Below are 72,089 nucleotides of genomic sequence, written 5' to 3' on the forward strand. Positions count from 1 at the left end.
ACGCTCTAGCAGGATCTGAAGGAGGACAGGATACGGCTACATTGCTATTACAAATTGCGAACGAAGTTTAAAATTGAAAATTACAACACAATAAAAACCATTAGTTAATACCTATTTGCCCTTCGGGCTCTGCGCTTTTTTCAGCAGCCTCAGCTACTTCTCTAGCATCGTGAATGCCCTTTTCGCTTTTTCGAATAATTTCTCGGGCCATTTCTCGGCCACCATTATCCGAGACATCGGTGAAAAATTTTCCACCAACCATGCTAGCTTCGGCCGAAGGATCTCTTGCATCTTCGAAGGACAAGGCAGCGTTGGATTGCGCTAAAATCTTTACATGCTCGCAGCCCTTTTTCTCCAAAATGGTGGCAATTCCCCTAGCACCCGAGAAAGCACATATGTCTCCGCGGCTATTTAAAATTTCCTCGAAGGCCTCAGCTTCGTGATCGATCCATTCGATGGGACCTTCGGGGTTGCCTCTTGTTAAGTTTTCTTCGCTTGAGAATGCGCCGACGCTGGCGAAGCTAGCTTTCAACTTCTTGACACACTCCATAGATTTGTTGTAGCATCTTTTCTTGGACGAACGAAGCTCTTCAACAGTTACCTCTAAATGATTTGCCCATTGGTCGCTAAGTTCTCGCTTCGTTTCTTCAAGAATGCGTTCCTCTTTGGCTCTGGCCAGTTGTCTTCGAAGATCTTCAATTTCACGCTTCTGAGCCTCAGCTTGACCTTTAAAAGTAGCCTCGTCTTCTTTTATTCTATTTATCAATGAATGTAATATTTTATCTTTTTCGAGACCTTCGTTCCTTAGTTCAATTACTTTGGAACGAAGGTTGCTCAGGGCAATAGCGCACCCTTCGTCTTCGGCATCTTTTTGGGCCCTGAGGGCATTGCTAAGTATAAGGCTCTGCAAGGAAGAATGTGTGTGCGTCAAAAATTTTGGTCTCAAGAAAAAGTACAAAGATCTTATTTTTTGTACCTTTAAGCTATTGTATGCCAGGTTGTCGGCCAGATCGTTTTTCGACAGCACCGAGAGCCCGTCTTCTAGTGTTGGGAATCCGAAGCTCTTGCTTATCTCCCGACAGACAGAAATCTCCTTGCTGTCAGGGAGACAATACAAAAAGTCCTCTTCTCCACTGCCGTTGAATATTAACGCCCCCTTTGGATACTTCAGTTTTTGGGCGTAAAGCTGGGCCTCTTGCTTTTCTTTTTCCGATAATTTTTTCCCCGAAGCATGACGAACAATATAATCAAGGACTTTGGGGGATGCTTCGGGGGCAACAGCACTGATTTCTTCAGCAAGAATTGGCTCCGTTATTCTTTCTTCCTCGGTTTCCAAGGATTTTACTTTCGTGGGCTCTGAGGGCCTAGCTTCGGCTTCAGTTTCTTGCTCTAGAGCCTTAGTATCAGAAATTTCAGATTTCGCTTCGGAAGTTGCAACAGTCTTCTTCGGAGTTGTGCTTGAAGACTTAATTGTTTCCAGGACATCTAACACATTGACCATTCTCTTCCTTTTCGGAGTCACCGTTGGCCCCTTTTGGATTTTTGTTGTCTCAACATTTGCTGAAGGACTTAAAACTTCTGATATTTTTGATTCTTCAGTTGATCCTTTTGCTTCTTTCATTTTTTTCTGACGATGGCGCTTCGGCCATCTCTTTGGTTTCTGATAACAAAATCTTTGGTTTTTCCAATTCTGTTTTTGTTGGCGCTTCGGCCATTTCTGCGACTTCTGGCAGCAAGGTTGGCTTGATTAGCTTTTCAGCTTCGGTGGCCGAAGAGGTCTCTTCGGCGAACTCAGGCACCGAGGCTGGTTCAATATAGTGTGGCCGATGTGTGAGGACCTTTATCCTTTTCCTTTTCGATGCTGGCTCACTAGAAGCAGTTGCAGCTTCTTCTTTCGCAGAGGTTGTGCTTTTTCTTTTCTGCCCTCGAATCGGATAATGATAATCAGGGTAGACAAACCCGATTGCGTCAAACACCCGGTTCAGTCTTTTCTTTTTTCGGCCTCCGAAGGCTGCTGACAATGCAGTATCTTCGGCCTTTGAGTAAGCCCCAAGCAGTTCATCACTTAAATTTTAAATGCTTTTTAGCCAGTCATCATCTGGCTCAACGAATTTATCTCCGAACTTGAAAGTATATTTCAGCCTGATAAGTCCACCTTTGTCAGCCTCCTTTATGGTTTCTCGCGGCATTTCCCATTTCTCCGCGAGCGGCCATACTCTGAAGGAAATATGCTCTTGTACCAAATCTCTCGTTCCAATAAAAGAACAAATAACACCGAAGGCTCTCTGGCATTCTTCGGCAGCTTCATTCATTTCAACCTTCGGCCTCCGCAGGCCGAAGCTTTGCCAAATAGGGCGCATAATTATACCTTTAATATCTTCCCGTGCTGTCAGGTCATTCTTCACATAAAACCATTATGTCATCCAGTCGTCGGGCCATCTCTTCCGAAAGGTTGGCACGGGACAGCTTGACCCAGACCGAGAAATGAAACTGTAGCAGCCAAAATTATTGTGATACTGTTCTTTACCCCAGGGTTTTGTCTCGTATGATAATTCGTGTATGTTGCAGAAGCTTTTCGCATCAGGTTCCAGACCTTGGCTTCTCACGGCCCACACGAAGATATTCAGCCTTATAATTGCTTTGGGGGTAAGTTGATGAAGATAGACTTCAAACATTTTCAGCACTTCTATGACAAAGCTGCTCAGAGGAAATCGTAGTCCAGCTTTCAAAAAGCTTCGGAACACTACGACTTCATTTTCCTCGGGGGTCGGGCAAGTTTTCTCTCCTTCGTCGACCCTCACAATGGATAAATCCCGGAAGTATCTTCCCCTCATGTTGACAAGATGATTTTCTTTGATACCTGACTTGCCAAAAACTGAATGGCTTGGTCGCCAGGGGCGATCTTCGGAATCTTCACCACCACTATCCACATCATAACTGTCGCTGTCATCAGTATCTTCAGACAAACCTTCTAAAATCTCTTTGGTGATTTTTTCTGTATTGGTCTTCGACATTGCTATAAGAAACCCCAGATTCTTCTCTTCATCAAGACTCAGCTTCATCTCGGCAGCAGCCTACTTATCTTCAGACATCTTCGGAAGCACTAAAAAACTGTTTTCAATGCCGAAGCTCCAAAACTTAAAAGCTAAGAAAATCCTGGTGCGCAAGAGCTAAAAATTGAGTGAGTGGGAGCAGATGGCAAGAGAGCGTGCCAAATGAGCTTGCGGTATGATCTTATTTATACGCCCAGTGCGTTGAAAATTGAAAGACCCCGCCTGTCAGTGAATGTTGCTATTCTAGCAAGGGGAAGGTGTTTTTTCGGACCTTCGGCTTAAAAGCCTTCGTCCATGTCGCAATCTAAATTTATTATTTTAAAACAAATTAATATTGCGAGGGGCTACTGTTGGGGGCCTTCGGCTTACGAAGGTCCTCAAAAACAGGATTTAACAGTATTTCTGGAGCATAATGTGTGAACAGGTACCTTCGGACTCGAGTCGGAATCACAGTAGGAGAAGCCTAAAACAATACGAAGGTTGATACAGCGCCGAAGATGTGAGCGGGAAAGCTTCGGCGTGCTAGCAGAAAATGAAACCGACTTAAAGATAAAAAGGCTATTCAGACCTCGGTGGATTACTATAGAATTATTACCAAATGTAAAGGGCATGAATGTAATTTTGTATGGGCTGTGTCCCGTGTCTATAAATAGGTGAACAGTACCCCCGTACTGTTCACACGGATTTGGCATTTGCTTTTGCATCACACCTGTATTTTCATCTCCTTCCAAGTTGAAAGGTACATTTGTAATTCGATGTCATTGTTGTTTCTTCGCAATAATAATAAGTTGATAATAATATATAATTATCTATGTTAACCTTCATATTTCTTGTGATTCATTCTTCATCATCGTATGCTGTGTTTATGAAGGTACGTCCTTCATAACCTTCGTCCGAAAATCATTATATCCTAAGGGAAATAATGCTTCGAAGGACGAAGGACTTTATCGATTAACATTTTCTGTGTTGCCTTGTTCTTAACTCATAGCATTTGAGAACAAGTCCCCAACAGGACCAGTTCACCTTCACTAGATTCGGTGATGGTCTCCTTCGGCATTTCCCAGCTTTCTATAAGCGGCCATACTCTGTATGCTATATGCTCTTGAACCAAATCTCTTGTACCAATAAAGAAGCAGACAGTACCAAATGCCTTCTGACATGCTTCGGCGGCTTTGTCAATTTCAACCTTCGGCCTTCGGAGGCCGAAGCGGGACCAAATGGGGCGCATAATAACTTCCTTAATATCTTCTCTTGCCTTCAAGTCATTCTTCACGTAAAACCATTCCTCCGTCCAGGCCCCAAGCCACCTTTTCCGGTATGTTGGCACCGGGTAGCTTGCGTTGGGGCGGGCGACAAATCAATAGCAGCCAAAGTTGTTATGATATTGTTCCTTGCCCATGCCTTCATCTCATATACAAGTTCATGCATGCTACAAAAGCATTTCGCGCTTGGCTCCAGCCCCTGGCTCTTCACAGCCCAAACAAAAATCCACATTCTAATAATAGCTTCGGGGGTTATCTGATGAAGGTAAATCTGATAAATTTTCAACACTTCGACCACAAACCTGCTCAATGGAAACCGAAGCCCAGCTTTGAAGAAACTGCGGTAAATCACAACTTCGTCTTCCTCAGGGGCAGGGACGTTGTTATCTCCACCAACTCTCACAATAGACATATCTCGAAAGTACCTTCCTCTCATATTGTCAAGATGACTCTGTTTAATTGTCGATTTCCCAAAAATTGTATGACTTGGCCTCCACGGCCGATCCTCAGAATCTTCTCCCCCGCTTTCAGCATCATAATCATCACTGTCACCGGTATCTTCAGACAGGCCTTCCAGGATCTCCTTAGTAATCGTCTCTGTATTTGATTTTGCCATTGACTCGATAAACCCAGCTATGTAAGGATTTGCAGCCTTCTTCTCTTCAAAGAGCTTCTCCTCTTCAGTCAGCTTCGTCTCAGCAACAACCTTCTTGTCTTGAGACATTTTTCCTTCGGAAATGATGACAATATGTCTTTCTAACCAAAGCTTAGGAAGCTTGAGAAACTAGCAAGTGTTAGTGAGCAAGAGATATAAAATTGAACAAACAAAGCAAATGACACAAGCAGCGTACCAAATGTGGTTGGTGTGAGTTCTTATTTATACGCTCGGCACGCCCCAAATTGGAGGGCCCCGTTTGTCATTGACTGTTGCTATTCTAGGAAAGGGAAGGTGTTTTTTCGGACCTTCGGCTTAAGGACTTCATCCATGTCGCAACCTGAATTCGTTATCTTAAACAAATTAATACTGCGAGGGGCTACTATTGGGGGCCTTCGTCCTCCGAAGGTCCTCAAAAACGTAATTTAACAATGCCCTCCAAGCATGGCTTATGGACAGGTACCTTCGGACTCAGGTTAAAAGCATACACGGCGAGAAGAGCATGATCGTGACGAAGGTTGTCGTTGCTCCGAAGATACGCGCAAGGGAGCTTCGGCTCATTCGTAGGAAAAGGAACCGACTTAAAGGGGAAAAGGCTATTTAGTCCTCATAGATTTGTATATAAATCAATAACAAATGTAAAGGGCATGAATGTAATTTCTCACAGGCCGCGTCCTGTGCCTATAAATAGATGAACAGTACCCCCGTACTATTCACGCTATCTGGTATTCGCTCGTGCGCCACGCTTGGATTTTTACCTTCTGTCAAGCCGAAGGTACACATGTAATTAAATAATTCTTTTATCTATTCAAGATTATATAATGAAGATATGTGAATGATGTTATATGATTATTCATGTTGTCTTTCATGTTTCATATGCTTTGTCTTTCATTAACGTATACCGTGAAGAGGAGGCTGCGTCAAACCTTAATCAGCAACTCAATGTTCCATTCTCTACGGAGGTTATTATTCTCATGACTTGGAGCATTTGGAAGTGCCGCAACGCTTGGCTTTTTCAGAACAAAGATCCAACGGTGCAACATTGCAAGCAGGAGTTTGCAAATGAATTGATCCTTGTCATTCCCAGAGCTTTGGGTAGATTTGATTCTACCATCCCGACATGGCTTCAACAATGGCAGTAGAAAACATTGGCTGTACAAACTCTCCCTAATCCCCTGTAATTCGTCTTCTTGTCTGTTCTAAACCTTATTTTCTTTTCAAATTTTAATAAAAGTTTCAGTAGGGGCCTTCCCCTCCTGTTCTATCAAAAAAAGGTACGTCCTTCATGACCTTCGTCCGAAGATCGTTATATCTTAAGGGAAATAATGCTTCGAAGGACGAAGGATATTAACATTTAATATTTTGTGTTGCCTTGTTCTTAACTCATAGCATTTGAGAACAAGTCCCCAACAGAAGTGAAATATATTGATAAATGCAGCATGCCATATACATTGCATGATTCACTTGCATCTGAAGTTTTGTCATGACCTATGGTCCGACCATACCGATACAACTTAGCATCGTACGTTGCCCGAGGAGGGGTACGATGCAGCTTTATACCCTTAGAGGTATGAAGGCAGAGGACATATACATTGCATTCATATGCATTCATTGAAGTGATATTTGCAGATGGTGTGGTTTTATACTCTAAGAGGTATGAAGGCAGAGGACTTACACATTGCATTCTATGCATACATTAAAGTGATATTTGCAGGTATTGTTGACGCAAGGAAGTGTTATACAACCTATTATGGTTGTTCGAGGAAATGAGATGGCATTGGTTATTTTGGGACTATTGAGTTCTATATCTACAAGTATTTCTGATCTCAATTGTGATCCCTTTAAAATGTTGATTAATTCAATTTTTTGGTTTAAATATCTCATCAAAACAATTTACTTGCTGAGATGTTTTCATCTCACTCTTGCATTACTCAATGCAGGTACTTGATTCATGTTGGGAATGAGGAAAGTAGCAGCATGTCCACCTTCATTCTCATAATAACGCTGCCCAGGCACAACCATGATTTAATTAGAAACTTCTTGTAATGGATGTTTGTTTTTAACTAGTCATGTACACTAGTTAATTCAGTTTATGTCGTTATGGTTATCTTCCCATTGCTAGCAGATTATTAATGTCTAGTATGTTTTCTTATCATGATATCTGTTTATACTCTGTTGCTTCCACGTTTATGCAAATTTTCAAAGGAGATGTTGTCGAAATTTTATATATGAATGTTAGTTATGTAGTTTAGTAGCATTTCGGGGTGTTTGTGGATCCCGGAGTGTTACATCCGGTCTGAGACGCGGATCGACAGTCTGAGACACGGATCATCCAGGCCACATGGCCGGACCGTCCTCAGGTGCCACATATAGTGCTCAACACAAACTTTATTGGAGAGCACCTAAGCCTGTAGTGCCTCTATTAAGCAGTATTTTGTGTTCAAAAATGACAACGACTGCATTGTGGTACTCGTTCTGCTTATCAAAATATGTCAACTCCTCCACCCTAAAAGAAAATTTAATTACATATTTATATCTCAAATAATTTTCGTATGCAATTATATTTTATAATTAATCTAATGCTACGTGTTCATTGTCATAAATACTAATACTTTTTATATAGTCAAAATCCAATAAATTTGATTTTTGAGAAAGTGAGGATTTTTATTATTTTGAGGCGTAGGTAGTACATCAGGAGACTAGAAAAGAAAGAGAGCTCTGAGTGGAACGGATCCTTAGGTTTTGACCAGATGGCCACGTGGGCTGAGATGTGGTGCGAAAGGGTCTTCGCACAGAAGAGAGATGTGGTGCGAAAGGGTCTTCGTTCAACACAGAAGAGAAGGAAATCATTGCTGCGATCCATTAGTCTACATTTACTTGAGTGCCAGCCGCAGCACTGATGAATAGGGATGTAATAGGATGTGATACGAACGAATATTACTTGTTTTATATTTGTTTTTTGGTTTTCTCGTCAGATTCGTATATAAATATTATCGAGTTGTGTCACATAAGATCCGATGGGTATCTGCTTTGAGTATACGGATACTGATATAGATCAGATACTGGATACTCGTACTCGAATACGGATCAGGTCTCAACCCTCTTAGATGGATCAAATTCGAATACAGATAGATAATATTTGTATCATTTACATCCCTCTCGGGCAAGTCTCGTGTCCCAACTCCCAGGTAGGAATGGATTCTAAACATCCAAATTATATGACAAATTTAATATTTTGGTATAGATATATATATAATTTAGTACTACTTTTTAGACATATGGTTAAGAATATCATGGAAGACAAGGATAAAATTTTGTATTTTTGCATTATTTTCTTCCTACGACGAAAAAGGTGAAAAACATTCGAATCAGAATTCATATACGTATCCAATTTTTATATGAACTATATAAAAAATATATAGAATGAATTTAAAGTTTACCTTTTATCGATCTTAATAATCTCAATGTTAAAACTAATAATATAAATTTGTTTAGCAAATTTTATATTTTATTTGTTTGCAATAGAAGAAATAAGACAAAAAAATTATATCCAAATAGTATGCGGATCCATCCCTACTCCCAGTCACTCACACGGTCTCACCTGTCGGTCTTGGTCCAAGTCAATGTCCTTGACTGATGAACGCCCAAGTCTCGAGTACCTGAGCATCAAGCACGCATTTGGTAGAGTAGATTGGTAGGGGTCCAGGTCAATGTCTGCCTGTGGATGCCAATAATTTGCACTGCCCGATGCACTGTAGTATGGAACCATGGAGCACCGTGTGTCGGTCCGACGACGACGCAGCACCCCCAACCAAAAAAAAAAGCGAAGCATACCAACGCTGGCGATTGCGCGCGCGCGAACGCCGCTGGCCTGCGGGCGACGACACGACACGCTGATACCGGCAGCATGAAAAGGCGGCATACAAAAGTGGAGCCGCCCACGCGAAACAGACGCGTGAAATGCAAGGTGTGTTTTGTCCTGGCTTGGTGTGCGTCAGCGTGTGGGATTGGCGCAGGACACATCAAGCAGGAAATGTCCAGTAAAGCTTGAAACCTGGCCCAGATGCATCGCACTTGCATGTGTTCGTGCACGCAGCACTGTATATCTGAATTATTGCCAACACAATGTTCAGTCCTTTTCCCACGTGTAAGGTGCGTAACCAAAGCAGAAATGCCTTCTAACGCTGCTGCAATGGCCCAGTTGGAGCACCGATCACTGTGTTATCCAAGCAGTGAAACAAATTAAAGGAAAAAAAAACGAACCAGCAGCATCCAGGAGACTTAAGCTTTAATTCACGGGCTTCTACTTTTTGTACAGTATATTGTTGCAACTGCAGCAGTACACACAGGTTAAATCGGTACCATACTCCCTAGAGTTTTTTACTTACAAATTGCCACCATCACACGCCCGAAAAAAAATTAAAAACCAAATATTTGGCAATGTCAAAGCATGACCACTAGGCTGCGTACCTACCTGCACGAAGAGTTCGTCATCCACAAGCAAGAGATTCCGCACTCTCCTGTTCCGTCTGACGAGCGATGAAAGAAAAAGGTACAGAGCGGACTTTTTCATCATCATGACAGGCTAAAGGACCACAGTACACTGTGAACGAGATGCCAACTTTGCGGCAACGCCGTATTGCTGATGTGGGATGGATCAGACTGTCTTGCAGTCCACACCTATCCAGTTACTACCCTCTTGTGCATTGAGATGTACTTAGTTTTATATGTAGGTGCACAGCCACAGCGCGAAATCGACGCAACCGTGGCCATGTCAGCTTGTGATTTTACAGGGTTAACACACGCCGCGCGCGGCTCCTGTTTATACCTGTGCCTCTCTGCTAATTAACCTGCCCACAACTTGCAGCACCAGTCCACGTCAGGTCTTCTGCTATTGATCCTCTGTGTTGAAGATCTCCTCGGACTCCATGGGCGACGACCAGTAGTGCACAAGGGATTCCACGGTGAGACGTCGTGTGGCGCTCAACATTGAGATGAAGAAGCGGCAGCCATCGATCTTGTACTCTTCCAGAGGATTTCTGTGTCCAAAACTCCGAACGTTCACCTAGCAAGAGTTAAAAATCCACTCAACACCACAGTACTTGGAATAAGACATCAGCACTCAGCAGACAATTAAACGCACAGGCAATAACATTCTTTGGTCTACAGTGCTTTCCTTTTTTTATTTAACTTGAAGAACATGTTCTCGGAAAAGAAAAGCAGATGTAAATATTTCGAAAGCAGACATCTCAAGGAACGACTTACAGCAGAACTAAGCTTGTTCATGTTTACCAAATGGTCTTTCCATAATGTATCAAGAGTCTTCAATAGTACTTCCCTCTGCAATTAAACAGAGGTATAAACTTTCATAAATAAATTTACGGAAGATGTTTAAGCAATCAAATATGTTTCATGTAGGGGAACACAGAATGTCCAAAGTCCAGAAAAAAAAACATGGATATTGTTTGGTTAGGGTCTATGACCAGACAAACTTTATGAAAACAATTCAAAAGAGAATCAAACCTCAATTCCACCTATATAAGCATCGTCATAACGGGACTCTTGCACGGCATTCAAGTAGGTAGCTATTAGAAAATCCCCAAAATATTTCCGGAGCAGATTCACAGTGTTTGTATATCTCCCTTTCCTGGATTGATTTATCGAAAAGAAGCAACATACAAACTTTCAAATCAATAGCTATAGTCGTGAATGCTATATCGTGCCATCTATAAAATATATATGTGTATCATGTCACGACATACTTTGACGTATCATCAACACAAATGGAAAACCACCGCGTTATTGAAGATGTTCTTTTTCGAATTCCTCTGAATGAATCGGGCGGCAACGGCATGTTTGGAAGGGCGAAACTATCAGCCTTCACAGGACCCCAACCTTGCATTTGCTCAAGTGCTGATTGGAGGTTTTGCTCTCGGATGTCCTTGAATGATTCTGCAGAGCATCTCAGAAATCAGAATAGCCATTATAGAATAACATGAGCTAAAAATAATTTGTGCATATTACCACTCAGTTTTCCGCCTAGACTAACAAATTCATCCAAAAGCTTTACCAGATTCCATGCCTTGGGTGGCTGAAAGAAATATACGATTTTGACAACTGACATGGCACTGAAATAAATGCTTTCAGAAATGAACATAAGGATCAGGACACAGCAAGTACCTTTTGGGGGTCAACATTTACCAAAACAATTTCATCAGCTACCGCTTGCATGTACCTAATAGAATTCCAATTAAAGGCATGTCAATAAAAATAGCAACATTTTGAACAAAAAAAAAGTAACTACATGTAATGATTTACGTAAAAGCCAAACATTGTTTTGGAAAGGTGTGTTGACAAAGTGATGAAAAACCACTGTTTTTAAGGCGTCGCCTAGGCGACGCCTAGGCGTCCGGGCGGTGGTCTGACGCCTAGGCGCCTTGCCCGCCTACCTCGCCTAGGCGTCGCCTAGGCGCCGCCTAGGCGTCTAGGCGGTGGTCCAACGCCTCGGAGCGCCTTACCGCTTTAAAAACCATGTGAAAAACAATGACTTAAAGTATGATGGATTATTTCTGCGCCACAATTTTGATCCAAAAGAATATGCTTTATAGCTCTACCATTTCATAAGCAACATTCAAAAGCTTCATGCGTGAGGCAATAGTAAACTTACTGGAAAATTTGTTCACTGCAGCTTTCAGAGTCACCAGATAATATCACCTGCCTAAGGTTGTATACATGCTTTCTTTGGACCTACCGAAGGTATGAACAAAAGAATCCACATGAATATTTGTGATGCTATTAGAAACTGAAAGGCACTCATGTACTGTGAATACCTTTTTACTATAATTTCTATTGCCAATGAATCCAAGTCTTCCAAAAATGAGACCAAATTTGGAAAACTAGTACTAATAATTAAACTAAAGAGGGTTAGTGAAGACCCTTAGAGCTGGTTTGGTGGACATGGAAATGGAGGGGATCCATGGGAGAGGGATCCACTTGTTATTCAAAATTGAATAGCAAGGATAACTAGAGTATAAAAGGGATCCCCCATGGATCCCCTCTATTTCCCGGTCCACCAAACTAGCCCTTAGGGGCACCAATTTGCACCCCTACAACAAGATCTGGTGATCATGATCTGAAGAGGAAAAGGATAACTAGAGTATAAAAGGGTATTCACAATAGAAACGATAGTAAAAGGAGATTGCTACCTGAGGTTATTGTTTATGCAAGTGAATAGCAAAAAGTTATACTACAGAATACAAGTACTGCAATTTGGGGCAGTTGCATACCTCCAGGACTTCATCGAACTCAACCAGACTTTTCCTTATTCCAAAATAATATTTCTCCGCGTTGATTTGAAGGCCTAGAAGCTGCATTTTGAAGACTCAATGAACGTCAGCAAGATTATCACTGTGATGCCACCAACCACATGATGCTTGAATATGGCGTTGTAAAAAAATACAAATCCGACCTGTTTCACAACAACATTGCTCTCGATAGCTATGTCTTCATCATTCGTTATCCTTGATATTAGCCTCACGGCCCATTCAGTGTCCAGATTAAATTTCTGGAATATTTCATCTTGTAAGCTGAGTGTAAAAAGTTAGACACTGTCAAATTCATTAAGCATATACTATATTATCAGATCATACCAGAAGTTACAGCAGTTTAGCAGGCTAAAGTGCTTCTTTCGGGGAACAAACATACCTCACCATAAACCGTGTCGACCCAGGATCACCCTGTCTGCCTGCTCTGCCGCGCAGCTGGGAAAAAATAAAGCTTGTCTATTTAATTGTACAGTTATAGTGGTAGCGAACAAGAGCAACAAAATCAAGAAAGCATTTTGTCACGAGCAGGATGACATAGGCTAGAGATGAAACTGTTAGACAGTGTGTGTTATGTATCTGGGCCGTCCCATTAGGGTTAGGGTTCTTTTTTTCTCGAACGCGCAGGAGGACTGCACGTCATTATATTAAGAGAGGAAAAAAGGTCCAAGAGGACCAAAGTACAATGCCCATAGGGCAAACCGAACACTTGACCACAATCTAGACCCTACTCATAATAGCAGGAAGACCAAAACTTGCTAGCTGCTTAGCCCCAGCCCTAACCCAGCAACTTAACTCTTCCAGAAACAAATTTTTTACAGAGCTTAGGGAAGGGTTCACACCATCAAAAACAGCTCTGTTTCTAGTCAGCCATAAGCACCATGACCCCAAAATAATGAGACTGTTGAAGCCTTTCTTTCTGCTTTTGTGCACCTTCTTAATCACCTTCCTCCACCAATCAGCAAAGGAGATTTCATCAACAGCAGGAGTAAGAGCCCCTAGACTCAAGGGAAAAAGGATAACATGCCAAAACTGCCTGGCAAAACTGCAAGTACACAGAAGATGTTGCACTGTTTCCTGCTCTTGGTCACATAGAACACAAACAACCGGGTGTTGCAACCCTCTCCTTCTTAGTCTATCAGCAGTCCAACACTTATTCCTTATCGCCAACCAGAGGAAGAACTTGCATTTTGGGGGAGCCCAGGATTTCCACAAACGTTTCCATGGCTCAAATGAAATGGATCCCATGAAAAAAGCCTTATAGCAAGACTTCGAGGAGAACACCCCAGAAGAAGAGTGCATCCAAACATGTTTGTCAGCATCTTGAGAAAGCAAAACTTCTCCCACAGTATCCCATAACAACAGATATTGCTGCAACCCTCTCAAGGAAAGAGGAACACGAATGTCACTGACCCAATGCCAATTATCCGGAGCATGTGCCACCGTTCTGGAAGAATACGCCTTGCGGCCAACCATACCCACTACCTCAGGGGCAATGTCCTGGATAGTATTCCCATGAATCCATCTATCCGACCAGAAGAGAGTAGTAGTCCCATTCCCTAAAATGGTAAAAACCGACAAGTCAAAAAACTGTCTAACCTGTCGCTGGGGGAGGGACAGCCCACGCCAGGGTCTGCTCAGATCCGTCTTTTCCAACCATAACCATTTTGCCTGCAATGCCCAGCTTTTGAATTTAAGGTTAGGGATCCCAAGCACGCCAAGCCTCAGGGGCCTCGTGACAACTTCCCATGGAACAAGACAACTACCACCATTAACCTCCTTTCTTCCTCTCCAAAGAAATCCTCGCCGAATTTTATCAATTGATTTAATAACCCACTGAGGGACATTGATTGCAATAAGAAGATAGGTCGGAATGGCCGATAGAACAAACTTCACCAGCGCAGTCCGCCCAGCTAGGTTGAGCAGCCGAGCCTTCCAGTTAGGCAGACGGTCTGCAATCTTCTCAATCCATAACTTAAGGTCACACTTCCTCAATTTTTTATCAGTGATGGGCAGCCCCAGATACCTGCAAGGAAACGAAGCGGGACTGCATTGCAACACACTGCAGCCAGCAAGCACCTGCTGAACATCACATCTAATTGGAATAGCACTGCTCTTGAGCATATTGGTTACCAGACCGGAAGCTGAACCAAAACAGTTTAGTATCATCTTAGCACAATTCAGATCTGCTTCAATTGGCTTTATGAAAAGAACCACATCATCCGCATAAATGGAGACTCTACTGCGGATATCAGCTCCCCCAAGGCTCTGCAGCAAACCTCTATTTTCAGCAGCCCTGAACATGCTGCTAAGAACATCCATAACCAACACAAATAACATGGGAGAAAGAGGATCTCCCTGGCGAAGACCTCTCCGATGAAAAATATGATTACCAGGCGAGCCATTCAGGAGCACCTGAGTAGAAGAAGTGAATAACAAGTTGGAGATCAGATTACGCCAAACAGGTCCAAAGCCCAAATGTGTCAAAATTTCCAACAAAAACGCCCACGGGACTGAGTCGAAAGCCTTGGAAATATCCAGTTTCAGCAGTAAACTAGAGATCCTCCTCTTATGAAGGAACTTAATCGATTGTTGCACTAGCATGAAATTGTCGTGGATTGACCTTCCTCTAATAAAAGCACTCTGGTTAGCTGCCAGTTGCCACCAGGTCTTGAAGATATGGCCCCAATCGATTAGCGAGGATCTTAATGACCAACTTAGCAAAACTATGAATCAAGCTAATTGGCCGAAAATCTCTAGCTGAAGAAGCATCCTCTCTCTTCGGGAGAAGAATGAGATACGCTGAGTTCAGCAAATCAAGCTTATAGGCATTACCATGGTAAAGGGAGTTAAGAGCAGCCATTATGTCGACTTTAATGATGTCCCAGCATGTCTTGTAAAATTTTCCTGTAAAACCATCAGGCCCAGGAGCCTTGTCAGAAGGGAGACAAGCAATGGTGTCCATAACCTCTTTCTCCGAAAAAGGCTGCTCCAAAGCACTTAGATCCATCGCAGTCCTGTGACAATTACTCAGATCAATAGTAAAATGTCTCTGCAAATCAGCCCCCAGCAGATTACAAAAATAATCTTCAAAAATTTGCTGCATGTCATCATGATTGGTAGCCATTCTTCCATCTTCCTCAAGTTTGGAAATGAAATTCTTTTTCTTCCGATAACATGCATGTAAATGAAAGAACTTAGTGTTGGCATCACCCTCCTTTAGATAGTGGATCCGCGATCTCAACCGAGCAACAGTCCTTTCAAGAGACGCAAGGCTAAGGCATCGTTGCTTCAACAAATTTAGCAACCAAACTTCCCCACTGGACAAAATTCTGATATCTTGCGCCATTTCCAGCCTATGCAACACTTCTCTGACAAGCCCCAGCTGCATCCTCACATTACCCACTTCTTTATGCCCCCAGGACTACAAAACACGAGCAAACCTTTTAAGCTTCAATGACACTTGCTCCAACGGGCAGGAGCTCCTAACTGGCATGCTCCAAGACACACCCACCACCTCCAGAAAACCAGGAATTTTGGGCCAAAAACTCTCAAAGTGAAACCGTCTTTTCCCCATGCAGCCACCTCTGACATTGAGGGTCAAAGGACAATGATCTGAAGATGTGGTAGCATTACTATGAAGAGAAGCGTCCGAGAATAGATCTTCCCAACAGCTAGTGCAAAAAACATGGTCCAGCTTAACAAGAGTTGGAGCATCCCTCTGGTTGGACCATGTATACCTCCTTCCCTTCAAATGAATCTCTTTCAGATCCAAGGAATTAATAAGCCTACAGAAGTCCCCCAGCATAGCCCTGTTAATATTGGAATGGTTCTTGTCTTCCTCCCTGAAAATCAGATTGAAATCGCCCCCAATGATCCATGGTCCCACACAGGTATCTCTGATTTCTTTTAATTCCTGAAGAAAGGAGGATTTAAGATTGTCCTGGTGAGGACCATACACTCCAGTGAACCACCAGGAAGAACCATTTTTCTCTTGCAATTTAACGGAAACCGAAAATTGCTTGATAACTGAAGCCAACGATGTAAAAACTCCATCACGCCATGATATTAACACCCCACCTCTGGTACCAATCGCTGGGCTATAAACAAAATTACTGAAACTAGACCCCAAAATTGAGAGAATACCAAAATCTGAAATAGAACAAAGTTTGGTTTCCTGTAGGCAAATAATCGAAGGTCTAATGTCAACCACCAAAGATTTAAGAGAATCTCTCTTCACACGATCATTCAGCCCTCTCACATTCCAGATTAAAATTGCAGAAGAAGCACTGAACACGGTTCGAACACCTCGCCGCCCAGTGCTCAGCAGAGAAGCAGTTGAAACATCTGCCCCTCAGATCAACCGGAACGGGTCTGGGCACTGGCCGGAGAGGGCGGCAAGCCAAGCGGCGGCCACGACGACTCTGGACAGTCTCCTAGCCGCCACCAGCACTCCCACGAAATGAGAAACAGAGGGCTGTGAGAACACCAGCGCTTCCTTATAGGAGAGCCGACATGGATGCGGGGTCGCACCCACGCCCGCCGGGACAGCACCAACGCCCGTCGAGCCGTCTTCACACCACCTCTGCGCCTTGGAACGACCACCGCACCCAGAGGGCCCCGCCGACGCCGGGGAAGAAGAGAGATGATTGGCCGCCGGGATCGGAATGATCACCGGCGTGGGGCTGGTGTAGGTAGGTGAAGAGGCGCCGGGGGTAGAGGAGAGGTCCAGGGGAGGGGAAGGGTCAGGCGAGAAAGGAAGGGTCGCCATCAGGGTTAGGGTTCTGAGTCTACATATATGTAACCATCCTATGCAATACAACAAGTCTTCACATTCTTACATGGTATCACACTAGGTTAGGGTTTCTTCTCCCAAACTCCCAGCCGCCAGCACCCTAGTCCGGCCAACATCACAGCCACCGCCGTCCTCAGGAGGCTCATCCCCTCCCAGGGGCGGCCACCATCCCTGGCCGCAAGCCCACCTTCTCCCACACGCCACTCTCCTCTCTGTTCATGGCTACCTCCCTCGGCGGCTCAGATCCGCCTCGGCCTGACCCTGCCAGGGCCTTCCCCGCCGACGTCCCGCTCGTTGGCAGCCGGCCTCCCTCCCTCCTTTGGTCGCTGACCCAGCTCCCTGCAGCCATCGCAGCCATGCGGGCGCACGTGCAACAGCTGCCATGGGACGCAGGGGAGCAGTAGTCGACGCGGCCTCGCGGGCACTCCCTTCCCAAACAGTCGCCGACCCTTCCTCCACCGGCGCGACGGACCCCTCGCTCCCGTTGGCCGTCTGACCCTAGTTCGTTGCGCACTGCACGGGCGCAGCCGCCAGCCGCGTGCCGATCGGCCACCGCCGCGAGCCTGAGCAGCCCCCTCTGCGCCGTCCTCACCAGTGCTGGCCACCTCTTCCACGGCGTGGTTGTCCTGCGCGCCTCTCCCTTGCGTCGGCACCTCCGCCCGTGCAACCCCTCGTCATCGCGCTGGCCACCTCCTAATTGCCCGCGCTAACGCGCAGCAGCGCCTTGCTCCCCCTCCGACCTTCTCCCGTAGCCGGCGTCAAACCCCTCCTGCTAGGCCCGGCGAAGGCCCCTGCCCGGCTGGAACGCCCCGTCGCCCTTCCCCTTCTTCGTCGCCTTCGTTGAATTCATAGTTGCCGCGGCCTTCCCGGCCGGATTCACCTTTATTGCGACCCTCCCTGCAGGATCTGTCGTCTCTTTGGCTAGATCGCCGTCTTCATGGCTGGATTCGTAACACCCCATTCACTTCCGAAAAAGAAGATGCACCTTGTTTTTATGAGTACTCTATTAATTCTATTAAGCCTTGGGCTAGAATATCACCATCCACTGGGGCCAGGATATCACAATTCACCCCCTTAGAAGACAGACGTCCTCGTCGATCAACCCCAAGCCAGGAACCTCCCCTCCTGGCCATGTCTGTGCCTAGTGTCGTCATATGCCATGCAATGCGACTACTCTGGGCCCACATGCGTCATGCGCCATATACCTGAACCCCTGGCCCACACACGTCCGTGAAACCGTGAGGGACGGCTCTGATATCATTTGTAACACCCCATCCACTCCCGGACAGAGGTACTTACTCCTGGCAGCCCTCTAGGACCATAGACCATCCCCACAGACCAACACAAGTCTTTTATGTGCACTTTGTCCTCACTCGTGCGCATCCGGGAAGAGTTCCCGGTCGGTCACCCATCCCAAGATTTCTGTAGGACAAGCACGCTTAACCTGGAGGCTCTTCCGAGGTAGGCTTCCGAAAAAGAAGATGCACCTTGTTTTTATGAGTACTCTATTAATTCTATTAAGCCTTGGACTAGGATATCACCATCCACTGGGGCCAGAATGTCAGACATTCGCACCCTCACGACGTTGCGACTGCGGGGGATGTTAGACAGTGTGTGTTAAGTGGGCCGGCACCACTGTTGGGCCGCTGGCCCATTAGGGTTAGAGTTCTGAGTCTACATATATGTAATCATCCTATACAATACAACAAGCCTTCACATTCTTACAGAAACCAAAAAAGATCACAAAAAGATGATATAATGCATACATTAAATTTGGCAAGGAAACGATACTTCAGCTAGAAATAATGTCCCAACTTCCAAATATGTTTTTTATCCGAAGAAATGATTTACATATTAAAACAAGCTAGAACCAATAAATTGGTACATGAATATTTGAAAAGACTCAGATTATTCTGAGGGAACAGAAAATAACATAAAAAATCATTAATATAAAAGTATATTTACTAAAAAGAATAATACATAACAACATATGAAGACGATTTCTACAGGTTCTTTTTGTGAAACTCTGCTCGTTAATACTGCATCAGTGCATGGATGCATCCAGTGTAAGAATGAAAGCTGCTGATGATGGACAAGAAATCTATTTTAATCCAGAATCATAGGGTTATATATTATATGATATAAAGGCCTAAGAAGCATGCAATGGCTCAGGCGCTTCCTGCTACATCAGCAGCATCTTACTTGGTTATCAATTCGGCGTGACTCATGCAAAGAGGTTCCTACTACATGAAGCCCACCTAATCTCTTCACTGCAGCACCTTCAAAAGAACAATGAACTTCGCAATCCCTTAAGACACTGAGATAAGCAAGTCCTATTGCATCACAAAGAGGGTACATCTCAGACTCTTCAGTCATGCGCTCTTGCAGTTTCTCCATCCCAATCATTTGACCCATTTCTATAGATTCAGCAATAGTGGATTTTGCCTTACTCAAAGACCATTCATTTCTCTCGCTTTTGTGAATATATTTTGCTGGAAGCGTATGTGAAGAGTGAAAAAGTTAGACAAACAACAAAAAGATAAGTCGTTATATTTTAATATGAAACCATTAATGCTCTGTACTTACACATGATTGCAGCTTTGGCAAGCAGACCTACTGATGATGGACTAAGTTCTACATTTGAGAGACCCTACCCATGATAAAAGAAAATAGTGAGAAACATCCTGCAAAGTTTTTGGGGTCAGAGAAAAGGATCTGAATGAACCACCTTGTGGGATGTGGATTCCCCTTCCATGTCAATATTAGGAGGTTCATGGGTCAAAAATGGAAGTATGTTATCTTCTACTATTTCTTTTGCAAGCATCTGGCAACAAAAAGATGGACCATATTTCTGTTAGGCGTGAACAACTAAAATACTAACAATGTTGTTATCAGTTTTGACTTTATGTACATTTTCTAAAAGGATTCCTGTTGAGTGTTGACAGTGATAAACATATGCATGAACTTACTTTTGGATTACCACCTAAAATAATGTCAGTTCCTCTGCCAGCCATATTAGTAGATATTGTAATAGCATGTTTTCTTCCAGCTTGGGCAATTATTTCGGCTTCTCTTGCAGCATACTGTCAGGAATAAGGCAATTAGCTTTATCCATGGAAAAGAACAAGACAAGTTAAACTAAAGCAAACTTTTTACAAACCTTTGGCCTTGCATTAAGGACATTGTGTGGAATCTTGTGAACTTTAAGTAGCTCTGACAAGTATTCAGAACTCTCGACACTGAAAAAAGATATAGACACCATTTATTTAGACAGCTGTATGAAAAGCATCCCAAGACAGTAAAGGGCAGACCAATACTGAAAGCTCACACACAAGGTGAGGTTTGGGGAAGGAAATTTCTAGGCAGCCCTACCTTTAATTATTATGCGAGGAGGATTCCAACCCACACAAGGTGAGGTTTGGGGAAGGAAATTTCTACGCAGCCCTACTTTTAGTTATTATGCGAGGATGAATCCAGCCCACACAAGATGAGGTTTATACAGAATTCAGAACTGCATGTGCAAAATATGGAACCAGAGGGCATCTGCATTGCTCCTTTCTCTCACTTCACTAGTTGGGTCATGATAACTATTAGATTTGTTAAGGCCCATATGGCCCATATTACATGTGCCTATATATTCTACCAAGTCCTAAGGACTAATTGTACTCTCTCTAATCCAAGATTAGTAACATAATACCAGAGCAAAGCTAGGGTTAGGGTTAATCCACCTTTCTGATCCTCTTTTTTCCCTAGCCGACAGTCTTCCCCAATCCGATCGCCACCGCCATCGTGGCTCCCTATCCACGCCGCCGTCAGATCACGTCTTCTCCTCGTTTTCGCACCGCACCACGCTCGTCGTCCTAGTCGTGTCTACCCTTGCGGGATCTCGTCTGCTTCCGGCCGTCGGCTCTAGGCACACTCGGCCGCTCCCGGGTGTCACGGCTCGTCAGCTCCGTGTCTGTCGTCACTGACAGATCTAGGCGCACTCGTCGGTTCCGTGCCCGCGGATCCAAGCCTCTGTTCTCATCGTCGCCGCGACTGCACCTGCTGCTGCTGGATTCCACCAATACAGGTCGTCGTTGTGGCTCGCCTCCATCCAGTCCCCGCCGCGGCTACACCTGCTTGCTCCTGTTGTGTCATCCCCTTCGCCGCCAGATCGTGGTCGGCTAATGGTCCCCTTCGTTGCCAGTGCAGATTGTGGTCCCATTCGCTACCAGTGCATATCGTGGTCCCTTCGTCGCCGGTGCAGATCGTGGTCGTGGATTCATCTGGATCGTGGAGTTCAGCGTTGTTCCACCAGTCCTCCTGCTACAACTTTGGACAGAGGATAAAGTTTGGGAAGGAGGATCAGGTCATCTCTTCTCTGGTTACTCTATGTTGTGGACTCATTCTTCTACAGGAACATTTATGGGCGCAAGCACAAGAAGGAAACCTCCACCAATAAGGCAACCGAGCTAGAAGAATAGGAAAGGAAGCAGCAAGCTCAGGCAACCGGGCTGGAAGCAAGGAAAGGGGAATCAGGCGAGTCCTATTCCAGTTATATCAATCAAGTAGTTTCCTATTGCTGCTATAGCAGACAGTAGAGTTTCCTATTTCTTTTATAGAAAGTAATAAGGCCCTGTTTGTTTCTTCCATGATTATATAATCCAACTTATGGATTATATAAGCACCTATTAACCTGCTTATGGATTATTATAATCTAGCTGTTTAGATTACATAATCTATCTAATAATCTGTGTTGTTTGTTTAACTCTTAGCTTATTTAAGCTAGATTATATAATCTAGAGGTTAAACAAACAGGGCCTAAGTTGATTGGATATGTTCCCTGCCACCTATACTATAAAGGTTGGCTGCTAGTTTGTAAAAGGGCATCGAAGAATAATATAGTGACCTCCTAGAGGTGGGCTGTTCTTCGACGGTGGCGCCTTCAGCCGCCGGAGACGACAGTCCTCCTCGCTACATTTTGTGTTCCTGTTCTCAACCTTCTCTTCTCCTCCACTCTCCCCTGTATTCCCCTCGCCGACCACGACGCAGTAGGCACAACAAATTGGTATCGGAGACAAGTTCCCCGACCATGTCCAGCGTCGCGGGCGGTCCTGAGCCTGATTCACTGAATCTGGACCACATCATCGCGCAGCTCACAACCATGAACAACCGCCTGAACGCGCATGACCAGCGCATCGCGCGCACGGAGAAGTTTCAATCCGGTGATGAAGAGAACCACGAGCAGCAGGGTTCGCCTGATCGCCGACGACACGGAGGAAGGTAGCTTCAGTGGGGGCCGCGAGAATGGCCCTCGACGTTATGACAGCAGCGACCCACGAGAACCCCACCTCAACTTCCCGCACTACGATGGTGAGTCGGATCCGCTCCCATGGTTGAACAAGTGTGAAGGGTTTTTCCGCGGATATCGCATGCTACAGGAGGATAAGGTGTGGCTGGCCTCTCTCCATCTTGACGGCATGGCGGCGCAATGGTACTACCAGTTGGAGCGTGATCTCAGCATCATCACTTGTCCACGCTTCGTCAAATTCACCAACATGCGCTCAGCCCGCCCATCCGCTCCAACGCGCTTGGGGAGTTGAAGGAGCTCCGCCGCACCGGCACGGTGGAGGAATACCCGCGCCAGTTCTTGGCACTCCTCTGCCTGCGACAACCTCACCCGGCAGCACCAAATTGACTTGTTCACTGCCGGGTTGGGTCAGCCCTTGTCATCCGACGTCGAGATGCAACACCCGGCGAACCTTTAGACGGCCATGAGTCTGGCCTGGGCCTTCGAGCGTCATTCTGCTGAGGCGGCTCGCGCCATCTACTCGTCCACGCCGCGCCAGCCTTCCCGTCCTCGTCCACCGTCAACGACACCAGCACTGACGATGGAGTACGAGGCCTCATAAGCTAGTGCCACACTCCACTCGTTGTCATTTCCTCGGGTACTCCTCCGATCACAAGGGGTACCGATGCCTTGATCTCACCACCTATTGTGTGATCGTATCCCACCACATTGTGTTTTACGAAGCCACCTTCCCTCCTGTCGACCTGTCACCCCTCAAGACCTCAACACACTCCTGGATACCGACCTTGTGGATGTCCCTCGTCTTCCTTTACCTACTGGTCTGTCTCCGCCGCACCCACTGTAATCCCATCGACGCTGTCCGCGCCACGTGCAGCCTCGTCGCCTCCGACGGCGCCACACGCGGGCTCATCGTAGAATTCCATCCGTAGGGCCTCTTTCTCCATCAGCGGCAGTATACCCTCGACATCCTAGAGCGAGCTGGCATGTCCAGCTGCAAGTCTTACTCCACGCCAATCAACACCCAGGCGAAGGTCTCCGACGACGTTGACACCCCGATCAACGACATGACAACTACTGGAGCCTTGCCAGGGCCCTCCAGTACCTCATCTTCACCATGCCTGACATCGCCTACGTTGTTCAGCAGATGTCCTCCACATGCACACTTAGCAGGAGCCGCACCTCACCGCTTCAAAGCGGATCCTTTGTTACCTCTGTGCCACCCTCGACCACGGCCTTCTTCTTCGGCCCTCTCCGACCTCCGAGCTGGTCTACACAGACGTCGACTGGGCGAGTTGTCCCGACACTCGCTAGTCCACTCATGTTACGTCGTGTTCCTGGATGCCAACCCGGTCTCCTGATCTTTGAAGTGACAGCCCGTTGTCTCCCGCTCCAGCGCTAAGGCCGAGTACCGCATCGTGGCCAATGGCGTGGTAGAGGCATCCTGACTCCATCGGTTGTTCCAGGGGCTTCACAGCCCTTTTGCTCACGCCACACTCATCTACTGCGACAATGTCAACGCGGTCTACCTCTCAACCAATCTTGTGCTGCATCAGCGCACGAAGCAAGTGGAGATCGACCTCCACTTTGTTTGTGAGCGTGTTGCTGTTAGCGATGTCTACATCCTCGTGTCCCTACCACCTCCTAGTTTGCCAATATCTTTACCAAAGGCCTCCCTTCGACGCTGTTCTCAGAGTTTCGGTCCAGTCTCAACATCTGTAGTGACTAGGGTCGCGACTACGGGGGGTGTTAGATTATGTGTTTGAGTTGTAATGGGCCTTAGTCCAGCCCATGTACTTAGCTATTTATTTATACAACACCTACCTAGTAAGGGTTAGGTTTTTTCCTTAAACCTTTCAATCAATAACAATAAACCACCCTATGGCTTTACCAACAGGTTTTCATCCTATGAAAACATCTATAAACCAAATTTTATCTCCTAGCATCATACTACCAAATTAAACATATCAAAATCAGTATTAACTATTAAAACAAAAAAACAGAATTCACCTTGTAGTTCCAACTAAAACAGGGCGACCTAATTGGAACATAGACTCTACTTCAGCCCGTACATATTGCCATTTGCCTCTTGCAGTCTACGAAAGGAACAAAATCGATCAATTTTTTCTAGTACTGAACGGAGGAACCATTTCCTCAAGACTCACCGCAAAAGCTTGGATAGGCAAGTCCACCCGTATATTTGGCAGATTCGTAGGTACTTCAATAACAGGCATCTTGAACATCTTTGAAAACTCCTTTTCCTGCAAAACAAGCATGGTCCTGTCAGCTTGGAATAATATGTTGGGTTGATCTCATTTTAACCTTATCTTAAACCTACACGGATCCCAGATCTAATTTTCACGCGCCCGGATCAGGGCGCAACAACCGTAATGGATGCGGCCCCTTCACCACGTGCTGCAATAAAAGGGAGGTGAAGGGCCGGCACAGGAACCAACATTCCGTGGACCACCTTGTCACCACATACACACAAGTAAAACCATAATCGATATGTTAGAGCGCGAAGGTGAGGAAAGGCCACCGCCACCTCTACTGCAATCACAAGGTCAACTATTGCGACCATGAGATCGTCATCGCCCTATGAGGAAAAAGAAGGCCAAGAACAAATCCATGGCGAGTTCCTCCAACACCAACACCGAAGGTACAAACTATGCTTTATGTTCTAGATCTAGTGATTGGGATTGCGGAAAGATCCTTTTAGATCTATCAATGACATCAAGAGCTAGGTTTCTAAGTTCCCCAAAACCCTAACCCTAGAATCGTATCTTCGGTTTTGATTGAGAACACATCAGCAAGTAGTAGGAAAAGAGATTCGATTGAGATCCAAGAAGAAAAGTTTATTCGAATCAGATCTTACGTCTTCGGAATCGAGATTCGCAGAGATAGAAGGAAAGTGGTATTAGGTTTATCGCAAAAGGCATACATACAGAATGTTCTTAAGAAATTTAGTATGCATGTGTGTAACCACACACCTACTCTTGTAGTCAAGGGCCATAAGTTGCGGAATGATCAGTACCCCAAGAACCAATATGAGATCGACTGAATGAAATCGGTTCCAAACGCTTCATCTGTCAGAAGCATAATGTATGCTCAAATATGTACTCGCCCTGACTTAGCATTCATAACTGAGATGCTTGGTAGATTTTAGAAGAATCCAATAATAGAACACTAGAAAGTTGTTAAGGAAGCCTTGCGATATTTGCAAGGAACAAAAGGCCTCATGTTACCATATAAAAGGTCAAATAGTCTTGAAATAATATGCTACTCGGATTCATATTATGTGGGTGTGAAGATGATGGTAGAAAGTCTACTTCAGGTTATATATCCACTCGCAGGAGGAGCTATATCGTGGAAAAGCTCAAAACAAATACTCACTATATCGTCCACAATGTATGTTGAGTTTGTTGCATGTTATGAGGCAACGGACAGGCCGTGTGGCTTAAGAAATTTGTACCTAGTTTAAAAGTGGTCGACAGCATATCAAAACCACTAAAGTTATACTGCGACAATTATCTAGTTGTATGTTACTCCCTATAACAAGTAAAGTGCTGCTACCAAGCACATTGACAAGTATTATATTGTAAAGGAGAGAGTCTATGATCAAGCAATAGATCTTGAGAATATACATACTGAGCAAACGCTTGGAGATCCGCTCACTAAAGGGCTCCCACCCGGTATGGGTTTAATTGAGCACCAGTGATTATAGACTAAAGGATCATTAAAAACAACCATCTCCCTCCAGTATTAGGTTTTTTTACTTTGCGATATAAAGGTGTACTATAGCCATTGTATTCAGTAGTATCTATCAAGTTGTTGTAATGCATTGCTGTTGGTATACTGATCTACTGAGAAGTGAGAATCATAAGTTAAGTAATTAAGAAAGTAAGTTTTAAGTATATCTCTACTACTTTAATGCACGAGTTTCATGTGTTATGCATCACGCGTGAAGTGCGTAGAGTGGATCTATTTTTCTTTCTCATGTCTCGCCTAACAAATAGGTCGTTACCTCCCAGATAGGTCTTGAGAAAACATCCTATTCCAACATGACACGAAGTCACATGCAGCGCAGCACTCCCAGATAGTACCACCTCGCTAGGTGAAGGAGGACAAGTGATCGAGCGAGCTATAAAAAAGGATAGGTCTCCTTTTCAACTCATACCTTTCTCAGCCCTTTGGCTACGATAAAGTGCAGTATTTGTAGTTTAATATCTGGTATGTGTGCATATGTCCACTTTAATTTTAAATTAAATTTTTTGTGGGAGGGTCCACTTTAATTTTAAAAAAATATTGTGGAGGGTCCATCACACTGGCTTGCCATTGAACCCTCAGGTATCGTACAACTGTTGCAATATATCATTAAATATGATTGGTATACCATCGCAAGGCACGGGCATTATACTAGTAATCAAATAAGTATGAGATCAAGGAAGAGAATGTTGGGTTGATCTCATTTCAACCTTATCCCAAATCCGATTTTCCCACGCCCTAATCGGGGGCGCAACAATTGTAATGGTTACGGCCCCCTTCACCACGTGCTACAGTAAAAGGCGGGCAAGGGGCCGGCACGGGAACCAACATTCCCTAGACCATCTCGTCACCAGATACGCACAAGCAAAACCCTAACCAATCTGTTAGAGCGTGAAGGTGAGGGAGGGCTGTCGTCACCTCTACTGCGATCACGAGATCAGCTACTGCGACCATGAGATCATTGTCACCCTAGGAGGAAAAAGAAGGAAGGACAAATCCATGGCGAGTTCCTCCAACACCAACCCCGAAGGTGCAAATTGTTGTTTATGTTCTAGATCTAGTGATTAGGGTTGTGGGATGATCCTTTTAGATTTATCATAATAAACTGCACAGATGAATAAATTATTCAGAAAGCAACCTAATAAACACCATACCTCTGTCTTAGCAGTTCCTGTCATCCCAGAAAGTTTAGGATAAAGCTTAAACAATGACTGATATGTGATTTGAGCCACAATTACCGAGTCTGCCTGATTAAATTGCAATTAGCATTGCACACCAAAAACTATCATAAACATTCAGAAAATTATAAAAATATTAGTTCCATCAATGTAAAGTGACAATGTGTAAGTTAATACTAACCTGGATTTTTAGGCCTTCTTTTGCTTCTACTGCTTGGTGGATACCATCAGACCATCTTCTCTTGGGTTCAACTCGGCCGGTTAACTGGAAAAGAATTAATACTATCATCCAACCACAGGATTTTCAAAGCACGCAATTGTTATGAACTAATAGGCAATGTGAATTATATTATCAAGAGAGCATAATAGATACTCCCTCCGTCCCAAAATATAATTCGTTTTAGACTAAATATACATTCATTAGTACCTATGAATGTAGTTTGTATATATGTCTACATTCATTCGGATGTGGGCGGGAAAAAAAAGTGGGCTAGAAAGAACTATATTTGGGACGGAGGGAGTATATTCTATATGTCAATCAAAGTTCACAAATGTGAGGAAAATAAATGTTCCGATGTTATGTTACAAAAAAACAGTGCATGTGCTGAAGGGCATTCCGCCAACTTGAAGGGTCACAGATCAGTATGGATGAATGTTATCTTAGTTAGGATGTTAGGTGCACAAAAAATGTCTTCAATACATAAAAAATTCCAAGGCATGATTGATAAAAGCATGATAAATAAATGAGTTAATCAGCAAATGTTACTTTTAGTAAGTCATGAATGGCTTGTTCATGCAAAAACTGATCACGAGCTACTAGTGTGCAAGGGCGTTTTTATTGGCACATCACACAACACATCATCATCAATCAGTATTCGTTATGTTGTGATTGCATGTGTTGTCATAGAAACCTGTAGCTACTATGTTATGGCAAGTAGAGTGTCAGATATGGTTATTAAAACGATGTTTAAACGTCGTTTAAACGATAAAACTATTAAGTTGCATGCACCAACCAGTCCAACCCAAAAGCTTAAGCTAATGAGAGGAGGTAGACAATTCCCCCTCACGTCGAGCCTCTTTTAGGTCTCTGACGTGGAATATAGGAGCGAGCAACAATTATTTTATTTAATTGTGTTAACCAGGATTCGAACTCGAGACCTCTGGCTCCGATACCATGTTAGAGTGGACGCACTTTCTCCGATACCATGTTAGAGTGGACGCACTTTCTCCGATACCATGTTAGAGTGGACGCACTAACCAGTTCAACCCAAAAGCTTAAGCTGATGGGAGAAGGTAGTTTATCCACTTATACACTTCAACACCCCCACTCATGTGCAGCCAGAGAGAAAGATGCAAACGCGGCCAGAGAGAAAGGCGCAAACGTGGAAATAAATGGGTGGAGGCACAAATAAAGCCTCTGCTAGGATTCGAACTCGAGACCTCTGACTTTGATACCATATTAAGTTGCATGCACCAACCAGTCCAACACAAAAGCTTAAGCTAATGAGAGGTGGACAATTCACTTATATTATATTTCAACAAAAATGTTATTAGGGTAGTGGTTATTAGGGTAGTGAAACACTGGAACGTTTTAGAATTCGGTGTAAAACATTGTTTAACGATGTTCAAACATAATGTTTTAGCATTTAAACGCTATTTGTAGTGGAACATCACATTTCGAACGTTTTATCCCTAGCCTTTGAAATTTGGCCCGTCCCAGTCTTAGACATTCAGCCCAAGCCCAACAACCCATCTCTCTCGCTCAAGACACCAGTTGAACGAGCGCAGCGAGTCCAACCGCCGCGGCGCCGCCAGTACACTACTCCAAGTCGTCGTCGCCTGGTGCCCGGCCGCGCTGTTGGCTCAGGCTACTCCACCCTGACTCAAGGACTACCTGACGCACGCGCCACCGGCTTAGGCTGCTCTTCCCTGACGCATGCGCCTGTGTCGATCCACGTCGTCGGCTGGCGTAGTCTGCTGCTCCTCTGGCCTTTGCTGACGACTACTGCTCGTCTAATATTTGTTGCTGCTCCTATGTTGTTGTTGTGGGAAACCCTAACCCCTGAGTGGGGATGGAAATGTATTAAAAGACTCGGTAGTTGGGGCAGTCCCATTACAGAAGGGGTGAGAGGGTAATTACACAAGAAACACCCAAAACCCAAACAGGTACTCTAACACCCCCCCCCCCAATCGCAACTCTATCATGTACAGATGTTGAGACTGGACCGAAAGTCTAGGAATACACTTGACGACAGCCCCTTGGTGAAGATGTCGGCGAACTGCAGCGTTGTGGGGATGCTGAGGACCCGAACGTCACCCGCAGCGACACGCTCCCAGACGAAGTACAGGTCGATCTCCACATGCTTTGTGTGCTGATGCTGCACGGGATTGGTGCAGAGGTAGACGGCGCTGACGTTGTCGCGGTAGACGAGGGTGGCGCGCTGAAGGGGGCTGTGGAGCTCATGGACGGGCTAGCGCATCCAGGAGGCCTCTGCCACACTATTGGCCACAGCGCGATACTCGGCCTCTGTGCTGGAGTGGGAGACGACGGGCTCGACCTAGGAGACGAGGTTGGCGCCCAAGAACACGGCATAGCCGGAGGTGGACCGGCACGTGTCGGGGCAGCCGACCCAATCAGTGTCGGTGTAGACCATAAGCTCCGACGTCGAGGATGGTCGGAGGAGTAGGTGTAGTCGAGGGAGCCGCGGAGGTAGCGCAGGATCCGCTTGAGAGCGGTGAGATGGGGCTCCCGTGGGGTGTGCATATGGAGGCACACTTGCTGGACGGCGTAGGCGATGTCAGGCCGAGAGAAAGTGAGGTACTGGAGCGCTCCTGTCAAGCTCCGGTAAGATGTCGCGTCTGCTACCAGGGGCCCGTCGTCCTCAAAGAGCTTCGCCTGAGTGTCAACAGGCGTGGAGCAGGGCTTGCAGTGGGACATGTCAGCCCGCTCCAGAATGTCGGTGGCGTACTGGCTCTGGTCTAGGAAGAGACCCTGGGGCCGACGTTCGACGGTGATGCCGAGAAAGTGATGGAGAGGCCTCAGGTCCTTCATCGCAAACTCCCGCTGGAGGGCGATGATCGTGCGCTGTAGAAGATCGACGGTGGATGCCGTGAGCACGATGTCGTCGACGTAGAGGAGGAGGTAGACGGTGTCCTCGCCGCGCCGGTAGATGAAGAGTGACGTATCCGACTTGGCCTCGACGAAGCCAATGGAGGTCAAGTAGGAGGCGAAGCGACTGTACCAGGCCAGCGGCGCTTACTTAAGGTCGTAGAGGGAGCGGTTCAGCCGAAAGACCAGATCTGGGTGAGCGGCGTCGACGAAGCCGGTGGGCTGGCTGCAGTAGACAGTCTCTGTCAAAGTGCCATTGTTATGACCAGCCTGGTCTTCCTAATATTATGGAGTAGTTTAGTTGGATAAGTCTCCTAGTATTGTGGAGTAGTCGGTTGGTGCCGTTTATCTCCTAATATTATGGAGTACTTTAGATGGATAAGTCTCCTAGTATTGTGGAGTAGTCGGTTGGCCTTAGACCTATATAATTAGGACTTTGTAATCAAGAGAAGGCAAGCAATAGCAGATATCTTCTGGCAGCTTCCTCACGAGAGCTGGAATCCACATCCCTGTGCGTCGTTCCCTGCGACTACGACGCTCCCACCTCTAGGCCGTAGCCCGGCCTGCTCCTCCCCTCACCCATACTCCCTTCGGCAGATCACTAGTAGGGCTAGAAATCCTATCAGCCATGGAGGAAGGCGTTCTTGGCGTCGAGCTAATGCATCGCCCAGTTCCGTGAGAGGGCGAGGGAGAGGACGGCGCTAACGGTGGCGAACTTGACGACGGGGTTGAAGCTCTCATCAAGTCCACTCCGGGGCGCTAGGTGAAACCCCGAAGGACCCAGCGGGCCTTGTAGCGGTCGAGGGAGCCGTCCGAAGTCAACTTGTGGCGAAAGAGCCACTTGCCGGTGACCACATTGATGTCAGGAGTACGCAGCACCAGGTCCCAGGTGTGGTTGGCCAGCAGGGCCACGTACTCCTCCATGGCCCGACGCCAGTGAGGGTCAGCGAGGGCGGTGCGAACGAAGGAGGGGACCGGGGAGGCGTCTGTTGTAGTGGTCGTATCAACGGCCACGATCAGTCTGTCGACTGGCCAAAGGACACCTGCGGCGCGGCGAGTCAACATCGGGTGGATGTGTCCGGGGTCGCGGTGAATGGCGACCGAGTGGTACACCGACGGCTCAGAGCGAGTCGTCGAGTCGTGGGTGTGGCCGGCTTGCGGCGATGATAGACGACGGCGGGGTCGGGGAATCAAACCATGCTCGTCGAGTGGCCCGGGTCCGTGGGCGTCGAGGGAGGAGCGCTCCCACGGCGGTGGTAGACGAGGGCGGGGTCAGCGAAGCGAGTCTCGCTCGTGGACGGTCCCGGAGTCGGCGAGGCCGCGCGTAGCGCAGGCGCAGGCGACGGGGCTGCACGTGGTGCAAGTAGAAGTGCGAGCAGGGGCATCGAAGCCGCGTGTGGCACAGGCAGGGTCAACGAGGCCGCGCACGAGGATGGTGAAGCTGCGCGAGGCGTGGGCAACGGTGCGAGGCGAGGTGCCTGGGAGGGATGGGTACTCGGATCAGACTCAAAAAGGGAGTCGAGATCGGTGGGTGGGGAGGAGCCAGCAAGGGGAAACACATCTTCGTCGAAGGACGTGACGGGAAATGATGATGCGATTGGAGGTGAGGTCAAGACAGTGATACCCCTTGTGGTCAGGGGAGTAGCCAAGGAAGAGGCAGCGAGTGGAGCGTGGAGACAACTTATGAGGAGCAGTAGCGGAAGTGTTGGGATAGCAGGCACAGCCGAACACGCGGAGGTAGCCATAGGAGGGGTTTGTGCCGTACAGGGCAAAGTGGGGGGTGGGGTGGCTCACCGCCTTCGATGGGAGGCGGTTTAGGAGGTGTGCAGGGCATCTACCTCATAGCTAACAGAGAGAGACGCCTGGAAGAGAAGGCAGCGGATCATATTGGTGGTGGTGTGAATCATGCGCTCGGACCGGCCGTTCTAGGCAGAGGTGTAGGGACACGAGAGACGCAACTGAACGCCACTGGTGAGGAAGAATGACCGGGAGGTGTGGTTGTCAAACTCGCGGCCATTGTCACACTGCAATGCACGGACCGGGCGACGGAACTGGGTGGAGACCCAAACGAAGAAGTGTGTGAGGGTGGTAAAAATGTCGGACTTCAACCGAAGAGGAAAAGTCCAGCCAAAATTACCAAATAGTATTTATATCCAGAAAGACTGAGTACAGGGGAGGTCCAGAGATCACAATGAACCAGGTCAAAAGCCTGCTCCGCCTGAGAAGAAGAGGTAGTAAAAGGGAGACGAGTATGTCGGCCAAGCTGACAAGCATGACAGAGGCCCTCAAAATGTCTCCTACTACAAGAAGAATCTAAACTGCTGGTAAGCTTGGTTATGACGTCAGCTCCTGGGTGGCCGAGACGACGATGCCAAATGGTGGAGGTGGTGGTGGAGACCAGGACGGGAGGTGGAGACGCGCTGACGTCATCTGCAGCCATCTCCACCGACTCCCCTGTTGCGCCCGACCCCAGCATGATAGTGACTTCCACCGCATGATCATGCAGCAGCCCACATCGCTCTTTGTGTGGCTAAGCGCTATGGGCGTCCAGCAGTCCACACGGCTCGCTGCTCTAGAAGCCCGACAGTCTGTCGTCTCTTCCATCATCTACCCACCTAGCTTTCTAAACGGACTGACGGGGTACAACAGCATACGAGCGACCTCCACCATAACACCATTCGCGCCACACTTCCCTCTACCACCGTCGCGCCTCCACCATTGATTCCATCTACTACCATCCCGCCGCCACCCGCCCACCCCCATTGCCGACTCCTACCGCCACCCTCGCCCCTCCTGCATCAATCGTACCACCTCCCACTGCACCCCTACCAATCCACCTCATCCCCTTTCGACACTCTCCATTGCTAGCAAATAATTCTATTTCCTAAACGATGAATCCTTATCGATTGGGACTCTTCTTTTCTAACAAATAATTCTATTTCCTAAAATCCTTTTTCGAATAAACCAAATCAATCTAATTTGTCTGACACGCTACTTGCCATAACATACCAACTGCTCAGTTGCGCAGGATTATGAAAATGAAAGAGCCTCTAAGACAGAATACCAATTCCAAGATGGACTCGATAGCTAATGAACATATACCAGGAAGAGGACTGTTTTTGTCCTGACATTTTACTTCATATTTTTTTGCATGATAGTCCAATACTCCAATGGTATTTTCTCTGCTGTATTGCCAGTTATATGGGACCGCTAAAAGCTAATTGGATAGGATCAGATGATCTACCTTTATTGGTTCCAATTTTTATCTACTTAAAAAAACCATGTTGACAAAATGTATCATCATGGAGAAGAAATCTGGTATCGCAATGAAACATTTATAACTTGCTTTTAGAACATCAATTAATATGCTTCCATGAGCATTTAAAGTGTGATTCAGTAAAGTGCCTATGGGCATGTTTGGTTCAGCTTTTTTCTGACCAGCTTTTCTGAGAATCTGGCTGTGGAGAGAATCTGGCTGTGGGAAGAATCTGAGTATTGTGTGGATTACGTGCGGAGAAAGATGAAGTGGTCCAAAGGGTTCAGGATCTAGAAAGTAACACATTCCTACTATCATGACGATTCGACCGATTTTGTGTTCATGTTGATTTTGGACGGTTTTTATCAAAGCGATTCTTATAGAAGCTGGCTGAAAAGCTGGAGTGTTTGGCGATCTGCAGCAGCTTTTGGTGGCCAGAAGCTGGAAAAATCCCAAACAAACAGGGGCTATGTCCCTTCAAAAAACTCAAATAGGAATATATACAAGTGCATGTGTCTGTACATATGCAAAGCCTCCCCTGCACAAGCTGCTAAGTACAACTAGGAACATATACAAATAAGAACAGCTACTAAGAAACTAATGGCATTCTTTTCAGAAATACTGAACCTCAGGGAGTACCTCATTAATTATAATAGCTTTCCCATCCCTGACAATATACTGGACATCCCTTCGGTAGAACACTTTTGCCTTCAAAGCATTCATCACAAACCTGCAGCATTTGAGAAGTTATGGTTATTCACTAGGCACTTAATGTGCCAACTTGTATTTAAGTTAGTTGTCCCCATTGTGTGATGCTATTATTTATCATTTTGTTTCAGCAGCTAACTGCAAACATGGCAAAGAAGGTGTACAATGATCTGACTTATATGACTCAGAAGAATTGTTTCTTTCTCGAACACGCAGGAGAGCTACGCATCATTATATTAAGAAGGAAAAAAGAGAGTCTACATGACTCGAACAGCCCTTAAAGCATAGTTGTTACGGCGTCCGTTAAGCGCCGCTCAAGCGGTAAGGCATTGATTAGCAGCAAGGCGTCCTTGTCGCCTTAGACTGGAGAGTAAGGCGTCCGCCTTGGCCAATATGGCATCGCCCTGGCGCCTTGAAGACCTGCGGCGGCGACGGCGGGGCACAGGCGGCGGCACGCAGGGAGCAAGCGACCGCGGCACTCAGAGCTCTGGAAGAGTGCGACAGCGGCGTGGGAACAGGAAGAGAAAGAACTGCGGGAGAGGGAGGGAGAAGAACGGCAGCACCGGGGGAGAGGGAGAAAGAGGGGAGCGGCGGCGTGGGGGGCAGAGGACAGAGGAGGGCGGCGGCGCCAGGGGAGAGGGAGAAAGAGAGAGCGGCGGCATGGGGGAGAGGCTTGCTGTGCGGACAGGCTCAGGGTGGTGGCTGAGAAAGGGATATGAGAAGTGTAGGTTAGGTCAAGTAGTGGGCTGGGAAACAGCAGGCCGGTGGCCCATATGTCTTTAACCCCCTTTATTTTTTCTTATCTTTTACATCTCTATTGAATCAGTGAGTCTATTAGTTATGTATTAATTTTTTCCTAATCTTCTAGTGCTACCTATTAATTATGTTGTATTTTAAGTCTTATGTTGAACTTGTATTCCTATTTAGTACTATCATCCCTACCTATTTAAGACTATATTCCTATATATTTCTATATTTATATATAAGGTGTCGCCTCGCCTTACGCCTTACCGCTTAAAAGGTAAAAAGGGGGTCAACCGCTTTACCTCGCCTAACCGCCTTAACAACTATGCCTTAAAGGGCAGACCCCACACTAGGGACGCGCCACACACACTAGAATTCGACCAACACCGAGAAGGAGCATCATGGCCATAAGCTACGGAGCCCTTTGGCCCCTGCCATGCACCAAAGACGAGCCTCATCTTTTACATTGCTCAAGATGATATCCAAACTAGGTGAGGCACAAACACACATATTTCTATGCTTCCAAATCCATCAAGCCACCAAAACCACCAAAGCATTACACAGAAGAACTGTGACATCTGATTCAGTTCGTTGCTTGTGCACATACGTATATTCTATAGCAGAAGTCGTATCCAAAATTGCATTTCAATAGCAAAATTGGCTATTGATAGAGTTGCACACTGGGAAATGATTGTAATCAGACAAAAGGGTACATATCACATAAAAAACAAACAGAGAACAGCACCTTGCCCATGGATCATTCTCATCCCATAGATCATCTGTCCCAAGAATAATCTCAGCATGTGCTACACCGTCCTCTGTCAGATCTATATTATTGCCCTTTAGTTCAACGGTGTAATGCTGCAGGAATAAATTAACACAGATAAACATTTGAAGGAGCCAATATTGGAACTGTGAGCTATTGTAGCATATAGTTTCTAGCAATAACAAAATACTCACAACACCCTCCATAAGAAGTTCTGCGACTTTAGCAGCAATTGGATACCGAACTGCATCTCTATTATCCTAGTTAAATAACACAAAAATAGTGTTGAGTATCTCACATTTCACATGTCAAGAAACTCAATTACTCAAACAACATTGAAAGAATCAGATTCAAGGACCGAGTGATTAAACCTCTCCACTTATTAATAATGGATTCCTTCCCTCATCTATAAGTACTGAGTCCACTTCGTCCACAATAGCAAAATGGAATGGCCTTGGCCTATCAAATCATGCAGTAATAATTAGAAAAGGAGCAAATATAGATATATCTATTTTTGCGAAGTGAGAGTGAACAGTGTCAACTGTACCATCTCATAACTAGTTGTTCTTTGTTTCGAGATAGGTTGTCACGAAGATAGTCAAATCCAAGTTCCTGCAGGGGAAATGCAGCTTTTGAGAACTATGATATAACGAGAATACCAGCTTTCAACATAAAATAACAGACAACCAAGATAAGCAAGTAAAGTCCTCATTGACCGGACTTGTTTTTGTGTTTATCCCAAGTTAGCATTTCACCATAGCAAGTTCATACGAAATTACCACCAGAAAAGGTTGTCCCTCTAAGCTGGATAACAACAAGATTAAAAACAACTGTTTTTTTTACTGAGCATCTTACCGAGTTGTTAGTGTATGTAATGTCACATCTGTAGCTAGCTCTTCTCTCATCTGACTTCATACCCGCCTATGCATATGCCATATATACAAAAGAAGAGCAAAAGATGGTTATATGGTTGCCTGTTCTGCTAATTCAATAATCTACTGTAGCAACATCAGGTGTTTCCGAACTGGCAGAATGTGATCTGTAATGTGAAACACTGTTATTCGAACATAGTTTATAATAATGTATATACCTGAATCAGACCAACAGTAAGACCGAGAAAGCGATGAACACGACCCATCCATTCAGCATCACGCTGTGCCAAATAATCATTTACAGTCACCACTGAAAAAAGGATTGCAGTGCTCAATTGTGAAGGAATAATAGGGAAGACAGACATTGAGAGCTAACTTGAGCAGAGCCTAACACTAGATGTGCAATGCATGTCAAATCATATTTACTTAAGTATTAAGCATGACCATTGATCAACAACCATAGGTTCCATGGTAACTGCAACTGCAATCACTTCAAATTTAATCATGTTTAAACAGTAGTACTGCAATGTTTATACAAGCTTCAATCAATCTATCACCTAAGAGGATCAAAAGCAGTAGAATGGATATGCATAGATCACTCATGTGTATTGCAGAAACAGAATATCACTATGAATTTCAGCAAAATAGAACCATTCCCTCATCATATACAAATCAAACCACTTATCCCACTGATCCAGCTTGGGCTTCTGATCCCACAGATACAGCTTGGCTTGCAAAGACAACCAATTACCAATCACAACCCAAAATTTGCTTGAAAGTTAAGTACATATTCAACAACAATAAGACCAACAAAGCCTTTTAGGCCCAAGTAAGTTGGGGTAGGCAAGAGCTAAAACACAACAAGAGCCACAAGTTAAGATTCCGGCACGTGATATCTATTTTCCATTATTCCTAATTCAGGCTAAATCTTTGGGTATATTCCATCATTTCAGGTTTCCTTTTACGGTCTCTTCCTATATCAATTTCGGCGTTCCCTTGCCGCTTTTCCCATTACTGTCACGCCTTATGATCCCACTACGCATCGGTGTCTCTAAAAATCTCTTTTGGACATGTCCAAACCATCTCAACCGGTGTTGTGTAAGTTTTTCTTCAATTAATGCTATCTCTGGCCTATCATGCATATCATCATTCCAGACTCAATATCTTCTTTTATGGCCGCAAATCCAACACATCATACACATTTCAGCAACATTTATTTGTTGAACATGTTGTATTTTTGTAGGCCAACATTCTATACCATACGACACGGCAGGTTTAATTGTCATCCTATAAAACTTGTCTTTTAGTTACTATGGTACCCTCTTGTCATATAAAATACTAGATACTTGACGCCACTTCATCCATCCTGCTTTAATTATATGGCTAACATCTTCATCAATATCCATGTCTCTATGTAGCATTGATCCTAAATACCGAAAAGGTGTCCTTCCTAGGTACTATGTGATTCCAAACTAACATCACATTCCTCATGTATAGAACAGTAAAAGTGCCGAAGTCATATCTCATATATTTGATTTTAGTTCTACTAAGTCAAACCTTTGGACTCTAGAGTCTCCCACCATAACTCCAGTTTCCTATTCACTCTCGCCTGACTTTCATTAAGGCTGTCTCTAGCAGATTACCCATTATATCTCATATACCATCTCCTATTTCAAACTTCACTCTGTGAACGGTGCAATCTACAGTGCAAAACAATGTTTTGCATGATCTGCTGGAAACAGCCTAACTAACACCATATTATCCACAAAAAACATACACCAAGGGATATCTCCTTTTATGTCCCTTATGACCTCATCCATCACCAAGGCAAAAAAGATAAGGTCTTAAAGTTGACCCTTGATGTAACCCTATTCTAATCATGAAGTTATTTGTATCCCCGTCATTTGTTCGAACACTAGTCACAACATTGTCATACATGTCCTAATGAATCCAATGTATTTCGTTACAACTTTATTTGTCTAAAGCCTACCACATATCATTCCTTGGTATTTTGTCATAAGCCTTCTCCAAGTCAACGAAAACCATGTGTAGGTCCTTCTTCTGCTCCCTGTACTACTCCATAGCTTTTCTTATTAAAAAATGGCTTCCATGGTTGACCTTTCAGGCATGAAACAAAATTGGTTAATAAAGGTCCTCGTTATTTCTCTCAGACAATGCTCGATAACTCTCGCATAGCTTTATAGCGTGGCTCATCAACTTAACTCCCCGATAATTGGTACAACTTTGAATATCTCTCTTATTGTTGTATATCGGTACCAATATACTTCTCCGCTCGTCAAGCATCTTGTTCGGCCAAAAGATATGGTTGAACAACTTGGTTAGCCATACTATAGCTATGTCCCCCAAGCATCTCCATGTCTCAATTGCGATACCATTCTGACCCATCCTCTTACCTCCTTTTATCCTTTTCAATGTTTCTCTAACCTCAAATTTTTGGATCATACATACAAAGCACCTATTGATGTCATCAAAAAAGTCCTCCAACTGAAAGATTGGGTCCACATTCTCCTTATTGAACAATATGTCAAAATACTCTCGCCATCTATGTTTGGTCTCATCCTCCTTCACCAAGAGGTGCTTTTGTTCATCCTTAATGCACTTAACTTGGTTGAAGTCCTTTGACTTCCTCTCATGGACCCTAGCCATCCTATATATATCCTTTTTTTCCTTCCTTCGTACTCCAATGTTGGTAAAGATCATTGTACGCCCTATCCCTTGCCACACTTACAGCCCGCTTTACGGTCTTCTTTGCTATCTTGTACTTCTCTATGGTGTCCACACCCCTATCATGATACAAACGTCTATAGCATTCTTTCTTCTCCTTAATAAATCTTTGAACTTCCTCGTTCCACCACCAAGTATCTTTAGCTTTGCCTCCACTCCCTTTGGTTGCTCCACACACCTTCGACGCCACCTTTTGAATGCAGGTTGTCATCTCTCAAATGTTGTTTGTGCCATCTTCTTCCTTCCAAATGCTCTCTTTGATGGTTGTTTCCTTAAAAACTTCTGGGCTTCTAGCATCTCTCCTTTTCATTTTTTCACTTTGTTCTTACAACCTTAGCTTATTTATCCCTGCTGGCACACTCATGAAAACGAAAGACCGCCACCACAAGCTTGTGTTGAGAGGTAACACATTTCTAGGTATCCCTTGCAATCCAAGCATTCTCGGTTATCCTCTCTTCTTGCGGGGACAAAGTCAATTTGACTAGAGTGTTGGCCACTAGCCCACTACTATAGGTCAGTAAATGGGATTCTCGCTTCCTAAAGAAAGTGTTGGCTATCAGCAGGTCAAAAGCTACAACGAAGTCTAAGACTTCATCTTCCTCTTGATTCCTACTATCATACCTAAAACCTCCATGAACCATCTCAAAACCTGCACTTGTTGTACCTACATGACCATTAAGATCTATAAAAAACTTTTCACTAATACGTATAGCTCTAACCATGCTATCTAAGTCTTCCTAGAAGTCTCTACCACTCTTATCAGGCCTTCTTGAGGGCACAAGTGCTAATTATGTTGAAGACCAAATAAAGTTAAGTTAACTGACTTAGACAAAAAAAACTGAAATGCACAATAGTCCACTATCTTCAGCTGTCCAACTGAACCACTATAAAGGACATATGCGAAGCTAGGAGCATGCATTAAATTGATCATTTTTCAATGCAGACATGCAGTGGAACCACCCAAGTCAGATAGGTTTACAGGACGATTTGAAAGATGAGATTTGATACAGTACCATGAACCCCTTTCCCTGTAAGGGCATTTAGATAAGCCGCAAGTGTGGAAACAAGCGTCTTCCCCTCGCCTGTCTTCATCTCTGCAATGCAGCCGTCATGGAGCACAGCACCGCCAATTATCTGCACCCAAAACTCAGTCTCGAGAACCGACTCGTGCCTTACATCTCAACCGTGCAGCCAAAGCTGTGGGTACCTGGACGTCGAAATGCCGCATCCCAAGCGTCCTCCTAGCCGCCTCACGTACCACAGCAAACGCATCTGGAGTGGACACAGAAACGCATCAGTACATCAGACAACCAACAACCAGAACTCCCGAAAGAAACGGTGCAGCTCAGCAATGGCAGTAACTAGTTAGAGCAGCAGATGTACCGGCCTGGACGTCGGCGAGCGTCTCCCCGCGCGTTAGGCGGCTGCGGAACTCGGCCGTCTTCGCCTTCAACTGCACGCAAACGCGCACATTGTCCACATCAGCCACACCAAACAAAGTAGAACCATTAGCAAACAAGCTGAATGTATGAACCACTAGCTGAGATGGGGAGTGCAGTGCTAGTCCTGCACGCCACCTGTTCCTCAGAGAGCCTCCGAAGCGCCGGCTCGAGCGCGCCGACGGAGTCGACAAGGCGGCGGTAGTCTCGCACCACCCAGGCGTTGAGACTGCACAGGTCCCTCCATGACCCAGCCGACTTGGACGCGGCCGCGGGAGCGGGGGTGGGAGTGGCTGCCGCCGCGCAGAAGAGTGGAGGCGGCTTTTTTGGTCTGAGGATGGGGCTATCTCGTGAGGCAGACTTCGTGCTACACCTGCGGAGGAGACGAGGGGGCGGTGTTGGGGTGGGACTGGAAAGGAAGGAGGCGGAGGGGCTAGACAGAGAGCCGCCGCCGCCGCCGGCCATGGTAGTCGGTCAGTTGGGATGAGAAGAACCGGAAGAGGGTTGGGGAGGATTAGAGATGCAATCGTAAATACTCATCGGGTACTCAGGACAAAAAAAATAACTCTACCGGGTCATCCATATACATTGGTGGGTATGGATTTATCCTCATACTCATACCCACGTAGGTATGGGTTACCCATCGGGTCACCCATCGGGTCACCCATACCCATAAAAATTAAACATCTATCAAAATATTATATTATACAAATATCAAGTATATCCATCTAAATACTATTACAAAATTTCTAGCATCATTTAACCATCCATTCAACACACATTGGGTGAATTACATGGTCATTAAATTGTCGTTAATCCTTGACATAATGGCCTAAAAGGTTATTAAATAGTAAAAAAGATGGATGACTAAATTCTAAGTTCATGCTTGGGCTAAGTTTATATTGGGTATTTTATACCCACGGGTTAACGGGTATGGGTGAAGGTGGAACGTTCTAATACTCATTTACCCATTGGGTGAAATTTTTTGCCCAATAACAGACCCACGGGTAGAATATTTAGTCCACATACATACCCTAATAGAGTAAATATCCATCGGGTATCGGGTTGCGGGTACCCATTGCCATCTCTAGGGAGAATGGTGGAGGAGACTACTGGAGTGTTTGGTTTGAGGAATGATGTAGTCCATCATCTTCTCACTCCTCACTTTTTTGTTTGGTTTGTGAAATGGAGTGAGTTAATCTATCACCACCTCATTCCTTATAGTTAGTTGTTTAGTACTAATATGTAGAATAGAGTCATTCCACCAAATTTGAGAAATAGACCCATGATGCACCACTTCATTTTGAATAGAGTGATTCATCAAACCAAACACCTTATACTTGCACCGTTGCACGTGGGACGTGCTCCGTAACTTACAAGTTGTCCCCACATGGTACGGAGGTTGTGCGGTAGGATAGGTTAAAGATCTGTTTGCTTCTATACCTAACTTGTCACATTTTGACTAACTTTTCTATCTAAGGTTAAATCTCTAATAATGTGACCAACAAAACATTAAGCTCTAACGATAAAATCTCAAATCTAGATTATAATATAGTCCACTACGGTGTAATATATTTGAGATACTTGAGAGGGTGTCATATATTTTTTGACCAAATTTTATGAAATGAAATATTGTTGAAGTAGTTTTTCCTATGTAGAACCTCATATTTCAATTTGAGACACTAGTTTGAGGTATTGTTGGAGATGTTCTAAGGGTTTGTTTGGATGTTGCGTGCTAAAATTTAGATGTGTTTGTTTTGGCTTTTGCCTCCAAGAGCAACTTCAATTATTCTCTAAACAACTCTCTAAATCTTAGATTTAACAAATGATCAGAAAAAATATTTCTTCAAATGTTCTTTAAATAGACTTACTAAATATAGTTACTTGCTGTGTAACTCTATTTGGTCTCCAGATTTAGCAACTGTATAGTCACTTCCGATAGCCTTTGGTGGCAATTTTTTCGGCACTCGCCCAAAGTATGTAGATTCCGTGCATTCTTCTCCCTCGTATAGGGACCTGCGCGCGAAATCCAGGGACAGCGGGTTGATTCTCAGAAAGTCGGGAGTCTTTTTAACAAAACTACCACGCGAAGGGTATCGGCTGATCTCGACCGCGCGATCACAGATCAACGACCAGGATTAGATCTAAGTCCCAATAAATAAATAGTTAACCCTTCACCTAATTAACATAATTCTAATAAAAAAGAAGAGAGAATAAGTCTAGAGAGAGACAAGAGGTAACACTTGAATTTGGTAGGCATTAGAGAAGAAATTTATACCCCTAAATTCAGGATGTTACAAACCTATCCCCCTTAAAAAGAATCTCGCCCTCGAGATTCAGGGTACTTGCCTTTTAGATCATCTTCTCTTTACTAAGTTGCTTCTTCCTCTGAATGATGGCCCCACTTGACTTTGCACATCCTGATGGTGCTTCTTCGAGTTACTCTGCCTGATGTCTCTAGAATCTGAGTTGGCTTCTCGATATAAGTCAAGTCTTCTTGAACCTCGAGATCCTCGGTTAGCAATTGCTTTTCTGGCACTCGCAAGCACTTCTTCAGCTGAGACACATGGAACACATCATGCACGGCTGACAGACTTTCTGGTAGGTTGAGTTGATATGCCACTTCTCCCCATCTTGCCTGAATCTGGTACAGTCCGATGTATCGAGGTGCTAGCTTGCCCTTGACTCCGAACCTTTTGATTCCTCTGATAGGTGACACCTTCAGGTAGACATAGTCTCCTACTTCGAAACTTAGATCTCTTCTTCTTGTGTCAGCATAGCTTCACTGATAGGACTGCGCTGTCTTCATATTCTCTCGAACCATTCTGATGTTCTCTTCGGCTTCAAACAAAATGTCTGGATTTGGTTGGTTCTCTCAGTCTGTCCATCTGTCTGCGGATGATAAGCTAAATGAACTTCAAATGCGTGCCCAAAGCTTCATGTAACTGTTGCCAAAAATGAGAAGTGAATTGGGTTCCCCGATCAGACACTATCTTCTTAGGAACACCATGCAAACATACAATCTGAGACTGAAAGTCACATAGAGGGGGGTGAATAGGGCGATTCTGAAATTTACAAACTTTAAGCACAACTACAAGACGAGGTTAGCGTTAGAAATATAAACGAGTCCAAAAGAGAGGGCGAAAAACAAATCACAAGCGAATTGGAGCGGATGACACGATGATTTGTTTTACTGAGGTTCGGTTCTTGCAAACCTACTCCCCGTTGAGGTGGTCACAAAGACCGGGTCTCTTTCAACCCTTTCCCTCTCTCAAACGGTCACTTAGACCGAGTGAGCTTCTCTTCTCAATCAAACGGGACACTAAGTCCCCACAAGGACCACCACACAATTGGTGTCTCTTGCCTTAGTTACAATTGAGTTGGAATCAAGAAAGAATGAAGAAGAAAAGCAATCCAAGCGCAAGAGCTCAAATGAACACAAATGTCTCTCTCTCTCTAGTCACTAATTTGGTTGGAGTGATTCCGGACTAGGGAGAGGATTTGATCTCTTTGTTTGTGTCTTGTATTGAATGCTATAACTCTTGTATGAGGTGTGAAGGCTAAAAACTTGGATGCAATGAATGGTGGGTGGTTGAGGGTATTTATAGCCCCAACCACCAAAGGAGCCGTTGGTGGAGGCTGTTGTCGCATGGCGCACTAGACAGTCCGGTGCGCCACCGGACACTGTCCGGTGCGCCAGCCACGTCACCCGGCCGTTGGACTCTGACCGTTGGAGCTTCTGACATCTGGGCCACCGGACAGTCCGGTGGTGCACCGTACAGTCACTGTTCACTGTCCGGTGTGCCTTCTGGCCCTGCTCTGACTTATGTGCGCACTGTAGCGCATTAACTGCCGTTGCAGACGACTGTTGGCGCTGTGTAGCCGTTACTCCGCTGGCACACCGGACAGTCCGGTGCTACACCGGACAGTCCGGTGAATTATAGCGGAGCGGCTCCCAGAAATCTCGAAGGTGGCAAGTTTGGAGTCGGGTTCCCTGGTGCACCGGACAGTCCGATGCGTCAGACCTAGGCACACTTCGGTAGTCTTTTGCTCTCTTTGTTTGAACCATTTTTTGGTCTTTTTATTGGTTTGTTGTGAACCTTTGGCACCTGTAGAACTTATAATCTAGAGCAAACTAGTTAGTCCAATTATTTGTGTTGGGCAATTCAACCACCAAAATCAATTAGGAAAAGGTGTAAGCTTATTTCCCTTTCAATCTCCCCCTTTTTGGTGATTGATGCCAACACAAACCAAAGCAAATATATAAGTGCAGAATTGAACTAGTTTGCATAATGTAAGTGCAAAGGTTGCTTGGAGTGAAACCAATAATTATTTCTACTAGATATGCATGGATGGCTTTCTTCTATTTTAAAATTTTGGATCACGCTTGCACCACTTATTTTGTTTTTGCAATGTTTTGGAAATTCTTTTTCAAAGTCTTTTGCAAATAGTCAAAGGTATATGAATGAGATTTTTGAGAAGCATTTTCAAGATTTGAAATTTTCTCCCCCTGTTTCAAATGCTTTTCCTTTGACTAAACAAAACTCCCCCTTAATGAAATCCTCCTCTTAGTGTTCAAGAGGGTTTTAGATATTAATTTTGAAGAGGGTATACCAATTTGAAAACACTTCTTTTAACACAAACTTGAAAGACTAAATTTTTGAAATTGGTGGTGGTGCGGTCCTTTTGCTTTGGGCTAATACTTTCTCCCCCTTTGGCATGAATCACCAAAAACAGATACTTGTGAGTGAAATATAAGCCCTTTTACGTTCTCTCCCTTTGATAAATAATATATGAGTGAAGATTATACCAAATTGGAGAGCGGTGTGGAGCAACGGCGAGAGATGAATAAATCGATGGAGTGGAGTGGAAGCCTTGTCTTCGCCGAAGACTCCAATTCCCTTTCAATCTATGACTTAGCATAATATTCACTTGAAAACACATTAGTTATAGCACATGAAAGATATGATCAAAGGTATATCCATGAGCTATGTGAGCAAAATATCAATCAAAATTCCTAGAATCAAGAATTTTTAGCTCATGCCTAAGTTTGGTAAAAGTTTGCTCATCTAATGGCTTGGTAAAGATATCGGCTAATTGTTCTTTGGTGTTAACATAAGCAATCTCGATATCCCCCTTTTGTTGGTGATCTCTTAAAAAGTGATACCGAATGGCTACGTGTTTAGTGCGGCTATGCTCAACGGGATTATCCGCCATGCGGATAGCACTCTCATTATCACATAGAAGAGGAACTTTGGTTAATTTGTAACCATAGTCCCTAAGGGTTTGCCTCATCCAAAGCAATTGCGCGCAACAATGGCCTGCGACAATATACTCGGCTTCGGCGGTAGAAAGAGCGACAGAATTTTGCTTCTTTGAAGCCCAAGACACCAGAGATCTTCCCAAGAACTGGCAAGTCCCTGATGTGCTCTTTCTATTAATTTTACACCCTGCCCAATCAGCATCTGAATAACCAATTAAATCAAAAGTGGATCCCCTGGGGTACCAAAGGTCAAACTTAGGAATATAAACTAAATATCTCAAGATTCGTTTTATGGCCCTAAGGTGAACTTCCTTAGGATCGGCTTGGAATCTTGCACACATGCATACAGAAAGCATAATATCCGGTCGTGATGCACATAAGTAGAGTAAAGAACCTATCATCGACCGGTATACCTTTTGATCTACGGATTTACCTCCCGTGTCGAGGTTGAGATGCCCATTGGTCCCCATGGGTGTCTTGATGGGCTTGGCATCCTTCATCCCAAACTTTACAAGAATGTCTTTAATGTACTTCGTTTGGCTAATGAAGGTGCCCTCTTGGAGTTGCTTGACTTGAAATCCTAAGAAATACTTCAACTCCCCCATCATAGACATCTCGAATTTTTGAGTCATGATCCTACTAAACTCTTCACATGTAGATTCGTTAGTAGACCCAAATATGATATCACCAACATAAATTTGGCATACAAACAAATCATTTGAAAGTGTTTTAGTAAAGAGAGTAGGATCGGCTTTTCCGAATTTGAAGACATTAGCGATAAGAAAATCTCTTAGGCATTCATACCATGCTCTTGGGGCTTGCTTGAGCCCATAAATCGCCTTAGAGAGTTTATAAACATGGTTAGGGTACTCACTATCTTCAAAGCCGGGAGGTTGCTCAACATAGACCTCTTCCTTGATTGGTCCATTGAGGAAGGCACTTTTCACGTCCATTTGGTAAAGCTTAAAGCCATGGTAAGTAGCATAGGCAAGTAATATATGAATTGACTCAAGCCTAGCTACGAGTGCATAGGTTTCACCGAAATCCAAACCTTCGACTTGTGAATATCCCTTGGCCACAAGTCAGGCTTTGTTCCTTGTCACCACACCATGCTCATCTTGTTTGTTGCGGAAGACCCACTTGGTTCCTACAACATTTTGGTTAGGACGTGGAACTAAATGCCATACCTTATTCCTCGTGAAGTTGTTGAGCTCCTCTTGCATCGCCAGCACCCAATCCGAATCTTGAAGTGCTTCCTCTACCCTGTGTGGCTCAATAGAGGAAACAAAAGAGTAATGTTCACAAAAATGAGCAACACGAGATCGAGTGGTTACCCCCTTATGAATATCGTCGAGGATGGAGTTCACGGGGTGATCTCGTTGTATTGCTTGGTGGACTCTTGGGTGTGGCGGTCTTGGACCGTCGTCATCTTCCTTGTCTTGAACATTAGCATCTCCCCCTTGATCATTGTCCTCCTCTTGAGGTGGCTTCTCTTGATCTTCATTATCATCATCTTGAGCTTGATCCTCATCTTGAGTTGGTGGAGATGCTTGCATTGAGGAAGATGGTTGATCTTGTGCTTGTGGAGGCTCTTCGGATTCCTTAGGACACACATTCTTAATGGACATGTTCCTTAGCGCGACGCACGGAGCCTCTTCATCATCTAGCTCATCAAGATCAACTTGCTCTACTTGAGAGTCGTTAGTCTCATCAAACACAATGTCACAAGAAACTTCAACTAGTCCAGAGGACTTGTTAAAGACTCTATATGCCTTTGTGTTTGAATCATAACCTAGTAAAAAGCCTTCTACTGCCTTAGGAGCAAATTTAGATTTTCTACCTCTTTTAACAAGAATAAAGCATTTCCTACCAAGGACTCTAAAATATGAAACATTGGGCTTTTACCAGTTAGGAGTTCATACGATGTCTTCTTGAGGATTTGGTGTAGATATAACCGGTTGATGGTGTAGCAAGCGGTGTTAACCGCCTTGGCCCAAAACCGATCCGAAGTCTTGTACTCATCAAGCATGGTTCTTGCCATGTCCAATAGAGTTCTATTCTTCATCTCCACTACACCATTTTGTTGTGGTGTGTAGGGAGAAGAGAACTCATGCTTGATGCCTCCTCCTCAAGAAAGCCTTCTATTTGAGAGTTCTTGAACTCCGTCCCATTGTCACTTCTAATCTTTTTGATCCTTAAGCCGAACTCATTTTGAGCCCATCTCAAGAATCCCTTTAAGGTCTCTTGGGTTTGAGATTTTTCCTGCAAAAAGAACACCCAAGTGAAGCGAGAATAATCATCCACAATAACAAGACAATACTTACTCCCGCCGATGCTTATATAAGCTATCGGGCCGAATAGGTCCATGTGGAGTAGCTCAAGCGGCCTGTCGGTCGTCATGATGTTCTTGTGTGGATGATGGGCTCCAATTTGCTTCCCTGCTTGACATGCGCTACAAACCCTGTCTTTCTCAAAATGAACATTGGTTAGTCCCAAAATGTGCTCTCCCTTTAGAAGCTTATGAAGATTCTTCATCCCAACGTGGGCTAGTCGGTGATGCCAGAGCCAACCCATGTTAGTCTTAGCAATTAAGCAAGTGTCGAGTTCAGCTCTATTGAAATCAACTAAGTATAGCTGACCCTCTAACACTCCCTTAAAAGCTACTGAATCATCACTTCTTCTAAAGACAGTAACACCTACATCCGTAAAAAGACAATTGTAGCCCATTTTGCATAATTGAGAAACAGAAAGCAAATTGTAATCTAATGAATCTACAAGAAAAACATTGGAAATAGAATGGTCAGGTGATATAGCAATTTTACCCAATCCTTTGACCAAACCTTGATTTCCATCCCCGAATGTGATAGCTCGTTGGGGATCTTGGTTTTTCTCATATGAGGAGAACATCCTTTTCTCCCCAGTCATGTGGTTTGTGCACCCGCTATCGATGATCCAACTTGAGCCCCCGAATGCATAAACCTACAAAACAAGTTTAGGCCTTGTTCTTAGGTACCCAAACTATCTTAGGTCCTTTCACATCAGAAACAAGCACCTTGGGTACCCAAACACAAGTCTTGGAGCCCTTGTGTTTGCCCCCAACATATTTGGCAACTACTTTGCCTGATTTGTTAGTTAAAACATATGATGCATCAAAAGTCTTAAATGCAATGTTGGGTTCATTTGATGCAATAGGAGTTTTCTTCTTAGACAATTTAGCACGGGTTGATTGCCTAGAACTAGATGCCTCACTCTTATACATAAAAGTATGATTAGAGCCAGAGTGAGACTTCCTAGAGTGAATTCTCCCAATTTTGTGCTCGGGATAACCGGCAGGGTATAAAATGTAACCCTTGTTATCCTGAGGCATGGGAGCCTTGCCCTTAACAAAGTTAGATAATCTTTTAGGAGGGGCATTGAGTTTGACATTGCCTCCCTGTTGGAAGCCAATTCCATCCTTAATGCCAGGGCGTCTCCCACGATAGAGCATACTACGAGCAAACTTAAATTTTTCATTTTCTAACTCATGCTCGGCAATTTTAGCATCTAATTTTGCTATATGATCATTTTGTTGTTTAATCATAGCAATGTGATCAAGAATAGCATCAATGTTAACATCTCTACATCTAGTGCAAATAGTAATATGCTCAACGGTAGATGTAGAGGGTTTGTAAGAATTTAGTTCAACAATCTTAGCATGTAAAATGTCATTCTCATCTCTAAGATTGGAAATAGAAACATTGCAAACATCTAATTCCTTAGCCTTAGCAATTAATTTTTCATTCTCATTTCTAAGGCTAGCAAGAGAGGCATTCGATTTTTCAATCTTAGAAATTGAACTAGCATTATCATTTCTAAGATTGTTAATTGAATCATCACAAACATTTGATTTCTCAACCTTAGCAATTAATTTGGCATTTTCATTTCTAAGGTTGGAAATAACATCATGGAAAGTGCTTAGCTCACTAGATAATTTTTCACATTTTTCTACCTCTAGAGCATAAGCATTTTTAACCTTAACATGCTTTTTGTTTTCTTTAATTAGGAAGTCCTCTCGGCTATCCAAGAGCTCATCCTTCTCATGAATAGCACTAATCAATTCATTTAATTTCTCCTTTTGTTGCATGTTTAGGTTGGCAAAAAGTGTTAATAAATCATCCTCATCATCACTAGAGCTAGCTTCATCACTAGATGTTGCATACTTAGTGGAGGATTTAGATTTTACTTTCTTCTTCTTGCCGTCCTTTGCCATGAGGCACTTGTGGCCGATGTTGGGGAAGAGGAGGCCTTTGGTGACGGCGATGTTGGTGGCGTCCTTGTCGGAGGAGGAGTCGGTGGAGCTCTCGTCGGAGTCCCACTCTCGGCAGACATGGGCATCGTCGCCCTTCTTCTTGTAGTACCTCTTCTTTTCTCTCCTTTTTCCCTTCTTGTCGTTATCCCTGTCACTATCACTAGACAAAGGACATTTAGCGATAAAATGACCAGGCTTACCACACTTGTAGCAAACCTTCTTGGAACGGGACTTGTAATCTTTCCCTTTTCTTTGCTTGAGGATTTGGCGGAAGTTCTTGATGATGAGCGCCATCTCCTCATTGTCGAGCTTGGAGGCATCGATGGGAACCCTACTAGGTGTAGAGTCTTCTTTCTTCTCCTCCGTTGCCTTGAATGCAACGGGTTGCACATCGGGTGTGGAGGAGGCGCCTTGCTCGATGATTTTCTTGGAGCCTTTGATCATCAACTCAAAGCTCACAAATTTTCCTATAACTTCCTCAGGAGACATTAGCTTATATCTAGGATCACCACGAATTAATTGTACTTGAGTAGGGTTAAGAAATACAAGTGTTCTTAGAATAACCTTGACCATTTCATGGTGAAAGTCGCCTAGAGGGGGGGGGTGAATAGGGCGAAACTGAAATTCTCAAAAATAATCACAACTACAAGTCGGGTTAGCGTTAGAAATATAATCGAGTCCGCGAGAGAGGGTGTAAAACAAATCGCAAGCAAATAAGGAGTGAGACACGTGGATTTGTTTTACCGAGGTTCGGTTCTCGCAAACCTACTCCCCGTTGAGGTGGTCACAAAGACCGGGTCTCTTTCAACCCTTTCCCTCTCTCAAACGGTCCCTCGGACCAAGTGAGCTTTTCTTCTCAATCACTTGGAACACAAAGTTCCCACAAGGACCACCACAAGATTGGTGTCTCTTGCCTCAATTACAAGTGAGTTTGATCACAATGAAGAATCAAAGAAAGAAGAAAGCAATCCAAGCGCAAGAGCTCGAAAGAACACAAGCAAATCTCTCTCACTAATCACTAAGGCGTTGTGTGGAATTTGGAGAGGATTTGATCACTTGGGTGTGTCTAGAATTGAATGCTAGAGCTCTTGTAAGTGGTTGAAGTAGGAAAACTTGGATGACTTGAATGTGGGGTGGTTGGGGGTATTTATAGCCCCAACCACCAAACTAGCCGTTTGGTGGGGCTGTCTGTCGCATGGTGCACCGGACAGTCCGGTGCACACCGGACATGTCCGGTGCGCCAGCCACGTCACCAAGGCCGTTGGGTTCCGACCGTTGGAGCTCTGTCTTCTGGGCCCGCCTGGATGTCCGGTGGCGCACCGGACATGCACTGTAGAGTGTCCGGTGCGCCAGCATGGGCGTGCCTGACCTCTGCGCGTGCTGGCGCGCATTCAATGCGCTGCAGGTAGCCGTTGGCGCCGAAGTATCCGTTGCTTCTTTGTCACACCGGACACTCCGGTGAATTATAGCGGACTAGCCGTTGCGAATTCCCGAAGTTGGCGAGTTCCTGAGGCGCCGTTCCTTGGAGCACCGGACACTGTTCGGTGTACACCGGACAGTCCGGTGAATTATAGCGAAGCGCCTCTGGATTTTCCTGAAGGTGAAGAGTTCAGTGTGAAGTCCCCTGGTGCCCCAGACACAGTCCGATGGTGCACCGGACACTGTCCGGTGGCACACCGGACAGTCCGGTGCGCCAGACCAGGGCACACTTTGGTTATCCCTTTGCTCCTTTGTTGAACCTATTTCTTGGTCTTTTTATTGGCTAAGTGTGAACCTTTAGCACCTGTATAACTTATACACTAGAGCAAACTAGTTAGTCCAATTTATTTGTGTTGGGCAATTCAACCACCAAAATCATTTAGGAAATAGGTGTAAGCCTAATTCCCTTTCAATCTCCCCCTTTTTGGTGATTGATGCCAACACAAACCAAAGCAAATATAGAAGTGCATAATTGAACTAGCTTGCATAATGTAAGTGCAAAGGTTGCTTGGAATTGAGCCAATATAAATACTTATAAGATATGCATGGATTGTTTCTTCAATTTTTTGACATTTTGGACCACGCTTGCACCACATGTTTTGTTTTTGCAAATTCTTTTGTAAATCTTCTTCAAAGTTCTTTTGCAAATAGTCAAAGGTAAATGAATAAGATTTGCAAAGCATTTTCAAGATTTGAATTTTTCTCCCCCTGTCTCAAATGCTTTTCCTTTGACTAAACAAAACTCCCCCTAGATAAAATTCTCCTCTTAGTGTTCAAGAGGGTTTTGATATATCAATTTTGAAATACTACTTTTCTCCCCCTTTTGAACACAATAAGATACCAATTTAAAATTACCAATTGAGAATCATATCAATTGAAAAACTCTTTTAAAATTAGGTGGTGGTGCGGTCCTTTTGCTTTGGGCTAATACTTTCTCCCCCTTTGGCATGAGTCGCCAAAAACGGAGTCATTAGAGCCCTTGAATTACTCTCTCCCTCTTTGGTCATAAATAAATGAGTGAAGATTATACCAAAGACGAAGAGTTGCTCGGAGTGACAGCGAAGGAGAAGTAATAGAGTGGAGTGGAAGCCTTTGTCTTCGCCGAAGACTCCAATTCCCTTTCAATATACCTATGACTTGGTTTGAAATACACTTGAAAAACACATTAGTCATAGCATATATAAAAGAGACATGATCAAAGGTATATTTATGAGCTATGTGTGCAAGTTTAGCAAAAGAAATTCCTAGAATCAAGAATATTGAGCTCATGCCTAAGTTTGGTAAAAGTTTGTTCATCAAGTGGCTTGGTAAAGATATCGGCTAATTGATCCTTAGTATTAATGTATGCAATCTCGATATCCCCCTTTTGTTGGTGATCCCTAAGAAAATGATACCGAATGGCTATGTGTTTAGTGCGGCTATGCTCAACGGGATTATCCGCCATGCGGATAGCACTCTCATTATCACATAGAAGAGGAACTTCGGTTAATTTGTAACCATAGTCCCGCAGGGTTTGCCTCATCCAAAGTAATTGCGCGCAACAATGTCCTGCGGCAATGTACTCGGCTTCGGCGGTAGAAAGAGCAACAGAATTTTGCTTCTTTGAAACCCAAGACACCAAGGATCTTTCTAAGAACTGGCAAGTCCCCGATGTGCTCTTTCTATTAATCTTACACCTCGCCCAATCGGCATCCGAATAACCAATTAGGTCAAATGTGGATCCCCGAGGGTACCAAAGCCCAAACTTAGGAGTATAAGCCAAATATCTCAAGATTCGTTTTACGGCCGTAAGGTGGGATTCCTTAGGGTCGGATTGGAATCTTGCACACATGCAAACGAAAAGCATAATGTCCGGTCGAGATGCACATAAATAGAGTAATGAACCTATCATCGACCGGTATACCTTTCAATCGACGGATTTACCTCCCGTGTCGAGGTCGAGATGCCCATTGGTTCCCATGGGTGTCTTGATGGGCTTAGCATCCTTCATCCTAAACTTGCTTAGAATATCTTGAGTATACTTCGTTTGGCTTAGGAAGGTGCCCTCTTGGAGTTGCTTCACTTGAAATCCTAAGAAATACTTCAACTCCCCCATCATAGACATCTCGAATTTTTGTGTCATGATCCTACTAAATTCTTCACATGTAGATTCGTTAGTAGACCCAAATATGATATCATCAACATAAATTTGGCATACAAACAAATCATTGTCAAGAGTTTTAGTGAATAAAGTAGGATCGGCCTTTCCAACTTTGAGCCCATAAAGCGCCTTAGAGAGCCTATAGACATGGTTAGGGTACTCACTGTCTTCAAAGCCGGGAGGTTGCTCAACATAGACCTCTTCCTTGATTGGTCCATTGAGGAAGGCACTTTTCACGTCCATTTGATAAAGCTTAAAGCCATGGTAAGTAGCATAGGCCAATAATATACGAATTGACTCAAGCCTAGCTACGGGTGCATAGGTTTCACCGAAATCCAAACCTTCGACTTGGGAGTATCCCTTGGCCACAAGTCGAGCTTTGTTCCTTGTCACCACACCATGCTCATCTTGCTTGTTGCGGAAGACCCATTTGGTTCCTACAACATTTTGATTAGGACGTGGAACTAAATGCCATACCTCATTCCTTGTGAAGTTGTTGAGCTCCTCTTGCATCGCCACCACCCAATCCGAATCTTGAAGTGCTTCCTCTATCCTGTGTGGCTCAATAGAGGAAACAAAAGAGTAATGCTCACAAAAATGTGCAACACGAGATCGAGTAGTTACCCCCTTATGAATATCGCCGAGGATGGTGTCGACGGGGTGATCTCGTTGGATTGCTTGGTGGACTCTTGGATGTGGCAGCCTTGGTTCTTCATCCTCCTTGTCTTGATCATTTGCATCTCCCCCTTGATCATTACCGTCATCTTGAGGTGGTTCATTTGCTTGATCTTCTCCTTCATCAACTTGAGCCTCATCCTCATTTTGAGTTGGTGGGGATGCTTGCGTGGAGGAGGATGGTTGATCTTGTGCATTTGGAGGCTCTTCGGATTCCTTAGGACATACATCCCCAATGGACATGTTCCTTAGCGCGATGCACGGAGCCTCTTCAATACCTATCTCATCAAGATCAACTTGCTCTACTTGAGAGCCGTTAGTCTCATCAAACACAACGTCACAAGAAACTTCAACTTGTCCAGAGGACTTGTTAAAGACTCTATATGCCCTTGTGGTTGAATCATATCCTAGTAAAAAGCCTCTACAGTCTTAGGAGCAAATTTAGATTTTCTACCTCTTTTAACAAGTATAAAGCATTTGCTACCAAAGACTCTAAAGTATGAAATATTGGGCTTTTTACCGGTTAGGAGTTCGTATGATGTCTTCTTGAGGATTCGGTGTAGATATAACCGGTTGATGGCGTAGCAAGCGGTGTTGACTGCCTCGGCCCAAAACCGATCCGAAGTCTTGTACTCATCAAGCATGGTTCTTGCCATGTCCAATAGAGTTCTATTCTTCCTCTCCACTACACCATTTTGTTGTGGGGTGTAGGGAGAAGAGAACTCATGCTTGATGCCCTCCTCCTCAAGGAAGCCTTCAATTTGTGAGTTCTTGAACTCCGTCCCGTTGTCGCTTCTAATTTTCTTGATCCTTAAGCCGAACTCGTTTTGAGCCCGTCTCAAGAATCCCTTTAAGGTCTCTTGGGTATGAGATTTTTCCTGCAAAAAGAATACCCAAGTGAAGCGAGAATAATCATCCACAATAACTAGACAGTACTTACTCCCGCCGATGCTCATGTAAGCGATCGGGCCGAATAGATCCATGTGTAGGAGCTCCAGTGGCCTGTCGGTCGTCATGATGTTCTTGTGTGGATGATGGGCGCCAACTTGCTTCCCTGCTTGCATGCGCTACAAATCCTGTCTTTCTCAAAATGAACATTTGTTAATCCTAAAATGTGTTCTCCCTTTAGAAGCTTGTGAAGATTCTTCATCCCAACATGTGCTAGTCGGCGGTGCCAGAGCCAACCCATGTTAGTCTTAGCAATTAAGCATGTGTCGAGTTCAGCTCTATCAAAATCTACTAAGTATAGCTGACCCTCTAACACACCTTTAAATGCTATTGAATCATCACTTCTTCTAAAGACAGTGACACTTATATCAGTAAAAAGACAGTTGTAGCCCATTTTGCATAATTGAGAAACCGAAAGAAAATTGTAATCTAAAGAATCTACAAGAAAAACATTGGAAATAGAATGGTCAGGGGATATAGCAATTTTACCCAATCCTTTGACCAAACCTTGGTTTCCATCCCCGAATGTGATAGCTCGTTGGGGATCCTAGTTTTTCTCATAGGAGGAGAACATTTTATTCTCCCCTGTCATGTGGTTTGTGCACCCGCTGTCGATGATCCAACTTGAGCCCCCGGATACATAAACCTACAAAACAAGTTTAGTTCTTGACTTTAGGTACCCAAATGGTTTTGGGTCCTTTGGCATTAGACACAAGAACCTTGGGTACCCAAACACAAGTCTTTGACCCCTTGTGCTTGCCCCCAACATATTTGGCAACTACCTTGCCGGATTTGTTAGTTAAAACATAAGATGCATCAAAGGTTTTAAATGAAAGGTTATGTTCATTTGATGCACTAGGAGTTTTCTTCTTAGGCAACTTAGCACGGGTTGGTTGCCTAGAGCTAGATGTCTCACCCTTATACATAAAAGCATGATTAGGGCCAGAGTGAGACTTCCTAGAGTGAATTCTCCTAATTTTGCTCTCGGGATAACCGGCAGGGTATAAAATGTAACCCTCGTTATCCTGAGGCATGGGAGCCTTGCCCTTAACAAAGTTGGACAATTTCTTAGGAGGGGCATTAAGTTTGACATTGCCTCCCTGTTGGAAGCCAATGCCATCCTTAATGCCAGGGTGTCTCCCACTATAGAGCATACTTCTAGCAAATTTAAATTTTCCATTTTCTAAGTTATGCTCGGCAATTTTAGCATCTAATTTTGCTATATGATCATTTTGTTGTTTAATTAAAGCCATGTGATCATGTATAGCATTAATATCAACATCTCTACATCTAGTGCAAATAGTAGTGTGCTCAACGGTAGATGTAGAGGGTTTGCAAGATTTCAATTCTACAACCTTAGCATGCAATATATCATTTTTAGTTCTAAGGTCGGAAATTGTAACATTGCAAACATCTAGTTCTTTAGCCTTAGCAAGCAATTTTTCATTTTCAATCCTAAGACTAGCAAGAGACATGTTTAATTCTTCAATTTTAGCAAGCAAATCATCATTATCATTTCTAAGATTGGGAATTGAAACATTACAAGCAATAGAATCAACCTTAGCTAATAAATTCGAATTCTCATTTCTAAGGTTGTCTATAGTCTCATGGCAAGTGCTTAGCTCACTAGATAATTTTTCACATTTTTCAACTTCTAGATCATAAGCATTTTTAACCTTAACATGCTTTTTGTTTTCCTTGATTAGGAAGTCCTCTTGGGTGTCCAAGAGGTCATCCTTCTCATGGATGGCGCTAATTAATTCATTTAACTTTTCCTTTTGTTGCATATTTAGGTTGGCAAAAAGAGTGCGTAATTTATCTTCCTCATCACTAGCATTTTCATCACTAGAAGACTCATATCTAGTGGAGGATTTAGATTTAACCTTCTTCTTTTTGTCGTCCTTTGCCATGAGGCACTTGTGGCTGACGTTGGGGAAGAGAAGTCCCTTGGTGACGGCGATGTTGGCGGCGTCCTCGTCGTCGGAGGAGTCGCTAGAGCTTTCGTCGGAGTTCCACTCGCGACAAATGTGGGCATCGCCGCCCTTCTTCTTGTAGTACCTTTTCTTCTCCTTTCTTCTCCCCTTCTTGTCGTCACCCCTGTCACTGTCACTAGAAATAGGACATTTAGCTATAAAGTGACCGGGCTTACCACATTTGTAGCAAACCTTCTTGGAGCGGGGCTTGTAATCTTTCCCCCTCCTTTGTTTGAGGATTTGGCGGAAGCTCTTGATGACGAGCGCCATTTCCTCGTTGTCGAGCTTGGAGGCGTCGATGGGTGTTCTACTCGGTGTAGACTCCTCCTTCTTCTCCTCTGTCGCCTTAGATGCAACCGGTTGAGCTTCGGACGTGGAGGGACCGTCAAGCTCGTTGATCTTCCGTGAGCCTTTGATCATAAATTCAAAGCTCACAAAATTCTCGATTACTTCCTCGGGAGTCATTAGTGTATATCTAGGATTACCACGAATTAATTGTACTTGAGTAGGGTTAAGGAAAATAAGAGATCTTAGAATAACCTTAACCACCTCGTGGTCATCCCACTTTTTGCTCCCGAGGTTGCGCACTTGATTCACCAAGGTTTTGAGCCGGTTGTACATGTCTTGTGGCTCCTCCCCTTGGCGAAGACGGAAGCGACCGAGCTCCCCCTCGATCGTCTCCCGCTTGGTGATCTTGGTGAGTTCATCACCCTCGTGCGCGGTCTTGAGCACGTCCCAAACTTCCTTGGCGCTTTTTAATCCTTGCACCTTGTTGTACTCCTCCCTACTTGGAGAGGCGAGGAGTATGGTTGTGGCTTGGGAGTTGAAGTGCTCGATTTGGGCCACTTCATCAATATCATAATCTTCATCCCCTACGGATGGTACCTGTAGACCAAACTCAACTGTAATACCCACTTTGTAAGAAAGATTTAAAGGGAGAAATTATATTTCTTTATAGACATGTGTGTTATCTCTATTCAGCATTTCATTTGGACACCTCACTTAAACAAGTAAAATAACTAACAAAGGACACCACCAAATTGTGCATCATGATGGAGTTTTGCTTGTATTGTGCAATTGATAATAAAATAATAATAATAGAAATACAAAAATGAGATGGGGATTTGAACTTAACCCAAAGTTGCACTTTAGGGATTTTAGAAATAATATGTAAGAGAGAAAAGAGAAGGAAGAAATTACTATGTGAATAAAAATAAGTATAATATATATATTATTCTTATACAGATTTGAGTTTGTACATTTGACTCAAAGGTGAAGTTCATAACAGGATTCAAATTCAAATTAGAGATTCAAATGAAAAGAAAATAAATCAAAAAGGGAAAGGAGAATAAAAGAAAAGGAATAAAACCTTACCTGGGCTGAAGAACACATATTCGGCCCACTAAACCACGCGCGCGGCCCGACCAGCAGAAGATGGCGCCGACAGGTGGGCCCTGCCCGTCGGCCTCCCACGCGCCTGCGCGCTCTTCTGTTACACTGTCACACGGGCCCACTTGTCAGCTAGCGATTCCGCGCGTGCATGAATCGGATGCAGAGATCGACGTATGGGACCCACCAGTCAGGTCTGTCTTCTCCCTTCTCTATCCTTTCTCCATCTCAGCTGCCAGATTCTCGCCCACGGTTAGAACCGCCCGAAGATCTCGCCTGCCGTTGCGTGGTCGACCCCACCTCCCTGCGGCTTTATAGCCGAGTCTCTCCCATGACCCTCCCCTCTCCTATCTTTTGTGGGCGCCGTGTCTTCACCACTTTCCCCTCTCGTCGTATGCTACCGCCGGTGATCTCTTCTGTGGCGACGTACTGGTCTCTGCGTGTTGCCGTGGAAGTGCGCCGGAACCCTGGGTGGTCGCCCGAGTCCTCGGGACGAGAATCAAGCTCCTCTGGTGCTCGCGGCAGTTCTTGTCGGTCGACGGGGAGGGAGCCGTGTCGCGCATCGTCGTAGACCGCAATGCGTCCATCGCCATTGTTGGTGAGAACTCTTCGCCCCAGTTCATTTTTGCTTCCGCATAGAATAGAGTTGGGCCGATGAGAGCTTAGGGCGCTGGGAGATGGGATTCGGGTCCCTGGCAATGGCGCCGCCGTGCTCCGGTTCCGCACCACCGCTGCTTGGCCGTCGGGAAGTAGAAGGAACACGTGGGTCGTAGGATGCAAAAGGAACGGTGTAGATTAGATCAATGCGTACCCCTTCGTTGAGACGGATCCCTGCCGTTAGATCATAAACGGACGGGCGTGTAATGATCTTAGTATTTAAAATCTGCGTCGTCGATCCGCGATCCAACGACTAATAATGTGGGCGGGTTCATGGGTGTCTCGGTCTAATCTAGACCGACGATCTCGGATCGGACGGCTCACGGGCGCCGATACCCCTTCGCGGGTCTCTTTTGAATAAGAGTCCCTGGGGAAAAAGCTAATCAACCCGCCGTCCTGGCGGCTGTAATATGAGTCTTGGTAGAATTGCACCAGGGCCCCTGCGTTTCCCATTAAATGAGGCCTAGTCCAGAGCGTAATAAAACCAGGGAAAAGGATTATTAAATAGATTTTTAATAGGAAAATAATTGCTAGAACTTTATAAATTCATAGAAAATTCATATTGACTCCAAATTGAGCCATTCCACTTCCTAAAATTTAGTATTTTTATTCTCTATCACCTAGAGCCTCTGTTATGTCATGAAAACAGTAAGAAATTTATTTATCACTTAATCCCATTTAAAGCACATTAAACCTTTGAAAATGCATAACTTAAAATCTATAACTCAGAAAATTATGATTCCTGTTCCTAGAATTTTATTTTAATATGTAGAATATCTCTGTGTATTTTGTTTACATGCTTGGTGTAATGTTAATTTTCCCTATATCCTGTGCTTGTTTGTATTGTGGCGAGTAGAAGAGCCCGTTGCTGAGGATCCTGGTGAGCAGCAGATTGAAGTAGCTGAGCAGGAGCTCATTGAAGGCAAGTTGTGCCCTTGACCACTTTTTACCCAATAATGTTCTTTAATATCACTTATCCATGCATAGGTTAATTTTGATGGGACCCAATAGGTTACCCTAGATTGTTTATCTCATTACCTTGTTCACCCCTGAATCACTTGGGTAGTTTGCTATTGCTTTACATGGTTTTGGGATAATCATTTATTACCTCTATGTTCCAGTTATTTTTGTTATTCTATTTATGTTCATGTTGAGATCATTAATGTTAATTGGAACATAGAGCTTAACTTGAGAACCACGTGCCACCACAAGGGTTTAATGGGACGCCCTTGGCTGACTAATTAGGAAATCTAGTGGAAGACTACCTTACCCGAAAGGGGCAAGGGCAGTAGGGGAGAGGTCAGTGCGGGGAGGTCCCTGGTTGATTTTGCTGCGATGGCGGTCAGCCAGGAACCCTGTACTGGATCTTCCCATAAACTGTAGCGGGTTTTCGGAAGCTAGTGGAACTTTGTAAAGGCCTCGTAGTGTTGCCCTGCCGCGCTTCCTAGGTAGAGGTGTATGGGATTCATGACCCCTTGGCAGATGGGTAACATGACTTGTGGGTAAAGGGTACAACCTCTGCAGAGTGTAAAACTGGTATACTAGCCGAGCTCACGGTCATGAGCAGCTCAGGACTCTCTGATGTTTAAATTATGGAACTTAAATTCAATTTTGTCATTTGCATTGCATGGGTTTGTTATTAATTTTGTTCTATTACTTTACTTATGGTTTGGTATTTACTTACACTTAGTAACTGCTAATAAAATTTTGACCAACTACTTAAAAGCAATGCTCAGCTCTAACCCCTATCATTGATCAGCCTTACACTTCACATGAGCTCCCACCTTTGGTGAGTTCATGTCACATTATTCCCCACAACTTGTTGAGCGATGATCATGTGTGAGCTCACCCTTGCTGTCTCACACCACCCCCCCACAGGAGAAGAACAGGTGGTTCAGGAGGAGCCACAAGGCGAGGAGTATGATCTGATCTAGGTGGCGTTTCTCAGTTGACATTGGCGCCGTCGATCCTTAGTTCGTTTTATATTTACTATTTTATTTTGTAATAAGTCTTCCGCTATGTAATAAATACTCTGATGTTTTATGACATTTATCTCTATACACTCTGTTATTATATTGTTGTCTTCTTGGCGCATGTATGAGATGCACCCGGCTTTGTCCTTTAAAACCGGGTGTTACAGAAGTGGTATCAGAGGAAATGTTGACTGTAGGGCGAAACCTAGATAGAAATGGACAAAACCCTTCACTACTTACCTTACTCTGATTCATTCTATACTTATCTCATCTTGATCTTGTCTCACCTTTTGCTTTTCTACTCTGATTACTCTTACCTTCTCTACTCTGAGACGAGATGGATTTCACACCTTGAATCCTACATTTATGAACTTTTTAAGAGATAGGAGACCTAAGACAAAATTAAAACTATTTTCTCTATTTTTTAAAAAAAATGTTGGTTGATTGTTCTGATGACAAATGCCTGATTTGCTTCTTTGATTGATTGAAACATTATAGTTGGGCATCTTAGCATGTACCACCATAAGGTAATGTATTAGTGTTAGTAGGTGACACACTAATCTACTTAGCTAATAAATCTCCCGCAGAAACATTCCTCGTAATTACTCGCCCTGTCTATAATTCTTCCTTTCTTACCCTGTGTTTCTAACCTAGATACACTACCCCTATACTGTTAGAAGAGAGCAGTATAGACTTGATCCTTGGTATGTCATGGTTAAGAAAGGCAAAGACAGTTTATACACTGTGCTAAGGGAACTGTAGAACTCACCAGTTCCAAAGGATAAAGATTTGAAGTTGAAGTTGCAGTAACTACCACCATCAGTCTAACAACATTCTTAGAAGATGAGAAGTTTGTGGGTGACAACATCCGTGTGGTTAGAGATTTTTCGGATGTCTTTCCAGAGGAGTTACTAGGGATGCCACTAGATAGGGAAGTTGAGTTTGTTATTGATCTCCTACCTGGAACTACCCCTATATCCAAACGGTCATATAGGATGTCTGTAGAAGAGTTAAAGGAACTTAAGAAACAATTAACGGAGTTACAAGAGGCTGGGTACATACGTCCGAGTTCCTCACCTTGGGGAGCACCGGTCTTGTTTGTACAGAAGAAGGATGGATCACAGCGGATGTGTGTGGATTATAGATCTCTTAGTGATGTTACGGTGAAGAACAAGTATCCGTTGCCCCGTATTGAGGATTTATTTGATCAGATGAGAGGTGCTAGAGTATTTTCGAAGATTGATCTCCGATCCGGATACCATCAGATGAGGATTAGACCATCGGATATTCCCAAGACGGCTTTCTCGACTCGATATGGATTATATGAGTTTACTGTTATGTCGTTTGGATTAACCAATGCACCAGCTTATTTTATGAACTTGATGAATAAGGTGTTTATGGAGTACTTGGACAGATTCGTCGTGGTGTTCATCGACGATATTCTTATCTATTCTAAGAGTGATAGTGATCACGAGGAACATCTGAGATTGGTGCTACAGAAGCTACGAGATAACCAGCTACATGCCAAATTCAGCAAGTGCGAGTTTTGAATTGGCGAGGTGCCATTTCTTGGTCATATTATTTCTAATGGAGGAATATCAGTGGATCCTGCTAAAGTTAAGGAGATAATGGAGTGGAGAGTATCCACTACAGTTACCGAGATTCGGAGTTTCTTGGGACTAGCAGGATATTATCGGAGATTTATTGAAGGATTTTCTGAGATTGCTAAACCTATGACTTCACTTTTGGAGAAAGGAAGAGAATTTAAGTGGGATGAGAAGTGTCAAGATAGCTTTGATCAATTGAAGAGGAGATTGATGTCACCACCAGTATTGGTTATGCCAGACCTGCAGAAAGGATTTGATATCTATTGCGATGCATGTGGCCAAGGCTTAGGATGTGTGCTCATGCAAGAAGGACATGTGATTGCCTATGCTTCTCGTCAGTTGCGGAAACATGAATTGAACTACCCCACTCATGACTTGGAATTGGCAGCCGTTGTGCATGCACTTAAGATTTGAAGGCATTACATTATGGGAACCAAGTGTCAAGTATACACGGATCATAAGAGTTTGAAGTATATATTCACTCAGAAGGATCTTAACCTTAGGCAACGTCGTTGGTTGGAGCTCATTAAGGATTATGATTTGGAGATTCACTATCACCCAGGCAAGGCGAATTTGGTTGCAGATGCCTTGAGTCGGAAGGAACATGTTCACTCCACTTTCGTTGTCCAGCTACCTGATGAATTAGCAAAAGATTTTGAGAGGCTCAACCTGGGAATTGTTACACATACGGAAGGAGTGACTATTGAATTGGAACCTACTCTGGAACAAGAGATCCGCAAAGGACAAATTGGTGATGCTAAGATACAAGAGATTAAGGATCTGATTACTGAAGGTCGAGTTCCGGAGTTCACGGAAGATGAGCAAGGCACTGTATGGTTCAAGGACAGAATGTGTGTTCCTGATATTAAAAGCCTTCGAGAGACTATATTGAAAGAGGCCCATGACTCGGATTATTCTATTCATCCTGGTAGTACTAAGATGTATCAGGATTTGAAGCGGAAGTATTGGTGGTATGGATTGAAAAGAGATGTAGCTGCGCATGTGGCCATGTGTGATGTATGTCAAAGAGTTAAGGCTGAACACCAGAGGCCAGCTGGACTATTGCACCCACTTAAGATACCCGAGTGGAAGTGGGAAGAGATTGGTATGGATTTCATTACTGGATTGCCTCGCACCCAGAAAGGATATGATGCAATATGGGTGATTGTGGATAGATTGACTAAAGCGGCTCACTTTATTCCGGTGAAGACTACTTATAAAGGTTCTCAGCTAGCAGAGTTATATATGGCTCGGATTGTGTGTTTACATGGAGTGCCAAAGAAGATCGTGTCTGATCGAGGTTCACAGTTTACCTCAAGGTTTTGGAGAAGCTTTCATGAGAATATGAGTACCAAGTTGAATTTCAGTACAGCTTATCACCCTCAGACTGATGGACAGACTGAAAGGACCAACCAAGTGCTGGAGGATATGTTAAGAGCTTGTGCTCTTAAGCATGGTGGAAGTTGGGATAAGAGTTTGTCGTATGCGGAGTTCTCTTACAATAATAGCTATCAGGCCAGTTTGAAGATGTCACCGTTTGAGGCTTTATATGGCAGAAAGTGCACGACTCCACTATATTGGGATCAAACTGGTGAAAGGCAGTTATTTGGACCTGAGATTATACAGGAAGCAGAAGAACAAGTTCAACAAATAAGGGAGAATTTGAGAACTGCGCAGTCAAGACAGAAAAGTTATGCTGATACCCGGAGAAGACTGCTTGAGTTTAAGGAGAGAGATTATGTCTATTTGAAGGTGTCACCACCGCGTGGAATGAGGAGATTTAAAGTTAAGGGCAAATTGTCCCCTCGCTATATTGGACCATTCTTGATCTTTAGAAGAGTTGGGGAGATGGCATACCAACTCGAGTTACCTGCTACTCTATCGGATGTGCATAATGTGTTCCACGTGTCACAACTTAAGAAGTGTCTCCGTGTCCCTGAGGAACAGTTACCAATGGAAGAGCTCAGTGTTCAAGGTGATTTGACTTACACGGAGTACCCGATCAAGATTTTGGATACTTTGACTCGGGTTACGAGAAACAAGGTGATAAAGATGTGCAAAGTTCAATGGAGCCACCACGGTGAAGATGAAGCAACTTGGGAAAGAGAAGAAGAGCTTCGTATAGATTTTCCCCACCTTTTCTCTACTTCTTCCTAAATCTCGAGGGCGAGATTCTTTTTAAGGGGGGTAGGATTTGTAATACCCACTTTGTAAGAAAGATTTAAAGGGAGAAATTATATTTCTTTATAGACATGTGTGTTATCTCTATTCAGCATTTCATTTGGACACCTCACTTAAACAAGTAAAATAACTAACAAAGGACACCACCAAATTGTGCATCATGATGGAGTTTTGCTTGTATTGTGCAATTGATAATAAAATAATAATAATAGAAATACAAAAATGAGATGGGGATTTGAACTTAACCCAAAGTTGCACTTTAGGGATTTTAGAAATAATATGTAAGAGAGAAAAGAGAAGGAAGAAATTACTATGTGAATAAAAATAAGTATAATATATATATTATTCTTATACAGATTTGAGTTTGTACATTTGACTCAAAGGTGAAGTTCATAACAGGATTCAAATTCAAATTAGAGATTCAAATGAAAAGAAAATAAATCAAAAAGGGAAAGGAGAATAAAAGAAAAGGAATAAAACCTTACCTGGGCTGAAGAACACATATTCGGCCCACTAAACCACGCGCGCGGCCCGACCAGCAGAAGATGGCGCCGACAGGTGGGCCCTGCCCGTCGGCCTCCCACGCGCCTGCGCGCTCTTCTGTTACACTGTCACACGGGCCCACTTGTCAGCTAGCGATTCCGCGCGTGCATGAATCGGATGCAGAGATCGACGTATGGGACCCACCAGTCAGGTCTGTCTTCTCCCTTCTCTATCCTTTCTCCATCTCAGCTGCCAGATTCTCGCCCACGGTTAGAACCGCCCGAAGATCTCGCCTGCCGTTGCGTGGTCGACCCCACCTCCCTGCGGCTTTATAGCCGAGTCTCTCCCATGACCCTCCCCTCTCCTATCTTTTGTGGGCGCCGTGTCTTCACCACTTTCCCCTCTCGTCGTATGCTACCGCCGGTGATCTCTTCTGTGGCGACGTACTGGTCTCTGCGTGTTGCCGTGGAAGTGCGCCGGAACCCTGGGTGGTCGCCCGAGTCCTCGGGACGAGAATCAAGCTCCTCTGGTGCTCGCGGCAGTTCTTGTCGGTCGACGGGGAGGGAGCCGTGTCGCGCATCGTCGTAGACCGCAACGCGTCCATCGCCATTGTTGGTGAGAACTCTTCGCCCCAGTTCATTTTTGCTTCCGCATAGAATAGAGTTGGGCCGATGAGAGCTTAGGGCGCTGGGAGATGGGATTCGGGTCCCTGGCAATGGCGCCGCCGTGCTCCGGTTCCGCACCACCGCTGCTTGGCCGTCGGGAAGTAGAAGGAACACGTGGGTCGTAGGATGCAAAAGGAACGGTGTAGATTAGATCAATGCGTACCCCTTCGTTGAGACGGATCCCTGCCGTTAGATCATAAACGGACGGGCGTGTAATGATCTTAGTATTTAAAATCTGCGTCGTCGATCCGCGATCCAACGACTAATAATGTGGGCGGGTTCATGGGTGTCTCGGTCTAATCTAGACCGACGATCTCGGATCGGACGGCTCACGGGCGCCGATACCCCTTCGCGGGTCTCTTTTGAATAAGAGTCCCTGGGGAAAACGCTAATCAACCCGCCGTCCTGGCGGCTGTAATATGAGTCTTGGTAGAATTGCACCAGGGCCCCTGCGTTTCCCATTAAATGAGGCCTAGTCCAGAGCGTAATAAAACCAGGGAAAAGGATTATTAAATAGATTTTTAATAGGAAAATAATTGCTAGAACTTTATAAATTCATAGAAAATTCATACTGACTCCAAATTGAGCCATTCCACTTCCTAAAATTTAGTATTTTTATTCTCTATCACCTAGAGCCTCTGTTATGTCATGAAAACAGTAAGAAATTTATTTATCACTTAATCCCATTTAAAGCACATTAAACCTTTGAAAATGCATAACTTAAAATCTATAACTCAGAAAATTATGATTCCTGTTCCTAGAATTTTATTTTAATATGTAGAATATCTCTGTGTATTTTGTTTACATGCTTGGTGTAATGTTAATTTTCCCTATATCCTGTGCTTGTTTGTATTGTGGCGAGTAGAAGAGCCCGTTGCTGAGGATCCTGGTGAGCAGCAGATTGAAGTAGCTGAGCAGGAGCTCATTGAAGGCAAGTTGTGCCCTTGACCACTTTTTACCCAATAATGTTCTTTAATATCACTTATCCATGCATAGGTTAATTTTGATGGGACCCAATAGGTTACCCTAGATTGTTTATCTCATTACCTTGTTCACCCCTGAATCACTTGGGTAGTTTGCTATTGCTTTACATGGTTTTGGGATAATCATTTATTACCTCTATGTTCCAGTTATTTTTGTTATTCTATTTATGTTCATGTTGAGATCATTAATGTTAATTGGAACATAGAGCTTAACTTGAGAACCACGTGCCACCACAAGGGTTTAATGGGACGCCCTTGGCTGACTAATTAGGAAATCTAGTGGAAGACTACCTTACCCGAAAGGGGCAAGGGCAGTAGGGGAGAGGTCAGTGCGGGGAGGTCCCTGGTTGATTTTGCTGCGATGGCGGTCAGCCAGGAACCCTGTACTGGATCTTCCCATAAACTGTAGCGGGTTTTCGGAAGCTAGTGGAACTTTGTAAAGGCCTCGTAGTGTTGCCCTGCCGCGCTTCCTAGGTAGAGGTGTATGGGATTCATGACCCCTTGGCAGATGGGTAACATGACTTGTGGGTAAAGGGTACAACCTCTGCAGAGTGTAAAACTGGTATACTAGCCGAGCTCACGGTCATGAGCAGCCCAGGACTCTCTGATGTTTAAATTATGGAACTTAAATTCAATTTTGTCATTTGCATTGCATGGGTTTGTTATTAATTTTGTTCTATTACTTTACTTATGGTTTGGTATTTACTTACACTTAGTAACTGCTAATAAAATTTTGACCAACTACTTAAAAGCAATGCTCAGCTCTAACCCCTATCATTGATCAGCCTTACACTTCACATGAGCTCCCACCTTTGGTGAGTTCATGTCACATTATTCCCCACAACTTGTTGAGCGATGATCATGTGTGAGCTCACCCTTGCTGTCTCACACCACCCCCCCACAGGAGAAGAACAGGTGGTTCAGGAGGAGCCACAAGGCGAGGAGTATGATCTGATCTAGGTGGCGTTTCTCAGTTGACATTGGCGCCGTCGATCCTTAGTTCGTTTTATATTTACTATTTTATTTTGTAATAAGTCTTCCGCTATGTAATAAATACTCTGATGTTTTATGACATTTATCTCTATACACTCTGTTATTATATTGTTGTCTTCTTGGCGCATGTATGAGATGCACCCGGCTTTGTCCTTTAAAACCGGGTGTTACATCAACAACATCCCATATACTTTTGTGGAGTGAGGTTAGATGAAATCGCATTAAATCACTCCACCTAGCATAATCTTCACCATCAAAAGTTGGTGGTTTGCCTAATGGGACGGAAAGTAAAGGTGTATGTTTAGGAATGCGAGGGTAGCGTAGGGGGATCTTACTAAACTTCTTGCGCTCACGGCGCTTAGAAGTTACGGAGGGCGCGTCGGAGCCGGAGGTGGAAGGTGATGAAGTGTCGGTCTCGTAGTAGACCACCTTCCTCATCTTCTTTATCTTGTCGCCACTCCGACGCGACTTGCGGGAAGAAGCTTTCTTCTCCTTCCCCTTTCCCTTTTTGCGGGACTCTTCCGATGAAGCCTTCCTGTGGCTTGTAGTGGGCTTTTCGCCGGTCTCCATCTCCTTATTGGCGTGATCTCCCGACATCACTTCGAGCGGTTAGGCTCTAATGAAGCACCGGGCTTTGATACCAATTGAAAGTCGCCTAGAGGGGGGGGGTGAATAGGGCGAAACTGAAATTCTCAAAAATAATCACAACTACAAGTCGGATTAGCGTTGGAAATATAATCTAGTCCGCGAGAGAGGGTGTAAAACAAATCGCAAGCAAATAAGGAGTGAGACACGTGGATTTGTTTTACCGAGGTTTGGTTCTCGCAAACCTACTCCCCGTTGAGGTGGTCACAAAGACCGGGTCTCTTTCAACCCTTTCCCTCTCTCAAACGGTCCCTCGGACCAAGTGAGCTTTTCTTCTCAATCACTTGGAACACAAAGTTCCCACAAGGACCACCACAAGATTGGTGTCTCTTGCCTCAATTACAAGTGAGTTTGATCGCAATGAAGAATCAAAGAAAGAAGAAAGCAATCCAAGCGCAAGAGCTCGAAAGAACACAAGCAAATCTCTCTCACTAATCACTAAGGCGTTGTGTGGAATTTGGAGAGGATTTGATCACTTGGGTGTGTCTAGAATTGAATGCTAGAGCTCTTGTAAGTGGTTGAAGTAGGAAAACTTGGATGACTTGAATGTGGGGTGGTTGGGGGTATTTATAGCCCCAACCACCAAACTAGCCGTTTGGTGGGGCTGTCTGTCGCATGGTGCACCGGACAGTCCGGTGCACACCGGGCATGTCCGGTGCGCCAGCCACGTCACCAAGGCCGTTGGGTTCCGACCATTGGAGCTCTGTCTTCTGGGCCCGCCTGGATGTCTGGTGGTGCACCGGACATGCACTGTAGAGTGTCCGGTGCGCCAGCATGGGCGTGCCTGACCTCTGCGCGTGCTGGCGCGCATTCAATGCGCTGCAGGTAGCAGTTGGCGCCGAAGTATCTGTTGCTTCTCTGTCACACCGGACAGTCCGGTGTACACCGGACATGTCCGGTGAATTATAGCGGACTAGCCGTTGCGAATTCCCGAAGCTGGCGAGTTCCTGAGGCGCCGTTCCTTGGAGCACCGGACACTGTCCGGTGTACACCGGACAGTCCGGTGAATTATAGCGAAGCGCCTCTGGATTTTCCTGAAGGTGAAGAGTTCAGCGTGAAGTCCCCTGGTGCACCGGACACTGTCCGGTGGTGCACCGGACACTGTCCGGTGGCACACCGGACAGTCCAGTGCGCCAGACCAGGGCACACTTCGGTTATCCCTTTGCTCCTTTGTTGAACCTATTTCTTGGTCTTTTTATTGGCTAAGTGTGAACCTTTAGCACCTGTATAACTTATACACTAGAGCAAACTAGTTAGTCCAATTTATTTGTGTTGGGCAATTCAACCACCAAAATCATTTAGGAAATAGGTGTAAGCCTAATTCCCTTTCACATGGTCATCCCACTTGGAGCTCCCGAGGTTGCGCACTTGGTTCACCAAGGTTTTTAGCCGGTTGTACATGGCTTGCGGGTCTTCTCCTTGGTTGAGCATAAAGCGACCGAGCTCCCCCTCGATCGTTTCCCGCTTGGTGATTTTGGTCACCTCATCTCCTTCGTGTGTGGTCTTGAGTACTTCCCAAATCTCTTTGGCGCTCTTTAACCCTTGCACCTTATTATACTCCTCTCGACTTAGAGAGGTGAGGAGTATAGTAGTTGCTTGGGAGTTGAAGTGCTCGATTTGGGCCACCTCGTCCTCATCATAATCTTCATCCCCTACGGATGGTACCTGTACTCCAAACTCAACAACATCCCATATGCTTTTGTGGAGTGAGGTTAGGTGATATCTCATCATATCACTCCACCTAGAATAATCTTCACCGTCAAACGTCGGTGGTTTGCCTAATGGGACCGAAAGTAATGGAGTATGTTTAGGAATGCGAGGATAGCGTAGGGGTATCTTACTATACTTCTTGCACTCTTGGCGCTTAGAAGTGATGGACGCGGCATCGGATCCCGATGTAGAGGGCGATGAAGAGTCGGTCTCGTAGTAGACTGCTTTCTTCATTTTCTTCTTCTCGCCACTCTTGTGCGTCCTAATGCGTGAAGGGGATCCCTCCTTCTTTTCGTTGCCAGACTCCCTTGATGGAGCCTTCCCGTGGCTTGTGGCGGGCTTCTCGCCGGTCACCATCTCCTTCTTGGCGTGATCTCCCGACATCACTTCGAGCGGTTAGGCTCTAATGAAGTACCAGGCTTCGATACCAATTGAAAGTCGCCTAGAGGGGGATGAATAGGGCGAATTTGAAATTTACAAACTTTAAGCACAACTACAAGCCGAGGTTAGCGTTAGAAATATAAACGAGTCCGAAAGATTGGGCGAAAAACAAATCACAATCGAATTGGAGCGAATGGCACGATGATTTGTTTTACCGAGGTTCGGTTCTTGCAAACCTACTCCCCATTGAGGTGGTCACAAAGACCGGGTCTCTTTCAACCCTTTCCCTCTCTCAAACGGTCACTTAGACCGAGTGAGCTTCTCTTCTCAATCAAACGGGACACTAAGTCCCCACAAGGACCACCACACAATTGGTGTCTCTTGCCTTAGTTACAATTGAGTTGGAATCAAGAAAGAATGAAGAAGAAAAGCAATCCAAGCGCAAGAGCTCAAATGAACACAAATGTCTCTCTCTCTAGTCACTAATTTGGTTGGAGTGATTCCGGACTTGGGAGAGGATTTGATCTCTTTGTTTGTGTCTTGTATTGAATGCTATAACTCTTGTATGAGGTGTGAAGGCTGAAAACTTGGATGTAATGAATGGTGGGTAGTTGGGGGTATTTATAGCCCCAACCACCAAAGGAGCCGTTGGTGGAGGCTGTTGTCGCATGGCGCACCGGACAGTCCGGTGCGCCAC

The 72,089-nt window shown here is 44.6% G+C and overlaps 1 protein-coding gene and 1 pseudogene across 2 annotated transcripts; one reads left to right on the plus strand and one right to left on the minus strand.

The window, feature by feature from the left end:
• Positions 1–9,251: 9,251 nt before the first annotated feature.
• On the minus strand, positions 9,252–41,511 carry LOC103648919 (protein translocase subunit SECA2, chloroplastic). Of its 2 annotated transcripts, none has more exons than XR_004856328.1 (30): positions 41,098–41,510; positions 40,904–40,973; positions 40,728–40,792; positions 40,534–40,654; positions 36,994–37,085; positions 36,759–36,824; positions 36,451–36,515; positions 36,275–36,362; positions 36,098–36,163; positions 35,883–35,998; positions 34,325–34,415; positions 27,502–27,585; positions 27,297–27,389; positions 24,543–24,638; positions 24,388–24,473; positions 20,248–20,326; positions 20,057–20,170; positions 19,816–19,911; positions 19,674–19,737; positions 19,290–19,579; positions 12,675–12,730; positions 12,439–12,556; positions 12,257–12,337; positions 11,638–11,717; positions 11,151–11,205; positions 10,995–11,061; positions 10,733–10,922; positions 10,494–10,652; positions 10,236–10,310; positions 9,252–10,035 (listed from the first exon to the last, which is right to left on the minus strand). XR_004856328.1 is itself a non-coding variant. In XM_020548408.1 (30 exons), the coding sequence occupies exons 1-30, from the start codon at positions 41,422–41,424 to the stop codon at positions 9,862–9,864; spliced, it is 3,189 nt and encodes a 1,062-aa protein (XP_020403997.1). In that variant the 5' UTR covers positions 41,425–41,511; the 3' UTR covers positions 9,252–9,861. The 2 variants fall into 2 exon arrangements, 1 of the variants encoding a protein (XP_020403997.1); XM_020548408.1 differs by having other exon boundaries at positions 10,494–10,617; positions 41,098–41,511.
• On the plus strand, positions 26,551–26,775 carry LOC111590974 (uncharacterized; annotated as a pseudogene).
• Positions 41,512–72,089: the final 30,578 nt, after the last annotated feature.

The sequence above is a fragment of the Zea mays genome, chromosome 2 (genome assembly GCF_902167145.1).
Source record: "Zea mays cultivar B73 chromosome 2, Zm-B73-REFERENCE-NAM-5.0, whole genome shotgun sequence".
Lineage (NCBI taxonomy): Eukaryota > Viridiplantae > Streptophyta > Magnoliopsida > Poales > Poaceae > Zea > Zea mays.

Coding starts and splice junctions, on each gene's coding strand:
- LOC103648919 (XM_020548408.1), bottom strand. CDS start 41,424: ATGGCCGGCGGCGGCGGCGGCTCTCTGTCTAGCCCCTCCGCCTCCTTC. Junction 40,793..40,903: donor GCTCGCCGACGTCCAGGCCG/GTACATCTGCTG, acceptor TGTCCACTCCAG/ATGCGTTTGCTGTGGTACGT. Junction 10,311..10,493: donor CTTATATAGGTGGAATTGAG/GTTTGATTCTCT, acceptor GTTTAATTGCAG/AGGGAAGTACTATTGAAGAC.